Below are 72,089 nucleotides of genomic sequence, written 5' to 3'. Positions count from 1 at the left end.
TCATTCTGTCATTTTAATTGCTACCTGAGGTTTGTACAGTCCGAAGATGTAACTTGGTTTTTCGCAAATTATCTGAGCATTCTACAGTCTGACATTGAGGAGAATTTGCTGGGACATCCTTTCTGTGGAAGATTGGCAACTTGAATGTTTTGCTCTTGTGACTAATATTCCATTTTAATATCTGCGTAAAGCTGCTTTGAGACAATGCTTATTGCTAAAAGCGCGATACAAATAAAAATGAATTGAATTAAACTGTTGACTTTTTTAAAATGGCCTTAAAACCCTTCAGAGAATGATGGCCAGCAACAATTCCTTCTATAAGACTGCTGTTTAGCACACAACTGAATGTACAAATCCAGTACACTGCTAACAATTGGGCTGTTATAGAGGTGGCCACACACTTGCTGATTGTAAGATAATCGTGGGCATTTGATTAGCAGCACCAGGCTGCTACTTAGCTTCTTAAATCTCAAGGAAGCAGTAAAGGTGTACTTAGCTTTTCACATATGGCTTTTTAATCTTGGTTTATTTGTGTAAAACAAATACTGTAATGACTGAAATATGTCGTGTTGTTCATTTGAGGTTCTATTTAAATAATTTCAAGATATTTTTATGCTCTTATATGTAAAGCCATAGAATTTAAATAGGGAGCACTTCCTTTTATCACACGATTGTATATGTGAAGTTTGTTTGCCACAGGAAGCATAGATTTGGCCAGTTTTTTGAGGTCAGTCTTTTCTGTGTGTCTGTAGGAAAGTCGTGAACAGGCACTGGAGAGCGAGATCGTTTCTGTCCGCTGGGCGGCTCTTAGGGCGGCACTGGAGGAGGCCGAGAGGGTCGTGCAGGACAGTTTGGCCCAGCTGGATGAACCTGCACACATAAGCTGCACCAGCTCAGCCGGTTAGAACGTCACACACATCAAAATATTTCAACCTTTACTTTTAAAGTAGTACTTAAGCCTGTCGCTTCCTCAAGTGCTTCCATTTCTGCTCAGAAATATATCAAATGTGTAATAATACAAAAATTACAAAAAAAAAACCAAACAAAAAAAAATTAACACATTCATTGACTTTTCAATCTCCTTCTGTGTAGAATATCTTATATGCAGGTGCCAGACTGCTTTAGAATGTGTGGACAGATTACAGACAGCCAAGGATAGCTTTATATCTGATAACACAGGTAAGTTGTTGTATATATATATATATATATATATATATATATATATATATATATATATATATATATGTATATGTATATATATATGTATATGTATATGTATATATATATATATATATAATGTGTGTATATATATATATGTATGTTTGATCTTCATCAAAATGCAGTTTCATGTAATTTCATGAAAGGTAGAGGCTTAAAACATGAATAACTAGTGTTTGTAATATTCAGGATTAAGAGTGTAATTTACTGGTTATGTTAAATAATATTAAACGCATGAATTTTCTGAAGTTTGCTTGGCCAATTGTGTATAATAGATGTGTCTGAGCTGGTGCGGGCTGTGGCTCAGCTAGCCCACCTGGTGGGTGATACTATTGTGCAAGGAAGTGCCACTGCCCACATGGTGTCCGTGGAACAAGCCGACGGTGAGTGAAAGCGACGGAGACTAATTTACAGGATTCAATTATAACCTGGTGATATTTAAGAGATTAATTTAACAACATGGAAGACTGAAAACGCTAACAAAAGAAAAGCTTGTGGCCGTGCATGTTATGTTTCGCAGTAAACATAATATATAGAATCAAGTTTGCACACTGTATTAATGGAACTCGCTTTCTAATTGATTGTGCGGTTATTAATGGAAGTGTCCAAATCCCACACGCTTTTAAAATCATTAAGTCGTCCATGATGTAATCTGGGTGTGTACTAAAGAAAAAAACGTCTGTTCTGTTGTTTGTATGCTCTGCTTTACTCTGTTCTCTTTAAATCTCTCTTTCACTATTGTCTTTTATTATAATATTCCATTTTAATATCTTAATATTCATAATATAATATTTTTTCATGTATTATAATATATTTTCCCTCGTGTTCATCTATGTTTGCGAGCAGCGCTAACATGTTTTGTGAAGTTGTGTGGAACTGAGGCGCTGGCTCTGATGGTTCAGCTGAAGGATCAGGATTCTCTGGCTTCAGCAGGCAGCGGTGGACTCAAAGAAGCTTTGTGCAATGTGCTGGACACGGCGCAGGTAAATACCTGCTCACGCCTTACAAACTCGGTGGACTCTCTCAGCAACTGAACCAAACCACTGCTTAGTTTTCAAGATGTAAAAAAAAAAAAAAAAAGGGCATTTCTGATATTACTAAGATCAAAAATATACCATGCAGTGAATCATTTGATTCATAAATTATATTAATTTATAATAATTTATATAATCATTTGATAGTATGTATGTATGTGTGTGTGTGTGTATATATATATATATATATATATATATATATATATATATATATATATATATATATATATATATATATATATATATATATATATATATAATGATTGAACACAATGTGATGCAAAGGAAGTAATTCAATTAAATTTGATATGGTACAAATAGTTCACTTTTATACTTTGGCTCAGACAGCAAATCATAAATTTACTTAAGTGACTTCTGAACTTTCACAAACAGGCCTTTGTAGTGCAAATAAATAAATAAATCAGACTTTCTTTTCCTGTTCTGTCCACCAGGAAGATGCAGCTCTACCTCTGCCATGTTAATCTATATTCTATGTGACTCTCAGTAAACGGCTCGGCTTCTGTAGCATTGTGATACGCTATATGCACATAGCAGCAGTGATACGTGGTACACTACTGATATTGAGTACAGCCATGTCGATTTGACATCATTTTGAGATTTGAAGAAGAATAGGAATTTTTAGTTTAGGGCCATTTTCTTGGTTTGTTCCTGTTCAGAGGTAGAGGACGTCATGTCCTTGTTTTTAATTGTACGTTGCAGGTAGCTTTAAAAATCACAATATGTGCAGAGATAAACAGTCATAGTCTTTCCTCTTTTTCTCATGAGCATCTTGTTTACCCCCCCCCATGCGAGACTAGAAGTTACGGCCGCGGGGTTTGGAGCTACAGCAGGGAGAGCTTGGAGATCTGGTGGAGCAGGAGATGGCATCCACTTCAGCTGCTGTGGAGTCTGCTGTCTGTAGGATAGAGGTGAGCTTGTCATCAGTGACTGAATGTACCATGATCAATTAACCACAGTAAAACAAGTCGTGTTTTTTTCTGAAATCCTCCTCTCACGCTTTAACAGGAAATGCTGAACAAATCCCGAGAAGTTGACTCTGGTATAAAAATGGAAGTGAATGAAAGGTAACACGCAACCAAGTGACATAAAATCGATATTCTAGCTGTTTCTACCCTTTTTTTTTTATTCACCCCTAAAGTGGTTTCTGTGTGTTATTCATCTTGGCTGGTCGGAAAAAAAAAATACAGTTAAAAATAGCCATTTTAGCGTAAACTCACTGTGTATGGTCACATCCTGTAGGATTCTGGCTTCCTGCACAGATCTCATGCAGGCTATTAAAGTGCTGGTGCTGGCGTCTAAAGACCTGCAGCGTGACATTGTTGAAAGTGGCAGAGTGAGTGGAAGACTTTTTGATTGGTATAATGCCACAGCAGATTGGACGACTTTGTACACTTCTGATAAACTGTTCCCACTTTTAGGGTGCAGCAACTATAAAAGAATTCTACGCTAAGAACTCCCGCTGGACTGAAGGCCTCATCTCCGCTTCAAAGGCTGTGGGCTGGGGAGCCACTGTGATGGTGTAAGTTTGTTGTGATGTGTGCAGAGGTGGATCGAGTAATAAAAGATTTTACTCAAGTAAAAGTACTGTGAGTTTAATTACATTTTACGTAAGTACGAGTAAAGTTACCGGTCTAAAATCTACTCGAGTAAAAGATTACAGGGATAGAAATCTCAAACTAGTTGTTTTTAATTGGAGCACCATTATAAGTTTAAGTGCAATAACAAAAAAATACAAATAAAACAAACACTGCAGTCCATGACTTGAGTCTAATGTGAGTTATGACAAAAAAAAAATCCCCTGTTAGTATGTCAGTTATGATAATGAGAGAAATTCCGACAGTGAGCACAAGCATTGAACAACTTTCCATTCGACGGCATTTTGTGTCCCGCCCATCTTTTAACACGTTTTTTTTTTTCTGTCCATCATCAGTGCAGTATTTTCCAAGGTGCAATTATTATTATTTTTTTTTCCCTTACAATTTTTATTTATTTATTTGTTACCTAGTAATGGATATGATTTAAAATGTAGTTGAGTACAATACTTTGAACAAAATATACTTAAGTAAAAAAAAAAAAAATACAGATTTTAAAAACTACTTTAAAAAGTAGAAGTACGGGGGAAAGAAAACTACCGTTACAGTAACATGAATAAAGGTACTCATCACTTTCCACCTGGATGTGTGTGTGAGTTTTGCCCCACAGGCAAAGTTTTTCCATCACAACAGGTTTGTGTTTGTGTGTCTGCAGTGATGCAGCTGATCTAGTGGTCCAAGGCAAAGGCAAATTCGAGGAGCTGATGGTGTGCTCACATGAGATAGCGGCCAGTACGGCTCAGCTCGTAGCTGCATCGAAGGTCCTCTGAAGTACCGAATTTGGTAAATTATCTGATATAACATTACATTCAAAGCAAGTGTAATAAACTGTTATCTTTATCCCAATGACACTCTTAGGTGAAGGCAGACAAGGACAATCTCAACCTCGCTCGTCTGCAGCAGGCATCCAGAGGAGTCACTCAAGCAACTGCAGGCGTTGTAGCATCCACCAAGTCTGGAAAATCCCAAATTGAAGAAACTCGTGAGTGTGTGCGAGTATTTACACATGCGGTGGGTGGGGCGAGGGGTTTTTGGTCACGCACTGCACATGCACACTCACTCTGCTGTTCCACATGGTCCTCGAGGCATTTAATAACATTGGGATCTACAGTCCGTAAACAAACAATAAGTATGCAGTAACGGAGGTAGTTTTCCACATAAATTGTACATGAGTAACTATTTGAGAGCTTATTTTATTAGTCCTAAACGGAAAATTACAAATGGTGTAGTAAAGGTTTCTCTGTTCATACATTTCTGGCACCTGATGTAGTGTTGGTCCATAAACTTGTTTTTTTTTAATTATTAAAAAGTACACGACCAACAGGCATAACATTGACATTATAACAGTATGACTGGTGAAGTGAATAACACTGATTATCTCTTCATCATGGCCCCTGTTAGTGTGTGGTATACAGTCATGGCCAAAATTGTTGGCACCCCTGGAATTTTTTCAGATAATCAAATATTTCTCACAGAAAAGTATTGCATTAACACATGTTTTGCTTTACACATGTTTATTCCCTTTGTGTGTATTGAAACAAAACAAAAAAAGGGAGGAAAAAAAGCAAATTCGACATAATGTCACACAAACTTGGGTCCAAATGGGCTGGACAAAATTAATGGCACCCTTTAAAAAATGTGGATAAATAAGATTGTTTCAAGGATGTGATGCTCCATTAAACGCACCTGGGGCAAGTAACAAGTGTGGGCAATATAAACATCACACCTGAAAGCAGATAAAAAGGAGAGAAGTTCACTTAGTCTTGCAATGTGTGTGCCACACTAAGCCTGGACAACAGAAAGAGCAGAAGAGAACTGTGTGAGGACCAAAACTGTGGAAAAATATCAACAATCTCAAGGTTACAAGTCAATCTCCAGAGATCTAAATTTGCCTTTGTCCACAGTGCGCAACATTATCAAGAAGTTTGCAACCCATGGCACTGTAGCTAATCTCCCTGAGCATGGATGGAAGAGAAAAATTTATGAAAGGTTGCAACGCAGGATAGTCCGGATGGTGGATAAGCAGCCCCAAACAAGTTCCAAAGAAATTCAAGCTGTCCTGCAGGCTCAGGGAGCATCAGTGTCAGCGCGAACTATCCATCGACATTTAAATGAAATAAAACGCTATGGCAGGAGACCCAGGAGGACCCCACTGCTGACACCGAGACATAAAAAAGCAAGACTACAGTTTGCCAAAATGTAGTTGAGTAAGCCAAAATCCTTCTTGGAAAATGTCTTGTGGACAGATGAGACCAAGATAGAGCTTTTTGGTAAAGCACATCATTCTACTGTTTACCAAAAATGGAATGGGGCCTACAAAAAAAAGAACACAGTACCTACAGTCAAATATGGTGGAGGTTCAAAGATGTTTTGGGGTTGTTTTGCTGCCTCTGGCACTGGGTGCCTTGAGTGTGTGCAAGGCATCATGAAATCTGAGTGTTACCAAAGGATTTTGGGGCGTAGTGTAGGGCTCAGTGTCAGAAAGCTGGGTTTGCATCCGAGATCTTGGATCTTCCAGCAGGACAATGACCCCAAACATACTTCAAAAAGCACCCAGAAATGGATGGCAAAAAAGTGCTGGAGAGTATTGAAGTGGCCAGCAATGAGTCCAGATCTAAATCCCATTAAACACCTGTGGAGAGATCTTAAAATTGCTAATGACAAAAGGCACCCTTCCAATATGAGACCTGGAGCAGTTTGCAAAGGAAGAGTGGTCCAAACTTCTGGGTGAGAGGTGTAAGAAACTTAGTAATGGTTATAGAAAGTGACTGATTTCAGTTAATTTTTCCAAAGGGTGTGCAACCAAATATTAAGTTAAGGGTGCCAACAATTTTGTCCAGCCCATTTTTGGAGTTTTGTGTGACATTATGTCAAATGTGCTTTTTTTTTTTCCCTTTTTTTGTTTTGTTCCAATACACGCAAAGGGAATAAACGTGTATAGCAGAACATGTGTTAATGCAATACTTTTCTGTGAGAAATATTTGATTTTCTTGAAAAATTGCAGGGGTGCCAACAATTTTGGCCATGACTGTATATTCGGTAGCAGGTGAACATTTTGTCCTCAAAGTTGATCTGTTAGAAGCAGGAACAATGGGTAAGTGTAAAGGCTAGACGACTGGGTCGGAGATTTCCAAAAACCACATCTCTTGTGGGATGTTCCCAGTGTGCAGAGCTCAGTATCTGTCTAAAAATGGTCCAAGGAAGAAACAGTGGTGAACCGGCGAATTTGAACACAAATTTATAAATTTTAACAAAGCCATGACTGTCGGCTGGTTCTGATCGAGTATTGACGTGTAATGCAACAGTCATGATGCTGGCAGATTTTCCTGGAACTTAGTCCTGTAATGAAATATAGCTTGTTCAGACTGTAGTTAATGTGAACAGTCTACTACAATGTCTCAGGATCCTTTAAGCCACAGGTTGCATTTTAAACGGCTTTTAACGGATTTTTGGTGCCACCCAGATAAAGACTGGTTCCCTTTCGACCCTGGTTTCTTTCCCATGCCATCTCGGGGAGTTTTTCCTCGTCATAGTCACTGCTGGCTCAATCATACAGAGAGAAACTTGCGATATTAAATAAGGAACAAGCGTATACATTCTTTTATTACTGCTTTACCTCTGTAAAGCTGCTTTAAAACAGTGTTCATTGTTGGAAGTGCTACACCAATAAAAAGAAGAATCTCTTTCACAAACAACAAGTATTGGATATATTAAAGCAAATCTATGGCTCTTTGCAGTAACCAGCCAGTTTGCCTTCAGTATCACAGTTTGTCATTCGAGATAGAGCTGCAGCAGAGTGAAAAATTAACAGGTAATAATAGGGAAAATGCCTTATTATTGTCACGCTCTCTGCTCTCTGAAGTTTTAGGTTCGTACGCAAAGCATTTCAGGTTGAGCATCTAACCACAGAATCGATCAGTATCATCAGTGGTAATGTGTTTATGTAGATCATGTAGCTGATGTCACATTTTAAATCTAATACAAATGTGCCTGTGGCCTCTCTCTCTCTCTCTCTCTCTCTCTCTCTCTCTCTCTCTCTCTCTCTCTCTCTTTTCTCTCTTTCTTTGTCATTTCAGACACTATGGATTTCACCAGTATGACACTTACACAGATCAAGAGGAAGGAGATGGACTCGCAGGTATCTCTGTGTATTTCTGATAATATGTGTATTTGTGTGAACACGCGCTCGGCCTTACTGTCGCTCGTGCATCCTGCAGGTGCGCGTGTTAGAGCTGGAGACACAGCTTCAGAAGGAGCGTGAGCGTCTCGGTGAGCTGAGGAAGAAGCACTACGAGTTGGCTGGTGTAGCTGAGGGTTGGGGAGAGGAACAGGAAGGTAAATGCCGTAATCGAAATTCGTAACGTTTCAGTGCCACTCAAGCCAGAGATCTGCATATAGATTAGAGTACGAGTATTTACCACTCCAAGCTCGTCAGGTCTTATAAATTAGTAGACGATTATTGGAGAATTTTTACAGGCTGTAATTCATTATTAGCAAATGTAATCTTGCAGGGTTACTTCCTTTTTTTTTTCTTCAGTGACTGACAAAAAGGACACACAAATATAACCCTAGCAACTAAAAAAAACAGAAGCATTAATCAATCTGTGATGCAAGAGTTGTGCAATTAGGGGTGTTTCAATACATGAACTGTTTGGGATTGCTGAACACAGGGTGAAAACACATCAGTGTGTGGTTGTATTAAAACACTACTTCCCACACCCTTTCCGGAACCAAATTCTCATTTGGCTTGGCTTCCATTTCGCATTTCCAGCAGTTCACAGTAACGAAGTAAAGTAATTCCTTACTGTATTTAAAGAGCCTTTTCAGGTATCTGTACTGAAGTATTTGTATTTGGGACGATTTTAACTCCACTACATTTCAAAGTCAAAAATCTTACTTTTTTTACTCAACCACATTTTGCGAAATCACTCGTTCCTTTTTTTTCTTCAGTGACTGACAAAAGGACACACAAATATAACCCTAGCAACTAAAAAACAGAAGCATTAATCAATCTGTGATGCAAGAGTTGTGCAATTAGTGTTTCAATACATGAACTGTTTGGGATTGCTGAACACAGGGTGAAAACACATCAGTGTGTGGTTGTATTAAAACACTACTTCCCACACCCTTTCCGGAACCAAATTCTCATTTGGCTTGGCTTCCATTTCGCATTTCCAGCAGTTCACAGTAACGAAGTAAAGTAATTCCTTACTGTATTTAAAGAGCCTTTTCAGGTATCTGTACTGAAGTATTTGTATTTGGGACGATTTTAACTCCACTACATTTCAAAGTCAAAAATCTTACTTTTTTTACTCAACCACATTTTGCGAAATCACTCGTTCCTTTTTTTTTCTTTTTCTGCTGATAAAAACTTAACTGGTCCACACAGCAAGACACCAATCAGGGTCGAGCGCGCGCTCTGTTTTGAAGTTGTTTTGATCTACGCTTGGTTGTATCTTCTGATCACAGTCATACAGTTCAGCAGCAGTTCAACAGCAAGCAGAACATTCAGAGAGGAATAAATGATGGAACATACTCCAAACTCTGTAATAAATCATGTATTGGATGCTTAAGTACGTTTGAAGACAAATACTTTTGTACTTTTACTTAATGAAAGTTTAAAGGGACATTTTTTTCTTTAGTAATATTTTACCGAGTGTCTCTTTTTCAACCCAAGTACGTGGTTTGTGTACTTTGTCCACCACCGATCATTTCATACCATTGAAACACATTATTGTGCTTTGTCTTTAGATTTCATGATTTTTATCTGTAAATTCTGTGGTGCATTGCTGTGGATCCCCTCAGCATAAACCTCATTTTATTTTATTCCCATTTGAATGATTTGCAGATTCTGTGGTGTGTTTAAAAAAAAAAAACAATACTGTTTGTCAGCTTTCCCACACTTGTTTTCCCCCACATTTTTTTTTTTCTATGGAATGTTAAATTAAACTCTGATTTTGCATTGTGGTGAGTAACATTCCCCCATAGACTTAAAAAAAAAAAATATATAGTCTTGCTGAAAATGGTTCCCTGAGGTTGACGATCACTACCCTTAAGGACAAACTCATATTCCCATATAACTGCAAACTCTTCACTCATTGTAAGTGCTAGTGCACGACACCCTAATGCAGGAATATAAACCAGCCGAGAGATCAATAATCCCAATCCTGAATTAGTCAAATAACAGCATGTGAGGTCTGGAATATACCGAACAGTTTGGATGTACACCCTGGAATAAGGATTTTGAATAGCTTTTTCGAAATAGCTAATATGCAACAAATAAAAAAAATCCATAAACTTTGGTATGATTTTAATAAATTATTTATTGTGTGCATCATAACTGATGTAAACAACTTATAACAGTCTCGGATGGTTTATTTGCCAAAACTAACGAAAAATGCATCGCCCCTTTTTTTTTGGTTGCTATGGCAACACCATTGTGGAGTCTAACAATGTTAAGGACCGACGGCGGTCAGCTCGAATGATTGGGGTCGATGCGAAATTCGCGATAAGAACGAAGCGAGAAGTGAAGAACGCCTATTTAATTGAGTGTGTAATGGAGCATGAAGGCACATGCTAATGTCTATATTCTCTTTCTTTTGTCTCCATAGGAACAGGATGAGGCGTGTCCCCGTGTCGTAGCCCGGACTGGGCATGTGCCTGCGCACTGGCACTCACGTGTTTCTCACCCTTTTTTTCTTCTTCACTGTCTTCAGACCTTTTATCCTTTAATAATGAATGAAAAGCCAAATAAAAAGGTGCTTTTTTACTATAACATGGTTTCCTCCTCCTGTCTGCGAAGGAAGGACTCTTGCAGGATGAGCAATAGAGGAGACAATGTCACCTCGAGAGGAGGATGAAGCCCTAAAGGCAGCTTTCAACGTGTTTGGAGCTCCCCCCAGTGGGCAGACAGAAAACTGCACCGTTACTGACATGTCAGCTCCCGCCCCACACCTTTACCCACCACCTCCCCTTCACCATTCCAGGATGGCATATAGTACGTCACGCGAGGCGAGCAGGAATTACTGACAGTGTGCTGCGAGCTTCCGGATCGCCCACTTCCCAGGCGGCAGCATTGTGTGACTTCCACCACCTCTTTCCGAACTCCTTCCACACTTTGTGGACACACACACACACACACACACACACACACACACACACACACACTCCCATCAAACAAGCTGCTGAGTCTTCTCTGAACTGTCCCCTGCCAGCCCTCCTTCCTACAGCCGCTCTGCTGTGGAGTCTGAGCTGACTGAGTGGGTGATCGCCCCAAGAGAAAGGCTTCCCTCCACACTAACACTAGCTACTGTCTGAAAACCGAACTAAACTAAACGTCTCCCTGTCTTACGTCCTCCGTGTGTACGTATGAGCAGTGTTTTTTTCAATTGCTAGTTTTTTAATCCTGCCTCCTCAGTAGTAGTTTTTTTTATCGCCTGATGGGGCTTTTAACTGTAAAATTTTTCATTCAGTAAACAGGAAACGAGTTCTATGTACAGGTGATCAGTCAGCAACGACGTCAGCCACAGCGCATTTCATCTGATTTCATGTCCATGGCTGAACACAAATTGACTTTTTTTTATGACCCTCTGCTGCAAATGGAGGACGTTTGACTCAGAGCAACCTTGGACACCGAGCTCTGTTCTTATCGCTGCGTTCTCATTGGGTGACTGTTTTCCTCTGGTGCCCTTAGACGACATGAGTATCGCTGCTTGTAGCTTCTATTCACACTCTGATCGATGAGTTAGAACCACCGGGTTTGTGTGTGTGGACTTTTTTCGTACTCACTTCTCCGAGCAGGAGGTCAGCACACACGAGGAGAGACATCTGTGCCTTCCAACAGGTTAAAGTTCACATTCCCTAAATAAACCTTTAACGGACTGGTGGTGTAACGGTTTGGTAGCTTGGTTGGGTGATGCCTTATGGGAAATACTTGTCGACCGTTATTGTCGTTCTTGATGTTTTATTATTGAAATTTGGAGCTTCCAGCACAATTTTCTCTAACTGTATGGTCCAGAAAGAGAGAGGACACAAGGAAAAGAAAAGGGATACGGTTGAACGTTAAAAAAAAACAAAAAAACAAAGGAGGCTTGTGATTTATAAGGATGTACCAGCCCCCCTTTTGCTAAAGCAATCTAGACCAGATAGCCTTGTAGACCACCACTGTTTTATGAGCACAGCCTAAAACTGGCCCCTTAAACCCCCTGGCTTCAATATTGAATAGTGTCATGTCCTTGCAGGCAGTTTTTAATTACCTCAGCCTCCCTCATCATGAAAGGAAGCAGGCAAACATGGGTTCATTTGACGTTAGCAAATGTTCATATAGAGCGCTCTAAATGCATGTGACGGCGCTGTTCTACTAATATCGGGTATGAAACGACCGTGTGTGTATGTAAGAGAGAATTTAATTGAGAAAACCCAAAACGTGTTCCTGTCTTTTAACACCTTCACCCCGTCTCGTTGCACTGCTTTCACCGTTTTTGTTTTCTAAGTTGTAACACTGGGTATTTAATTTAAACCGTTTATTGACACGGCCGCTCTGTTTTCATGGCTCACCCTGTGTTTTACTTCATGTCTTCTAGTCTTACCAGCCTTCCAACTGCCTCTCACTTTAGCCAGTCAGATGATATATGATACTCAGTAACATTTTTTTTGGACAATATCTTTGTATGATGTACTAAACTGTTTTTATTTCTTTTCTTTCTTTTTTTTTTCTTCTATAATAAATATAGTATTGTGTTAAAACCATAAGCCCTGTTGGCCTCCTTGTGATCTTGAGTGGCCTGCTGTAGAGCTCTGACCTCAACCCTAGTGAAATGAATTGGAGCACTGCCCGCACCCCAGGCCTCCTCATGCTACTCAAACTCGAAGCTTCAAACTTTAGTGGAACATTTTCCCAGATGAATGGAGGTTATAACAGCAGAGATTTTAAATGTGGAACGTGATGTTCAAAAAGCACATGATTGTGTCCACAAACTTTTGTCCATATTGTGTACCTGATACTATGTGGACCGGCTAAGGCCTTCAGGTGGAAATGTCTTTGGGAATGGTGGTCCCAGTACAAAATACGTCCCACCAGCATTCTGTTTTCACATCCAGCGTTCCCCAGAATACAACCCAGATCCCTACCAGTATCCCACCAGTACAAAACAATGACTATGATAGAGCTGAATCAGTTGCCAGATTTTGAATAATGACTCCAGTTTAAGTGCTTTTTCATTTATTCTGTATGAGAAATTACGTGATGCTTTTTTTTTCCTCGACGTTGTAGCTGCTTTTTCATTCAACACTAGAGGGCAGCAGCAGCTCCTTTACACAGAATGATTTAAACATATGACTTCCCCGAGCACCAAATGTTACCTGTTACAGTGTATTTTATGACCACTGGAGATTATTCCCTGTGCTTATAAATTGGCAAAGCTTCAATAATGGTGCACTGCAAAGTAAATGTGGTGCAGTTTACAGTTCACTGCATTGCTCCTGAAATAGTCATGTGACAGGAAGCGTGTCTGCTGCTGTAGTAGGTTTTTTGGCTTGTTTCAGCTCTTGCGATTCGGCATTGGGATTCAGCAAAAATATCAAATTGGGTTTTGTTGTATAGCAAGTTTTTGTTTACAGTTAGTTGATTCCAGTTGAGCTAGTATTTGTTGATTCGGTTAGGAAATAGGCTTACGTATTATTTTGTTGTTGCATGCATTTATATGGTGGGGAGGTTGTTCACTTTTTCACATTTTATGTTACAGCCTCATCCCCCAAATTTGACAAAAAATACTGAAAGAAGTTTGCTTGAAATATTTGCAAATTTATTTTAAAGAAAAAAAATCACATGTATTCACAGCCTTTGCTCAATAATTTGTTGAAGCACCTCTGGCACCAATTACAGCATCATGTCTTATTGAGTTTGATGCTACAAGCTTGGCACACCTATTTTTTGGGCAGTTTCTCCCATTCTTCTTTGCAAAACTTTAGAACAGTTTGGATGGGGAGCATCAGCACACAGCCATTTGCAGATCTCTCCAGAGATGTTAAATCGGGTTCAGGTCTGGGCTCTGACCAGGCCAGAGGACTCTGGAGCAGGTTTTTATGAAGAACGTCTCTGTACATTGCTGCATTCATCGTTCCTTCGATCCTAATAAGTCTCCTAATTCCTGCCAAATAAAAACATCCCAACAGCATGATGCTGCCACCACCATGCTTTATAACATATTCATATTCATGCTTTATATTGGCCAGGTGATGATCTTTTCCTCCAGACCTGACGCTTTGCATTCACGCCAAAGAGTTCAATTTTTGTTACTCATTGTCTGAGAGTCTTTCAGGTGCCTTTTGACAAACTCCAGGCGGGCGATCATGCGCCTTCTTCCACATGGCCACTCTACCATACAGACCTGATTGGTGGAGTGCTGCAGAGATGGTTGTTCTTCTGGAAGGTTCTTCTCTCTCCACAAACACTGGAGCTCTTTCAGGGTGACCATCGGGTTCTTGGTCACCTGACTTCACCACCCTGACTAAGGCCTTGTGGAAATGAAAAACCTCCTGAGACATGACATCTTGAAAGGAACCAGACTCAAAATGGATGGTGTGGTTCAAAATTATTACAGCATACAGGGTGTTGTAGAGTGAAGACCAAACTTTGAGAGATCATGCAGGAGTTGGTTTTTAAGGGGACAGGAAGGTCATTAAGTGAATGAAATCTGTATAATTTCAGGCAAAATGCAAGATTTACCCCAATTTTTATGCAACTGGTGTATATGACTGATTAGTTATTGACTTGTTATATACCTTTACCGCTCAGCCCACTCTACATAACTAACTAATACTACATGAACAAAAGTTTGTGGACACCTGATTATAAAATTCATTAGTGCTTTTTGAACATCCCATTCCACATTTAGTCCCCATTTGCTGTTATATTAGCCTCCACTGTTCTAGGTAGATGTTCCGTAATATTTTAGTGTGCGCTTGTGGAGACTTGTGATTACTAACGCTCTTCTAGGCTGAGTCTGACACTGATGTAAGGTGAGGAGGCCTGGGGGGTGCAGTCAGCGTTCACATTCATCCGTAAGGCGTTCAATAGGGTTTATGGCTCTATAAGCAGCCACTCAAGATCTTCAACTCCAACTCATTTAAACATATCTTCATGGAGCTCGCTTTGTCATGCTGGAACATGTTTGGGTCTCAAGTGAAGGAAAGATGTAATGCTATCCCAAGACATCCTATACAACTGTGTGCCTTAAACACACCAACAGTTTGGGGAAGAATCACATTTGACTGGAGAAGTCAGTTGTCCAATTACTTTTGTCAGTAAAATGGATCTTCTACTCTGATTTTTCCTCATGACTTTTTTTTTTTTTCCCCTTCAGTTCTAATCTTGTTTTAATATGACAAATTTCCTTTCCATGACATCAGGTTTATGGAATTGAATAGATGCATTTATTTATCACATTTATGTACATTACATCACAGTGAAATTCTTTACTCACATACCTGAGTCATGTTAGGAAACTGGGATCAGCCATGATGCAGCATTCATGAAGCGCAAAGGGTTAGGGGCCTTGCTCAAGGGCCCAAAAGTGGCACTTTTTTACTTTTCATCATCTGGTGTGAAAACGTAAAGCCATCACACATGAAGCTCAGGGTGCTGTTAGGTGGAGGATTCGGGGAGCCTGGAGTGAAGTGTGGGCCCTGGGAAGTGTTTTTAAGGTAGAGAATGCTGAAGAAAGAGGGCCACTATCAATCATTCTTAGTGAAGCTAGGATTTCTGATTAGATGTCATTGACTTGCTCCATTATCTGTTGCACTGTTTGTAGAGTCAAATCTGAAAGCAAAAAAGGCTTGTCTCCCTTTTCGATTTTGGTATAGGATGAACTATGACAGGAATTTTGCTCTCAGAAAGGGAATGTGACAACCAAGGAAAGGATTTAGAAATGCAGTGTGAATTTGACTTGACAAACATGCGTAGTCCAGGGAGATATCCCAGAAACTAGTGAGACACTCAAACACCATGTATACTACAGGTAAAGGGGATAAATCTGGAAAAAGGGAGGAAATCAAGGACAAAAAAAAAACAATTCTGGAATATAGCATAACACAAATGCGACCACCTTTCCAGCTTTATCCCCAGTATAATGTTTTCAGCAGTGTTGTGCCAGTTACAGTTACTCGTTACTTCATTCAAAAAGTAACGCAATTACTTTGTTGATTACTTACACCAAAAAGTAATGTGTTACTGTTAAAAGTAACTTTTTAAATTACTTTTTTTAAAGAACGTTCTTTAATGTTCCCATTAATGCCCTGTTATGCGTTATGGTCCATACAAACACAAAACTGACTCAAACACAAAGTAATTTTTAAACACTATTTTATTAAAGTCAGAGCAGCACAAACTGAATATATCACAAGGATTTCTGAAATAAATAACAAAACAAGCTGAATAATATATTCACAATCAAACACTAAAGTGGCTTCTGCTGTTGTGTTGAGCTCTTAAACATGTTCCTTTCACAGCTGAAGTATGAAAACTATCAACAATGTAGAACAGAACACCGGGTTAGCTTCTAGCTTCATCGAGGCATGGAGTTTCTGGAGGAGCTTCAACAGATTGGGGTTGCTGTTTATCGCAGTAGATACGAGCTTCGAACCAGAAAGACACAGCTTACATTTGCTTTAAAAGTTTTTGTCTTTATACTTAACTAAAGTGAAATAATGAGCATATTTCCACTTTGAGAAACTCATCTTGCTCTCGCCTCAACTCGCCATTACTGCTGCACAGACCTGAATAAACGGAGACACGCCCACAGTGCGTCTTCGTGTTTACAGTGGTTCATCCACCAATCCTACAGTGCGTCGCTGCTGTAAACAGGTTAGACTGTAGGCTACACTTCAGCCCAAATTCGTTAATTTAAAAAAGTAACGGACACCGCACCATACAGTGACGGAGTTACTTTATTTAAAAAAGTAATGCATTACAGTATTAGTTACTGTCAAAAGTAACTTCATTACAGTAACACGTTACTGCCCAACACTGGTTTTCAGTTTGAAATTTTTAATCTTCCTAGAATATGCAGTACGTATATAGACTGCCGTCTGACAAAACACTAGCTGTGCTAATGGTTTTGATTTTCAGCAGACTAGCCTCTTTGAAATGATCTTGCAGTGTAACAAAGCACCATGCGCTCCCTATGCCTATTCCCTCTGCAGTACTTTATCTTTCTGGAGAGAAGAAAGCCGAACTGAAATTGACTTGTAAGCCCCTGAATATGTTTAAACGTCTTTAAATTGTACGACTGTGTAATCAATATGATGCCAAAGGCACAATTTGATATCAAAAAGCATTTTAGGTTGAGTGATGCCTCTAAAGTTGCATGAAAAAAAAAAAAATCACATACTTGCAGATTGAATTCAGTGGATTGGAATTGGAAGAGCGAGGGTTCACCAAGCTGCCACTCTTGGGCCCTTGTGCAAGGCCCTTAATCCCTTTGTGCTCCAGGGGCGCTGTATCATCTCTGACCCCAGCTTTCTAACATCACTGGGATATGCAAGGAAAGGATTTCACTGTGCTGTAATCTACATGTGAACAAGTATAGAGCACCTTTACCCCTTTATTCTAGATACAGTAAGGATTAATCAAAAGATAATAGAACCTACTCACAACGGTAGTTACACTCTAAAGCTGTCTCGCATCATCTTATGTCCTTTTAAATGCCTTATTATGCCTTAGTCGAAACTGTCACGTTGCCATGTTACTGCATTAAATGCACATTCACGTCAAGTTTTATCAGTCATTTTTTAGGGGTATTAATAGATTATTGTTTACCATTATAGGATCTGCCCCCAAAAAACTCAACCGGGTTGCTGACTGCTTAGATCCGAGATCCTTAACCCCAAAAACATACTGAAAACCTGTTTCATTGTTTAATTATTGTAAATGTGCATAACCCAAATTTTCTTATCAGGTACTCCATAAAGAAAAAGTGTAGCTTGCTTTTGTACTTCTTTTTCTTCTTTCTTCTTTTCCCATTAGGGGTCACCACAGCGGACTAACTACCTGCATGTCTTCCCTCACCACATCCATAAACCTCTTTGGCCTTCCTGTTTTCCTCCTTCCTGGTGGCTCCATCCTCAGCATTCTTTTACTGATATACCCCATGTCCCTCCTCTGCACATGTCCAAACCATCTCAATCTCGCCTCCCTCAACTTGTCTCCAAAACGTCCCACTTGCGCTGTCCCTCTAATAAACTCATTTCTAATCCTGTCCATCGTCGTCACTCCCAACAAAAACCTCAACATCTTCAGCTCTGCTACCTCCAGCTCCACCTCCTGTCTTTTACTCAATGCCACTGTCTCTAAACCATACAACATCGCAGGTCTCACCACAGTCCTATAAACTTTCCATTTCACTCTTGCAGATACTCTTCTATCACAAATCACTCCTGCTATCACTCTTCTTCACCCACTCCACCCTGCCTGCACTCTTTTCTTCACTTCTCTAACACACTCTCCATTACTTTGCACTGTTGACCCCAGGTACCTGAACTCCTCCACCTTCTCCACCTCTTCTCCTCCTCTTAATCGCTGCTCTCACTTCCTCCTTACTAATCCTATTCACTTCCTGCTCCACCATCTCCACACCATCCAACCTTCTCTCTCTTTTATTTTCCTTGTTCATCAGCTGCTCAAAATACTCCTCCATCTTCTCAACACACTCTCCTCACTAGTCAACACATTTCCCTCTCCATCCTTTATTGTTCTAACTTGCAGCACATCCTTCCCAGCTCGGTCCCTCTGCCTGGCCAAACGGTACAAATCCTTTTCTCCTTCCTTAGTGTCCAACCTCTCATACAGCTCCTCATATGCCTTTTCCTTGGCTTTCGCCATATCCCTCTTTACCTGCTGCCGCATTTCCTTGTGCCTACTTTTCTCATCATTCTGTCTATTCCAATTCTGTTTTGCCTTTCTCCTTATGCTCTCCTGCAGTTCCTCATTCCACCACCACACCTCTAAGTCTTCCTTTCTATTTCCAGATGTCACACCAAGTACCTTTCTAGCTGTCTCTCTGATCACTTCTGCAGTAGTTGCCCAATCATCCAGCACCACTTCACCACCACCAAACCCCTGTTTGACCTCAATCCTGAATCTCACACTACAGTCTTCCTCCTTCAGTTTCCACCATCTTATTCTTTCAGTCTTCACTCTCCTTATCTTCTTTTTCACCTCCAAACCATCCTATAGACCACCATCCAATGCTGTCTAGCTACACTGTCCCCCCCCCCAACACCTTACAGTCTCTATCTCATTCAGGTTGCATCTTCTACATAGAACATAATCCACCTTCCTCCACTCTTATACGTCACTCTATGCTCCTCCTTCTTCTTAAAATAAGTGTTCACCACAGCCATTTCCATTCTTTTAGCAAAATCTACCACCATCCGCCCTTCTACCTTCCTCTCCTTTAAGGCCATACCTACCCATCACCTCCTCATCACCTCTGTTCCCTTCACCTACATGCCCATTAAAGTCTGCCCCAATCACCAATCTTTTATTCCTAGGTACACCATCTACCACTACATCTGACCCACTCCAGAATTTTTCCTTCTCCTCCATTTCACAAACGACTTGTGGAGCATAGGCACTGATGAAATTTATCACCACCCCTTCAACTTCCAGCTTCACGTTCATCACCCTATCAGAAACTCTCTTCACCTCCACTACACTCTGACTTACTCTCCCTTCAGAATCCCCTACACCATTTCTCTTTCCATCCACACCATGATAGAACAGTTTATACCCCCCTCCAATGTTCCTGGCCTTACTCTATTTCCACTTGGTCTCCTGAACACACAACATATCTACCTTTCTCCTCTCCATCATATCAGCTCTCTCTCCCTTTACCAGTCATAGTGCCAACTGTAACCTCCACTCTTCTACACTTCTCCTTTTTCTTCTGTCTCTGTAAAGGTCTCTCTCCTCTCCTCCTCCTTCACCCAACAGTAGCCCAATTTCCACCGGTCGCGTGTTGGCTAACGATACCTGTGGCGGTCGTTGGTAATCCGGTATGAAATTCTGATTCGTGCTCCGCAAATTTGACTTGCCATGTTTTACGCTGGATGCCCTTCCTAACACAACCCTCCCCATTTATCCGGGCTTGGGACCGGCACTAAGAGTGCACCGGCGTGTGCAACCCTAATGGCTGGGTTGTAGCTTGCTTTTGTACAATCATTACAAATAATCACATGAATTCAGCTAATTTCAATTGATGGAAATGATTTACGCCTTGCGTAAATCATTCTTAACTAAAGTATGACAAGCCACAAGTTATAAGGAATGGTAGGCCTTCAAGATAGGATTGTGTCAGAACAGGGGTTACGGGGAAGGGAACTGAAAACTTTCTGTATATTTGAAGGTCCAAATCAAGTAAATCTGGAGAACTTTAGTCAGAGGTGACCAAGAGCCTAAAAGTCACTCTGATGGAACATTCTAATAGCTCACAGATAAGGCAGGTATGCCTCTCCACAACACAACATGGCTCCTCTTTCAGGCCATGAAACACAAGATTCTATGATCTGTAAAAAAAAAAACAAGTCTAAATAGTTTAAGTAAAGCAGTGGAATTACACCAGGATCATCATGTGACCAGTTCCATCCCTACAATGAAGCAGATATCCTCATATGGCAAGATTTATCATACATTTAGTTTATGCCCAAGCTCTTGCTGTAGTGTATATAATCTAAGATGAGTCATATGTAGACTTGAACTATAATCGGACTCATTTTGCTTAGACTGAACACTGAAAAAGCTTTCAACACACCCAATCATGTCTGGCTTGACTTTTCTACACAATTGATTCCTAATCTTTTCAAAATCTAAAAAAAAAAAAAAAAAATGGGTTTGAGTCTGGTTCCTCTCAAGGTTTCTTCATGTTGTCTTGTCAGTTCCTACTGTTACCTCTGACTTCTCAGGTTTGGATGAAGGTTCACCTTCCAACAAGCCAATGTTCCTAAATGACCCCACTAAAAATCTCAGTAGGGATCTGAAAATAGTGTCTTAGCACTGCTCCTTGTTAACAGAGTCTGAGAAGTTCTCCAGAAAAATGCAAGAAAATCCCCAAATGCAAGCGTTCCAATGTTGTAGCTTTCACTGAAAGCTTTCCCACTGTAATTACTGCTCAAGGTAGAGTTTTCATAATGGGCTGTAAGTATGGATACAATCATCCTTTAGTGTCTGCTAGAAAAAAAACCTCCTAAGCCTTTACATCCCACATGTAACACTGAGAGCCCTCACCATTCATCTCGCACCCTGCACAGATGGCACGAGGAAATAAAGAGCAAATACATCACCCACACTCCTTTCCACAGACGTCAGACAACCTCACTCTCTGAACTGTGTGTGTGTACACATGATAAATACTGGACCCAGACAATGAATAACGACAATTCTCTCTCGCCACACACACACACACACACACACACACACACACACACACACACTCCTCCGCAACTTGAGAAGAGAGAAACCCAGTTGCTAGGAGACCTGATCTGCAGTGCAACTCAAAGCCTGAGAGATGTGCAGCTGTAAACAGGAAAACGCAGTGCACAGCCCGTAGAACCTCACATACAGTACTGGAGTAGAGCACAGCCGCGGTCTTCGTCCATTCTCAACTATAGCGATCACCTGTTGAAATAAGTGCATATTTTACATCAAACATTCCCGAGGCCCGAAGCAACCTCTGCAAAAATCTGATTTATAAACAAACCACGACAAACAAGGTAACTTACCATGTTTCATATTTTAATTGAGATCGAGCTCCAGCAGTAGTTAATATATAATCATGATTCTTTTATAAAAGACACAAAGCTCGAAACATTTGTCAATAGTAAAAAAAAACCAAAAGAAAACAACAACAAAACGAGGCAAATATTGCACACCCAATTAGGGCTCCAGACAGAAAGCACAATATAATATCAGAGGTCATAAATAACAAACCGTATATGTTTTATTTACAGTCGGAAACACAACAAAGATCAACCTAAACAGTGATTCCTCTAATTAATATACATGTAAGTGCTGAAATATATTAATATCTATCCAAAAAAAAAAAGAAGAAAGAAATAACTCAGAGACCAAAAACTAGCCTGAAGCTACTTTTTACTTCTTAAACCCTGATCTTCATCGGTGCACACAAAGACGGACACATGCAGCACTACAGCATTTTTTTAGGATCACACAACACGTTTTGGTCTTTTGGCACCTGGCGTCACGCAAAACCTGCAGGTGTCGGAGCTTTACGGTAATCGCTGGGTATTTCGGTGTGTTCATGAACCAAATGCATGCTGGAAATGCACAATAATGACAGCGATACATTTGATACTGTACAGAATTTTCTGATTATAGCTACATCTTCCTCAGATTCACCCATACCAGATGTATATATGGAGTGAGTACTTAGAAAACTCAAAATACTTAAACCTGAGGCCAGAGAGCTGCATAAATAAAAAATAATATATATGTATAGATTGATGTCATTTTGTGATATGCTTTTGTGCTGCTTGTTGAAAGTATGAATAATATAATCGGCCTGGAAAATGTGAATTAACGGCCACATTCTTATAATTATATTTTGCTAACCGCCTTGCAGTGCAGATCGCACGATGAATGAAAGAGTTTGTAGTGTTTCTGCATTTCTGCAGCACTTGATGTACCAATTGCCTGGTAAAGACAAGGCCCATCATGTCCCTACAGCCTTTCTGGTGTTCGTCTAACTCGTTATAGTTGGACCCGCGTTCTTTGGTTGATGTGGACGCACCATCATGGTGTCAATGTTAACTGGCTTTAATCTCTGGAGTTATTTTCCAGATTGTGTTTTAGGAGGCAGTATTACAGTGTTGTACCTCGTCTTCTACACGTCATGTGAGAAAGCTCTGAAAATCCCGTCCTTGTTGCCCGGCGGTATTGTAATTCCTAAAAATATATTCAAGCAACAAAAGCAGGACTAGCGCAGGCAACTAACGGCTAACGCTGAATACAGATTTTTAGGTCTTAATACACCATGTATCCTGTTACATATACTGGTTAACATTCACTTTTGTACATATGAGCAAAGGAGAACTACTCAGAATGAATCAGATGTTAGTGTGAAACAGGGCAGTCCTGTTTTAAAAAAACAAAAACAAAAAAGCACTGCCTGCCAATGTGACTTGTTTCACACCTCATATGGGCCTTTTTCATTGGCTGTCTCCATCAGAGGCCTATTCAGAGACCTGTCGTCATTGGCCCGTGCTGGCAGTGGCCAAACTCAGCTGGATTTGGGATAATCACCTTAACACTCTCCTATAAAGACTCTCTTATTTCTGTGAAGCCCCCCCCCACCAACCCTGCCAAGTTTGATGGGTCCCCCAGATGCACACGAACACATTGGGTTATCTTGGGCTAGAATGGGCGGGACACGCTAATAACTAGTTTGGTGTAAATATATATATCCAGGCGAGTGCACATGTTTACACACCTTTGATTGGATGTGTTCACATGTTCCTTATTTAGCGATCACACAAGCACATACACTGTTCCTGGAACTGCCTCTCCACTCTACCTTATTCAGAACCCTTGACTTTACACTTGCAACCCTGGAACAAGGAGTGTTTGTGTGGGTGTGTGTGCGTGTGTGTGAGTGTAAGAGAGAGAGAAATGGTAAATAGAATACAAAAGAGAAGGCGACATGAAAAACCAGCGTCACTTGTTTACCCACACAGCCAGCATCTGAACTGGCTTCATCCTACTCCATCACAGCTCCCTCTGACATCAGTCCCATCCATTGTCCTTTATCATGTGGGCCAGTTCGATGATGAACTTACCCTCCTTATACTTCTGGCTGCTCTCAAAGGCATGCTCCTACAGAGAGGTGGACAGAGAGAGTGAGAGAGCAGAATAAGGACTGGAGTTTCAAAAAGGATCAGTTTCTTTCTTTTTTTTCTTTCTCATGGAGAAACAAATAATACAGCTGGCTAGACCACTGGGCATGTGTAAGCTCAAATGAGCTGTTCAGACCTGTGTCTGAATAATCTTGCGATTTCCATGGACAAGTCCCTGATTTCACCTGCATGCACTGTGTGCAACCTTAGGAAAATCATCTTTTCCTCTCCTCTCACATGGCTAATCTGACACGCTCATGTCGAATTCTCCTTAAGAACATCAGAAAGATTTCTCCATTCCTATCCACGCAGGCTGCTCAGGTGCTCATCATTTCTACACTGAGCTACTGTAAGCCCCTTCTGGCAGATCTGCCGCTGAGGGACCTCAACTGTTCTTCAATAGCACCCCATTGCTACAGTCTCTCTAATGGCTTCCTGTAGCTGCCTGCATCAAATTAAAATGCGGACGCTCGCCTGCAAAGCTAAAACGGATCACGCCCACCTATCTCACAGCACACATTCTCTAGTTGGTGGTGGAATGAACTTCCCCCTAGATGTCCAAAAATCACTAGCAGGCCTCAAAAGACTCTTGGAAAAAACTAAACTAGCATAAAAAGAGTTGATAGACTGATGCTTTTCTTAGTTCATAAAGACCAGTATCACCATCAACTAGTATACAGTATATTTTTTACTGATAGAGCAAATGCCGAAAGCCATGAACATAAACATGTGACCCACACTCCCATACATAAGCCTTCCCCAAACTTTTGCAGCAGAGTTGAAAACACACAAGTGTAAAGACTTGTATACGGTATCATTTCAGGTTCCTTCTTAAACCAGGGTAACTAAAGACATTTTTGATGTGTTTAAAGACAAAAGTTAGAGTAGAAGAACTCAAGTATCCAACATGCAGTCCTGACCTCAACCCCACTGAGCACATTTCTGATGAACTGTAATACTACTTTTACTAATGATCTTGTCATTAAAGCTCTAAAACTCTACACAGCCACGCTCCAAAATCTAGTGGAAAGCCTTCAGATGAGCAAAGGTTATTTTTACAGCACAGTCAAGAAGAAATCTGGAATGGGATGTTCAAAAAGTGCATTTGGAAAGGCAGTAATGTGTCTAGAAGTAACCCGGTTAATGATTTAGCTACTGCCCCCAGTCAAAACTTCACCGATTGTATAGTTTCCAGAAAGAGACTGCCCAAAATAATCTCTCTATAGCCTACTGACCTGGTAACTTTGGATGACGCAACTCTATACAAATAATTTGATGAATATCACTGGGTTTCCCAGAAAATCAAGATAAGTCTGTTCAAATTTCTCAAAATCAACCGGTCTGTTTGGTAATAACGTCTCCAAACAACCTCATGGTCCCCTCCTAAATAACAAGATCACCTTTGGGTGCATATGTTTCTACATTTTGCCATATGTACGTGCCCTAATAACTTATTCGACAGGCCTAAACAGAAATCCAGAACCACCAACACATAAAAATACCAGCAAGTGGTGCAGCTGCTGAGCGAAAATGGACACCTTGTGAAGAGCAAAGAATGCAAGCCTCTTAGGGATTGACTTTAAATGTAGACTTCCAATCTATTGCATGGTGTGACAGTACGTTGTTATCTATTTAGAGATCAGAAATCAGCTGATGCGTGCCTGTGACTGTACGTCCAAATATGCTCCTGTGATTATTAGAGAGCATACTTGGATGCAAATGCCTAAATGGGGCCAATGTTTGTGAGCAGTGTGTTGCCTGGAGATCATTTACTGGTGTAAAAGTGTCTGCATATGTCATTACACTCACATATTTCCAACCTAGTGTTGTTTTGCAGTTCTCACAGTAGATGTCTGCTACTGCATGCAGACCAGTGAGGAGCACTCGCTCTTCTGCTGGACCACAACCTACATTCACCCTTTTGAGAGACAGACAAAAGAGAATGTGTGGAAAATAAGCATATATATTACATCGTATGAACATATACTACTCCAGTTCAGGAGGGCTAGAGTCCAGTACAATTTGAGTGCCCTGCTTTAACACATCTGACCAGGTTTTGTTGTGTGTTAGAGCAGGAAAAAAATAGCAAACAGTGTTGGAATTTGTCCCCTGAGGACTGGAGGTAAGCACCCTCGCTAAATACTTACACAGAGTTGAAAAGATACGCTCTGCCTTGGCTCCCTTGAAAAGACTACAAGAAAAGCAATAAAACAGCTTATAAGCATCTCAGAGCAGATTTGTCGATCAAAACCTGCATTTTGTCTCGTCGGTGTTAAACAGTTACAACAAGCTGTGCGGCATCTGCTAGTCTGACCTCAAGCTGTCATCTCCCCTGCTCTGATCATGTTTGCTCTTGCCTGCTACCACAGTTTGATATGTACCGTATTTTCAGGACTATAAGCTGCTAGTTTTTTCCCACGCTTTGAACCCCGTGGCTTAAACAATGAAGCGGCTAATTTATGGATTTTTCCTGGGTTTTTCCCGGTTTCACAAGCTTCAAAACCAAAAAACTGAGACCCATAATATTAGACCAATGAAATTACGGAACGGGTTCAGGTGAACCAATGAAATTCTTTATATTAAATCGCATGCACTCCCACTGAATCGGGCCGCACCACATCATAAATATGGATAAGATTCCATAACTAACTCCAGTTGCAACAGAAATCATATAAGCACAGACAGGTTTCCAAAACTCGTGCTTTTTTATGTTTTCTTGGCAACAGCGTTACGGGTTAGTCAAAGAAACTTAGAATTGAGCATCAGAAAATAATAAGGACATATTCCTCAGTCTTGCACACATGCAGTAATACCGGAAAAATGCGGCGACAGGCTATTCCCAAAATACCGCTCTGCTCTTAAAGGAGCACAACATATTTCACCCGTTACACCATGTAACAGACACTGTCTTTCGTTAAAGCCTGTGTAAAGTTCATTAGTTTCAGTGTAGACTGCAGCTTATTTATGCTAAAAATAAAAATATTTGTCAAATTATTTGCGGCTTATATATGGGTGCGCTTAATAGTCCGGAAATTACGGTATTCATTCTTTCATTCACACATTTACAGGGTTTCAAACTGACTAAACGAAAAAGTGAATAAATAACAAATAAATAATAATAAAAAAAATTCCATACAGAAAGTCACGATCACCTTCGAGATGAGCTCGTCGTGGTTGGCGAGGTGTGCGCGGCAGTGGATGCAGCTGTAGGTGCGGTGACAGGTGGGAAGGTAGGCCTGGAAGGTTTTGGAGCGCGTCATGGTGAGCATAGGCGGGCTTGGTGCACGTTGCACGAAGGGGCTCCCGGCCCAGGACGGCTCACATGGGAAACAGCGCAACACACACGTGAGGGCCGTGGTGGTGCGTGGGGTGGGACACACACCTGGGGAGAAAAATATTGTTTCAAAACTTTTTGGGGTGTCTCCGACTAAGGATATACAAGGATATGAACATAGAAAGAGAGAGAGAGAGAGAGAGAGAGACACTGAACTGGATGCATGCTGATAGCAAGGGACATGAAAAACATAAAAAGAAAACACACAGAAAGAAACAGAAAAATACAGTGAAAGTCAGAAAATACAGTAACAAAGTGTGAACTAGTGCTGGTCTGAATGCTGAGATAAGAATTCTATCACAGAGATGACAGACTGAACTGACTAGCCACTTTCATAATAATACCTACAATCATCCAAAACATGAAAAAGCAGCACAAATATATAAATACTGGTTTCAGCTTCAGTGAATCTTTAGATTAAAATTTCATAATCAATCCATCTTGTCTGGAATTAACATCCAGCATCATTATTATACAGTATTTCAGAAAAGGAAAATCTGTGATTTTCTCTCTCTCTCTCTCTCTCTCTCTCTCTCTCTCACACACACACACACACACACACACACACACACACACACACAGGTATACAAAACATCCAGTGAGTAGCAAATCCTCTGAGAGCTCACAGGAGAATAGCCAGACTGGTACAAGCTAAATGAAGTGATATGATAACTCTGATAACTTTTACAAACATGGGCAGAAAAGCATTTCAGAATGCAGAACATGTGGAACCCTGAGGTGGATGAGCTACAACAGCGCTGACCCAAATCAAGTCATACCACTGTCAATCACGAACAGAAATCTGAAGCTACAGATTCACAGAAATTGAACAGGTGAAGACTGGAAAAAGCCACCTAAGCTAAAAAATCAAGATAATAAATAAAACGGAAATAATGTAAGCTATGCATTCTTTCTGTGCAGCCCGGTACCAATTGACCCACGGACCGGTGCCGGTCCGCAGCCCGGGAGTTGGGAACCACTGGCTTAAATGACACAGTTTAGCAATATATTATGGTCACAATTTACATTTATATTTACGACATTGGCAGATGGCCATATTCAAAGCAACTCAATTATCCTATTTATCAAACTAAACAGTTCAGGGTTAAAGGTTGCAAAAGGGTCTTACAATGGCGGTTTGTTGGTGCTGGGAATTGAACCCACTACCAAAATCCTCTTACCAGTCTTACAAATCTAAACCAGTAAGCTACTACTTCTGAAATTACCATCTAATATTAATAGCATCCAGCCTGGGCCATGTAACAAGCGAATCATATCCAAATACACTTTTGTATATTTCACCAGAGTCCAGTAGAGCAGCTTTGTGATGCAAAAATGTCTACATGGACTCCCTACACTCCATTATGTCTTTAAAAGCCTGTGGAATCCACACCCCAAAGAGCTAAAATTATTCGGTTGCAAAAGTGGTCCTGTCCTTAATATTCCTAGGGTTCCTAATACAGTAGCCACTGAGTGTAATGAGACTGTAAGAATATATTTTAAGATGCAGCCCCACGGTAGCCACAATGAGCTGCGGTTAGCAATAACGTCATCCTGTGGAAACGGAGAGCGCTTTCTGGTCGACTGCTGGAAACTTGCAGCAACAATAATAGCATGTGTGCAATGAATACATGTAAATATATGTAACTGTAACTGTAAATGGAGAGACCTCTGCAGCAAGAGAAGACGCTGGGGCTACAAATCAATGCTTCTGTGGAAAGCAACCCTTGTGTTTGTACTATTGTTACCCTGGAAAGGCGTGGGCATAATGAGGCCACTGAGAGCTTGCATACACACACTCATGCACACACACACACACACACAGTAGTCTCCCACATGCAGACGCACAAACTGATGCATTCAAAAACAAATGTACTGGCACATGGGCGACCTGCTGTGTCCGCAGTATGCCTAGAGCTGACCACTATACACGTATTTCAGGACTCAGCTATACACATACTTTCTCCAGGAGCCTGGGGTGTTTCATTACCACGTCCATTAGCACTGAAATATTAGCTGCCCAATAGTATAACCTCAGGCAGCACACAGAATAATTTTTGTTTTGTTGGCATAAATACATCGCATTATAATTACTGAGAAAATTGAAACCTAATTTTAAATGGGAAGGGGCAAATTTATACTGTTTCCATAATGTTTTAGCGACCAATGGAACTTAAGTACTGTCCCCAGAGGTCCTCCGCCAACACAAACATCCGCTAGAGTGGAACCATTAAATGAGATTAAAAGGTAAATGTGGTGTGGTTAATGAGGATGAGCAGACTATTAAATCCTTCCCAATCAATTTAATCAAATCCACTCGGAATTAAAACGAGAAGAAAATGTTCTAATCTACTGCTAAAATCACAAACTCGCTCTGACGTGGGTTTAAATGACCACGGTATTTGATTCGACGTTATTCATATTGCGCTTTAAGCAATCGACATTGTCCGAAAGCGCCTTTACAGGATTGATTAGATTACAAATACACATTTCAGCATCAGAAATTCGCCCCAATAGGTTTATCTTTAATGAGTAATATATAACCCTGAGATGGTATGAGAAAGAAGCCTTGACAGAAACCAGACTCCAAATGTCTGTGCATTACAGTTCCATCATTGCTGAGGTCATCATCTGTTCATTAGTGGACACAAAACTGTTCATGGCTATTGCAGCCTAGAGCCATTATAGCAGTTTACGAGGTGGTATCAATAAGTTTCGAGATGAGTTTTGTAACACGCAAACAGCAGCAGAAGGCTACACGCACAGTCACAGAAAGCACCTACCTTCATAAGTCAGTGTGCCTACAGACATCGTCCTGTGTACATCGAGCGCTGCGCAACTGGTGCTATTCCGACCACGTGTGTTACCACATCTGTTAGCACGTCAACACTATGCTAGCAGAGAACCAGATGTCACTGTGGAATCAGGATGGCCAGGAATCACAATGTCGTAGACCATAGCAATGTGCAACTCTGTGATTCCTGGCCATCCTGATTCCACAGTGACATCTGGATATGGCCAGAACCTGTCACTGAACCATCCCGTCTGCTGGTTTTTCCCTCAGTTGCTGCTCCAACTCATGATTCTAGTTTCCAGTGCCAATCCCTAGTTACAAATGGGTTAAAGGAAATACCAGTGGCTCTGTTGCTGGAATGCTTTGGGCCCACTTGTCCATTAAGAGGAAAAAAAAGTAACTGCAAATGAATAAAACATTTCTAATTTTAATCTACAATTTTTTTTAAATGTCTTCTTTTTCCCCAGACGGACCATGCCCCAAAACATTCCACTCAGGCCAGCTGTTTTATTTGTAGAACACTTAAAAGAATAGGCAACGTCACAAAGCATGTCTACATAATTAAACAGATAAGGAATATAAAATTTTAATGAATTCATTAATTCCTATAGGTTTTATCTCTAATGAGCAAGCCAGAGGTGATAGTAGTGAGGGAAAATCTTCATAAGATGTTGAAAAACCTTGACAGGAACCTGACTCAAAAGGAAAACTCATTTGAGTGACCCAGAATGTCCATTCATTATAGTTTAATCATTGCTGAGGTTATCTTTTTACTGTTGGAGACAAATGTACAACTTTTTATGACAATTGCAGCCCGAGGCCACAGTTTATATTAATTACAGTCCAAATCCAAATTTATGGATCTTGAGTAATACTGTCCACAGTAACTTATATTTAGTCTGTGGAAGTATATTAAGCTGGAGTGAGTGGTTTCCAATTGCTAAGAATTCCATCCTAAAGGTCTGAAGAGCAGAAAGGGAAAGGATCATTTGTTTTGACAAATTATTTTTTTTATTCCCTGGTCATCATAGTCACCAGATCAGTCAACTGATGGACTTTTCAGGGGCCAATACTGCTGCAGATATAAACTCAGTAGAGAGGCCAATAGCCAATATCACAATGATGGCCATTCCTTGTATCTTAGGCCAATATAAACAAAAATAAAATAGCATACATTTGCTTCATTTTAGGAATATTTCCGCTTCATTCAACATTCAGGTAATGTTCAGTTACAGAACCTTTCCAAGATGGTGTTGGTTCTATGATGATCGCAAATGTTGTGCTATTTTATGAGTTGCTCAGTAGCTCCTAGTTTTATAACCACAGTGACTGTATAAGACTGTAGAAAGAACATTACTCATAATCTTACATTCCAGTGCTAATGTTGGTTCTCCTTCTCCAGTGTTCTGCAGTGTTGGGCAATAACGCTTTACCGGTAACGCGTTACTTTTTACAGTAACTAATACTGTAAGGCGTTACTTTTTAAAATAAAGAAACTTCGTTACCGTAACCGTATGGCGCGTTACCCGTTACTTTTTTAAATGAATGAATTTCGGCTGGAGTGTAGATAACAACCTAACCTGTTTACAGCATCGTGGCATTGTAGGATTGGTGGATGAACCACTGTAAACAGGAAGAAGACGCACTGTAGGATTGGTGGATTACCCTCTGAATACACGAAGGGCGTGTCTCTGTTTATTCAGGTCTGTGCAGCAGTAATGGTGAGTTGAGGCAAGATGAGTTTCTCAAAGTGGAAATATGCTCATTATTTCACTTTAGTTAAGTATAAAGACAAAAACTTTTAAAGCAAATGTAAGCTGTGTCTTTCTGGTTCGAAGCTCGTATCTACTGCGATAAACAGCAACTTCAATCTGTTGAAGCTCCTCCAGGACCTCCATGCCTGAGGAGCTAGAAGCTAAACCGGTGTTCTGTTCTACATTGTTGATAGTTTTCATACTTCAGCTGTGAAAAGAACATGTTTAAGAGCTCAACACAACAGCTTTTATGATGCAGAAGCCACTTTAGTTTTTGATTCTGAATATATAATTCAGCTTGTTTTGTTATTTATTTCAGAAATCCTTGTGATATATTCAGTTTGTGCTGCTCTGACTTTGATAAAATAGTGTTTAAAAATTACTTTGTGTTTAAGTCAGTTTTGTGTTTGTATAGATAATAACGCATAAAAGCGCATTAATGTAACTATTAAAGAAGCTTCTTTAAAAAAGTAACTAAAAAGTTACTTTTAACAGTAACACATTACTTTTTGGTGTAAGTAATCAACAAAGTAATTGCGTTACTTTTTGAATGAAGTAACTGTAACTAGTTACTATTTTTTAGTAACTAGCACACCACTGGTGTTCTGTATTGTTTAAAGACTATAATCACACTCTTGATGTCACCCAACTCAGCATGGTAAAAAAACTCTACTAATGGAAGTCAAATAGCAATAGTCTGGACTCAATGCTATGCACATATTTTTGTGGAGAACATTTACAAAAACTCTTCATGCACTAAATCTGCTCCCAAAAACAGTTTATCTAAATGTGAAGAACTTCACCATGTGGATACTCTGAAGTCCATCCACTATATATTACCAGTCAGTTAACATTAATTGGAAAATGAGTAAAAAGAGGAAAGGAAGTTCAGATTTAATGACTGATGTTTTTATTTCTCCAAGACTATAATTTTCCACTGCTAAAACGGAAATCCCAATACCACCGAGCAGCAAGAACGAGGGAATGATTTATTTGGCGCAGTCATCCTGCCTCTGCTAATGTAGATTTAAAGCTTGAACGTTTTGTAATTTATAATCTATTTTGGGAAATGTTTTGCATAAAAAGTGTATCTTTCATTAAAATACATGACGTTTGGTTTGTTTTATTTTCTACAGAAGTCAGCATACATGCATTAGTGAAATTTTCTACAGATTTCTCATCAGCTACTGCTACTCATATGATCATGTCTCTCGCGTCACATGACTTTTATTGTTAATTAACGTTTTGTTTCAAATCAACAGTCACGTTTTGCACAACGCTCCTTGTTTAGCCTTTGTCATTCATTGTTCATGCTGTAACTCTATGTATCTACAGTGGACGTTTCAGAAATAATCTGCACTTGTTTGTGCACTTGCACCTTTGATTGTCAATAGTAAACATTGAATAAACTTTCTTTTTCGAGAAAATATATATGAATTCTGAAATGTTAAACATAATTATACAAAATGTGCATTTTGATCATCACTATATTTATATTATATATGTATAAATAAAATGTTTTTCATTAAAAAATATATATATCTTTTTTAGTGCATTCAATCCTCCTAAAACTGATATAATTGCCCATTATCATGATCATCACTGTTTATCACAACAGAGTCTCAGAACAACAACCCCTCACAAAACCCCAACCCCACCCACATGCCCCACACACACACACAAAACACAAAAGCTCAAAGTCATGCCCATGAACAATGTAAACATTTTTTTTTACAAATCTAAGTATAAAATCTAGGCCCTTTTAAGTTTTGTTTACAGTCCTGCCTCTCTTCTTGAAAAGCACCTCAGAAAGGGTCTGATGCAGTGGTGATGGGTGGTGCAGTCCGCACTGGGTACACTCTTGCCGAGCACAACAACCTTCCTTATGTAACCGAAGCAGCGCTGCCCGTAAAAAAAAAAAAAAAAAAAAAAAAAAAAAAAAAAGGAAGGAGGGCAGAGTGTGCACGTCCTTATGTTCCACCCATCACTGCAGAGGAAGAGAGGCGAGCCCTAAAGCCTTGAAAAAGCCCTTCTTACAACGGTTCCACTGTCACAGTGACGAGAGAACACACGGTGCTATATATTTGCATTGATATCAAAATGAATATGAAACATTCAGATTTCCTCTTCCTGCCTATCTGGATGTGATTGACTAATGACAGGACATAAAACCAAGGTCAAATCAAATACCGATTTTGTTGTTGTGTCTGCTCTGTGCTGAATAGACGGGGGTGCACACTCTCAGGCTGCATCAATTTAGGCGAATGTAATCAACAAAACACTTATAAACATCACTGCAGAGATGAGACCATGTGGAGAACTCGGGATTACAAAAAGACAAGGGCTACAGAGAGGTATGTGACTTTGACAGTACAACTCAATCAGAGCAGAAAGAGAGATAAACACTTCTGTGCATCATGGGCAAGAGATCTAGTGAGACGTACTGTATTAGGACATGTTTTATACACTGCTGAACGACAATCAAACATTAAACTAACACTGCACAAACACTGCCTTAAGTTGGACTGATGACTTATTATGACTTTTATATTGGTGAATGTTTTATTCAGCTGAAAATGTAAACCTGAAGGTAACGGTAATCTATATTAAATTGCATCACATTGCATCACTGTATGGTTCATAAATTTGGGTTCAGTGTGAATCAAGATGTTAGAAGTGACAAAATGGCCATTATTTGCCTTTTGGGATTTTGTTTGTAGGTCAGCCAGTAGTTTGTATGAAGCTTGGCATAACTGACAACAGTATCGCTGATAGATTCTAAACTACTGCAATAGAAGTTGGAGCTCAGTGGTTAATGTATTGGAATTTGAAACAGAATGTCATAGGTTTATTACGTCATGCTGGGCCCTTGAGCAAGGCCCTTAACCCTCAGCTGCTCAGGTATATGAATAAAGAAACTGTAAGTTGCTCTAGATAAGGGTGCCTGCCAAATACCATAACTGCAAATATAAACGTGGACGATTCAACTCTCTGCAGAAAATGTGGGACAGCAGTTTCAAGATAAGCAAAACAATATTGTGTCTCAGTCTGCACATTTCAATTTTTGACAACTTTATAGACTGTACAAACATTAACAGTCCATGTTACGCTCTGACTTCAGATGACAGCAATAAAACACATTTCTCTGGTGGATCTTACACCATTTTGAAAAAAAGTTTGTGAACACCTGACTATAAGATGTGCTTTATGAACGTTCCACTCCAAATGTAGTTCCTATTTGCTGTTATAACAACCTCCACTCTTCTGAGAAGATTCCAGTAGATTTTGGAGTGCGATTGTGGGAATTGGTCTCATTCAGATACAATGGGTTAGTAAACTCATGTACAGTGAGGAGGCCTGGCGTGCAGTCAGCATTTTAATCCATTCCAAAGGTGTTCAATAGGGTTGAGGTCAAAACTCTATAGCAGGCCAGTCAAGATCTTCACTCCAACCCATATAAACCATATCTTTATGGAAGTGGCGTTGTGCACAGGGGCATTGTCATGCTGAAGTGGAAATTTTGAACATATAATTAAAAACAACATATACCTGAAATAGCCGTGTTCCAATACTTTTGCCTATATAGTGTAGCTTTGCCTAAAGCTGTGAATGTGTCTTTTATAAAAAAAAAAGAAAATAATAATAATAATAATAAAAAAAATAAAATATATATAAGAAATCCTAATGCTAGTTAATGGCAACTACAGCAGACTTGTAACTAGCTTCTTTTTGTTTTTTAACTTTTAATTTTATAACTAAATAAGTTCTTCTAGTGTCACATGTATATTGGTGTATTCTATTTAATGCTTTATTTCTTGGCTAATATATATATATGTACTGTGTATATATATATATATATATATATATATATATATATATATATATATATATATATATATATATATATATATATATATATATATATATATACACACACACACAGTACATACCAAAAGTTTGGACACACCTTCTCATTCAAAGAGTTTTCTTTATTTTCATGACTATGAAAATTGTAGAGTCACAATGAAGGCATCAAGGGCTATTTGACCAACAAGGAGAGTGATGGGGTGCTGCGCCGCTGCGCCAGATGACCTGGCCTCCACAGTCACCGGACCTGAACCCAATCGAGATGGTTTGGGGTGAGCTGGACCGCAGAGTGAAGGCAAAGGGCCAACAAGTGCCAAGCATCTCTCGGGGAACTCCTTCAAGACTGTTGGAAGACCATTTCAGGTGACTACCTCTTGAAGCTCATCAAGAGAATGCCAAGAGTGTGCAAAGCAGTAATCAAAGCAAAAGGTGGCTACTTTGAAGAACCTAGAATATGACATTTTTCAGTTGTTTTACACTTTTTTGTTATGTATATAATTCCATAAATAATTCCACATGTGTTAATTCATAGTTTTGATGCCTTCAGTGTGAATCTACAATTTTCATAGTCATGAAAATAAAGAAAACTGTCTGGTCTGTACTGTGTGTATATATATATCAATATCATCAGGGCTGTCAATAAATTAAAATATTCTGTCGTGATTAATCGCATGATTGTCATTTGTTTAATCGCACATTTTTATGTGCCCTAAATTTACCTTAAATTAATACCTTTTAAAATCACTTTTTTCAAGTTTTTAATACTCTAATCAACATGGGCATGGACAAATATAGATGCTTTATGCAAATGTATGTCTATTATTAGTAAAAACCATACTCAAAATAGAGCATGAATGCAAATAATTCTTTTAAATGTTTTATTTACGGTGTTTCTAATTACGTAAATCATCAGGACATCAGACGGAACTTTTGCTATGTTTCCACACGGATGCTTTTTAATTGCCAGATGTGTGCATTATGGCGGTTTTTGGTGCTTCATTTTGAGATTTGGCACATCAGTAAAACAAATTTTTGGTGATTATAAATAATCTTTCAGTGGTGTTAAAGGTTTGCTTCTTTTATAATTATTTATTTATATTTTTAATAAAATTGGTATAGAGGACAGGGGGGTTATGGAGATGTATGATCCGCTGTGGCGAACCCTAACGAGAGCAGCCGAAAGAAGAAGAAGATTGTAAAAGAGAGATACGCGTGGCATAAATGTTAATAAAAGTAGTGCTGTTTAAAATTAATTTGTGTTAGTACGGTTAACACATTAATTTTGACAGCCCTAAATATATATATCAGTGGTGGGTGGTCAGGGCCAACAAGGCCTTTTCTGCTGGCCTAAACACTATAAAAAGCACTGACCTACATTTACAACATAAATTCTAATATTTGTTCTATGAAATTGTATTAATTTATTACCAGCAGTTTATTATTTATATTCTCCTAATTTCGTAGCGTTTCTCTTGGTTGCACTGACTCCACTACGTGTATGTAGATGTTACATTTTTTGTCCAAGCAGATTTCAGCCTTTATGTGCTGCCATGTCAATCTAATCTGCCCAGGGCCTGCAAAGTCTGTTCTGCTGGCGTTTTTACCATAAGGAATATTATCAACGAGTCTGTTTCTTTAACCATTTAAATTTCATATTCGCCTCATTTTTCTGTCCTCTGATTGGTTGGTCAAAGGAAAACTGTTACAGCCAAGTTCACTGGTAAAACACATGTGTAGTGCTGCACACATGAATACATCGGAGCTAGACTTTTTTTATGCCTACGGGGGAAGAGAAATTGATTTGGTCTCGGACATTCTTAAAAATACATTCTCAAGAAAAGCTAGACATCGTGAGATATCGGCCAACCCCGAAGCTAGCTAGCTTGTCTCAGCTTGTCTTTTTATGTTTTTGTCATGTTATTAGACAAACATTGATTCTGACCTGCTCCAGATGATGTAGGTGCACAGTTGTTGTTGTAGTGTAGAGGGTAGGAGTCTTAACTGGGTTTTTTGCTTTAGTAAAATGGTATTCACCCTCCATATGTGAAATGCCTCTCTCTGTAATGCCGTTGCATAAGATGCTGTTGCTAACTATGTTCATGTGTCTTTTTTTCCCTGCACGTTAACAGATATGAGAATCTCTTGCAAATTAAATTTAATCTATAAAGTGATATAACTGTAAAAATCCAGGTTATGAAACTCTAAACCACAACTCAACCACAATTGTTTCACAGCTTATTCGAAACAGGTCTCGAGCGCATTACAGTCTCATATCACTTCACCAATTGAACTGAAATAACAAAAAAGTTAACTTAACTGGTCATTATTGCACACAGGCAAACAACAACCGATAATTTCAATTATTCCAATTAAATGTATATTACTGCAGAAAATACATGAAATAAATAAACAATTATTGATTCTTGTTAAAAGGCTTTCCGGTCTCATTACTTCAAACTCTTGTGCTCACTCATTCTCTTTTTCTCTTCCTTTCTCTCTTTTACTCTCCCTATCTCTCTTTTACTCTCTCTCTGCTAACTGCATATCATTCGTCAAACCTCTGTTAGATGGGATGTGTTAGAAGTAGTTCTACACAAAAGAGAATGATGTATAAATATGTATATATATTTATTTTAATTTTTAAATCAAGCCTACTGCTTGTCGTCCAAATAACCGATTATCAAACATAACCATACACACACACACACACACACGCACACACACACACACACACACACACCGGTACATCCTCTGTGACATAAAACTTCACTCGCTTCAGTATAAATAAATTATACAATTAATAGTAATAATTAACATTTTTAACCACTCGTAAATAAAACGACTGATTTCGCAAAATTATAGTTGAGTAAGAAGTAAGATTTTTGACTTTGGAAAGTAGTGAAGTTAAAGTCTCCATACATAGAAATCCTTCAGTAAAATCTACTTAAGTACAGTAATGAATTACATTTACTTTGTTACTGTCCACCACTGATAAATAAATAAAAAATTATAATTATAATCTGCTGCGGCCCCGGGTTCGATCCCCGGTCAGGAAACCAACCCCAGATAAATGGGGAGGGTTGCGTTAGGAAGGGCATCCAGCGTAAAAATGTGCCAAATCAAACATGCGGATGATCCGCTGTGGCGACCCCTAACGGGAGAAGCCGAAAGAAAGTTTATATTATATATATATATATATATATAAAATTTGATATATAGTTTCTCACAAAAGCGAGTACACCCCTCACATCTTTTAAGGGACAATACTATAGAAATGAAAGTATATATTTAGAGTAGAGTCAATGTGCAGCTCGTATTGCAGTACAGCTACACTGTCCACTAAAAATAACAACATAAAGCCATTATTGCCAACTAAAGTGAGTACACTCTAAGTGAACATGTCAAAACTGTTTTTATGTCAGTATTTTGTGTGAGCATCATTAATATCTTGCATTGCCTTAATCCTCCTGGGCATGGAATTCACCAGATCTGCACAGGTTGTTGCTGGGATCCTCTTCCACTCCTCTATAATGACATCACGGAGCTGCTGGATGTTAGACACATTTGTGCTTCTCCACCTTCTGCTTGAGGATGCTCCACAAGTGCTCAAAAGGGTTCAGGTAGGCCAGTTGTCATCTTGCATGTTTGGGGTCGTTTTTTTTTTTTTTTAAACTGCCTTTCTGCACAGTTTCTGAAGAGAGGGCATCACGTTCTGCTTCAGAATGTCAAAGTACATGTTAAATCCATGTTTCCCCTCAATGAACCCCAGAGTTCCCAAGTACCAGCAGCACTCATGCAGCCCCAGACCATGATGCTTCCACCACCATGCTTGACTGTAGGCAATTTTCCTGGTGGTCCTCACAAGGGCGTTGCCACACATGCTGGACACCATCTGAGCCAAACAAGTTTATCTTATCAGACCGAAGGTCTGATTCAGCAAATTGTTTGCGGGCCATGCAAACTGACTTGTTGCAGCATGATCCAAAACAATGATCCAAATGACCCAAGTTCTCCCATACACCCCACTACTGTGCTCCCTCCACTGGCTTCCAATATCTGCATGTATCAGATTCAAAACACTGATGTTTGCCTACAAAGCAAAAAATGGACCAGCACCCTCTTACCTCAGAGACCTCAACACACCTCACACTGCACCATGCTCAACTGATACCAGCTTCTCTCAGGGTAAGAGGTAAGTATACTTCAAGGTTCTTTTCTGTTTTGGCAATAACGTGGTGGAATGAACTTTCCCTAGATGTCCGAACAGATGTCTGAACAGAGTGCCTGTCTATCTTCAAGCAACGGGTAAAGAAATTGAAATATTCAACTGCAATTGCACCTCTACCAAATGAAGGACATTAGCTAAGAACCAAGAACTGGTTGAAGATTTCCTTTCAACATGCTCAGCACTGCTTGACTCTCTACAGTATAGATTTATAGATAAGACATAGGAAGGGAAGCTCAATGGTTGTGAGTTCCAATCCCTGCATCACCTAGTTGCCACTGTTAAACCCTTGAGCATGGCTCTTAATCCTCAACTGCTCAGGTGTATAAATGAGATAATTATAAGTCGCTAGCAGTAGTCCGCTAAATGCTATTTATGTAAATGATTTACAGTATAATCACACCATCCAGTGCCACCTAGATGAGGGCATGTTCATCTCAATGTTTATTATGCTTTCTCAGTGTTTTCCCTGTCTCTGGCTTCTTCATTAAGAATACATTTTTACTGGATTTTCATATAGGTAAATAAAATCTAAGTGAACTCATTTAGAGAATGCTCATCAGTACTAAACAATAACACAGTGCGAGTTCCACAAACTTCATGGACAAAGGTCCAATATTATCTTGCCACTTTCATACAGTATAATCTCTAGGATTGAAGAAGAAAAGAAATGCCCAGAGATACAGTACAAAAATCACAAAAGGGTAAGTATTGAGGAGTATGAAGTTTGAGTAAAAGATATCTTACAGGTCCTGTTGGCTGTTACTTTAAATATTACAAGATGAATAGCACCGTCATCTGCAACATTGAAAAAAACAACCTGGTGAAGCAGGCGAAGACAAGGGAAAAAAAAACACAGGTATTATAACCGGGGGAAAACTTATGATAGATGAATGAGTGAAAGTTAGATGTAAAGCATGAAAAAAAATGTTGTCCTTACACAAATGCAACAATGCCAGGCGGCAATTGTTCTGCACTGAAGTGCAAGGAACAACAAACCAGACAGTTTAATACTTTCTGTGACATCACATGGCCAAGTGCTTGTTTGGTACAAATGTCATCATGCAGCATGACAATATACCGACGTGAACATACACTAAGGAATGAAATGACTATTTGATGTCCAACCAGGAAGTCAAATAACAGTCTGTAATAATCCACTGGCCTGAGCAAGCACTGGATCTCAACCTGACTGAGCTTCACTATAAAATCAGGAGAATAAATGTCCTACAAACTTGTTCAGGAAGTTCGGATACTTGGCAATGATACCTTGATTTAAAAAGCTTACAACATATTATTGATTACAAACTTTTACCCACTAGGATAGTCACTGATTTTGGATGATCGCCTGATGAGATAAAATAAGAAACTCTGACACAGGGGCTAGAAAATAAATATGAACATTAACAGCAAGAGTCCTTATTAGATCTAGAAAATATTACATCACCCCTGTTTTAATCAGTCTACACTGGCTCCCAATTAAATCTTACATTGATTATAGAATACTACTACTGAAGTATAAAGCACTTAACAGTCTCACACCGCAGTATCTGAGTGAACTTCTGTACCAGTATGATCCTCCACGCCTACTAAGATCAAAATGTGCAGGCTATTTGTTGGTACCTCAAATAATAAAGACTACAGCAGGGTGCAGATCTTTCTCTTATAAAGCCCCACAGTTATGGAACAGCCTTCCAATCAGTGTTCGGGACTCAGACACAGTCTCAGTGTTCAAGTCGAGGATGAAAACATGTTTATTTAGTCAAGCCTTTGATTGGTATATTTTTCTTAGGTAAAGGATCTGGAGGGAACATGGATATAGAGTGTTTGGTGAACTGGGATATTTGTAAGCTGTCGTCCCCTCACATTCACACGTTCACTCAGGTTTGTTGACGGTGGTGTGGTGGGTCGTCTCTTATCCCAGAGATCCCTCATGTCTGTGTTACCTTCTGGTTCTCCCTTTTAGTTATGCTGCCATAGCGAGTCTTGCCGGAGTCCAAACTGCACAGTGACATTAACTTTCCTTAACATTAACAATAAAGACACTTAATAATCCATATCCTTCCCTTCTTGTCACCCCTCTTCTCTCTCTCTCTCTCTCTCTCTCTCTCTCTCTCTCTCTGCCTCTGGATGGTGTTGTCTTCGACTCGAGGCCACTCTGTGCAGCTGGGGATGATTTAACAACAGCCTGGGAATCCATGAAATTATGGAGAAAGAACGGGAGCTTTGAGGATGGATTTGGACTGTAGTTAATGTCAACAGTCTCTTGCATTGACTCAGGACTACAGTTTGTAAGTTTGTATCTGATCACGATTACTGCACACCTAAACATTGTATATATGCAATCTGAAATGGACATTCGGTGCAACCCAGATGAGGATGGGTTCCCTGGTTCCTCTCAAGGTTTCTTCCTTATGCCATCTCAGGGAGTTTTTCCTTGCCACAGTCGCCACCGGCTCGCTCATCAGAGACAAACTTACAGTTATAAAGAATATATCTATTCTTTATCACCGCATTATCTGTGTAAAGCTGCTTTGAGACAATGTTTATTGGTAAAATGCAATACAAATAAAAATGAATTGAACTGAACATCAGAAGGATGTTCTTGAATTTTTTTTTTTTTGGCTTAGGAATACTTTTACTGTTTTCCCCCACTAGTGATGATGATATCCATGATTTCGATGCGTACGGTCATATTGCCAGGTTTTTTTTTTTTTATTAGAGTCGTGGACGTTTGTTATTTCTGGAACTTTCCATTCAAAAGAAAACAGTCTCAAGCTGACTTTATTTACCGGCCTACATGTTTTGTGGTTATTGACTGTTACATGTAAAAGACTCAACAGACAAATAAACAGGTTAAAAGAAGTGCGGAAGGAATTGAGGGTCTATTTTATGCAAACGCACGCGCACACACGCGCGCACACAGAGTTTCACTTTAATCCATATGTTGCAGTGCACGCGCCCAGCTCTATAAACTACAGCTTGCCTGCTGCGTGCGTGCGTGCGCGTGCGTGAGTAAATCATCAGGGCAGACCCAGCACTATGATGAACACTAATTCTATCTCCTCCTTCTGCTGTTATCGGAGGATGAAACTGAAATGACGCAGTGAAATAACGCGGTGGTCTTGACACTCAACAAACCTGGCACGCATTACAAATGCAGTTTGCATGAAACACTTGGTTGGAAAAATTAAAATCCGAAAACACTTGACACCTGCGTGTATTCAGGGAGCTTCAGAAACCACAACTAGATGAGAAAAAGTCCTCAGAAAGTTTGACACCTAGAAAGAAAGACAGAAATGCAAATAAATGCAGCTCTTATTTACCTTTGAAATGTTGAAAATACTCCCAAAAGCACCGTCTGCTTTGTTGTAAAGGAAAGGCAGCGTGTGTGTTGGGAGAAACCGTGTGTGTGTGTGTGTGTGCTCTGCAGTGCTTCCTCTGCGGACGCGTTTTGGGGTGTTTCATGGAATTGAGCAGAATTGGAATTGAGCATCATCGTGCGCGTCACAGACACTGACTGACATCTCCGTCCACCAATCAGAGAAAGGGCCCGCCTAGAAACACCGCTCTGATTGGTCAAAAAAAAGAAACCCCTAAAGCGCATCATTAAGAGCACGGCTTTATTGGTTTATCTAGCTGGGTTTTATCGTGTTTAAGCATTTTCGATTTCAACACGACGTGTCACTTTCGCCATGGAAACCTTTTTGCACGCCTGGTTACGCCACTCGGCCCGGTTCCTGACCATGTACGTGGTATCAGATCCATGCACAAGCATCCTCGTTATAAAACAACTTTCCCTGGCGCACTCACTCGGCTCCGACGCGCTTCCTGCGGAGTGTGACGTCGGTGTGACGTTAAAACACGGTCAAGAAATAACTAACTATGTAAATAACTCGCGAGCACGCGCGCGACGAAACCACCTACCCCCCACCTATATATATATCTCCAGCTTTACCTCCTATCCTTCTATCCCAAATCAGTCCTCCTACTCTTCACCACTCCACCCTGCCTGCACTCTTTTCTTCACTTCTCTAACACACTCTCCATTACTTTGCACTGTTGCCCCCAGGTACCTAAAAACTCCTCCACCTTCTCCAACTCTTCTCAACCTGCTTCCTACTCTCACCACAAATAACAATATCATCCGCAAACATCATATTCCATGGAGACTCCTGTCTGACCTTGTCCGTCAACCAGTCCATCATCACTGCAAACAGGAAAGGGCTCAGAGCCGATCCTTGATGCAGTCCAACCTCCACCTTAAATCAGAGTATGGTAGAGTAGTTGAATGTGTCGTTCCAACAGCACACTTCACTGCTATCACACTGTTCTCATACATGTCCTGCACCACCCTCACATACTTCTCTGACACACCTGACTTCCTCATACAATACCACAACTCCTCTCTCTGCACTCTGTCGTACGCTTTCTCTAAATCCACAAACACACAATGCAACTCCTTCTGACTTTCTCTATACTTCTCCATCAACATTCTCGAAGCAAATAATGCGTCTGTGGTGCTCTTCCTCAGCATGAAACCATACTGTTGCTCACAGATGGTCACCTCTTCTCTCAGCCTGGCTTCCACTACTCTTTCCCATAACTTCATGGAGTGACTAATCAACTTTATTCCCCTGTAGTTACTGCAGGTCTGCACATCTCCTTTATGCTTATAAAACAGTACCAGCACACTCCTTCTCCATTCCTCAGGCATCCTCTTACCTTCCAGAATCTTGTTAAACAATCTTGTTAAAAACGCCACTGCCATCTTTCCTAAACACCTCCATGCTTCTACTGGTCTGTCATCTGGTCCTACCGACTGATCCTGTCCACTTCCTGCTTCACCATCTCACCTCATCCAACCTTCTCTCTCTCTCTCTCTCTCTCTCTCTCTCTCTCTCTCTCTCTCTCTCTCTCAGTTTCCTCATTCATCAGCTGCTCAAAATACTCCCTCCATCTTCTCAACACACTCTCCTCACTAGTCAACACATTTCCATCTTCATCCTTTATTGCTCTAACTTGCAGCACATCCTTCCCAGCTCTTTCCCTCTGCCTGGCCAAACGGTAAAAATCTTTTTCTCCTTCCTTAGTGTTCAACTTCTCATACAGCTCCTCATATGCTTTTTTTTTGCTTTTGCTCCATATGCTTTTCTGCACTTCCTCATTCCACCACCATGTCGCTTTGTCCTTCCTTCTCTTTCCAGATGCTACACCAAGTACCTTCCTAGCTGTCCCCCTTATCACTTCTGCAGTAGTTACCCAATCATCTAGCACCTCTTCACCACCACCGAGCCCCTGTCTGACCTCATCCCTGAATCTCACACTACAGTCTTCCTCCTTCAGTTTCCACTATCTTTTCCTTTTTTCAGTCCTCACTCTCCTCCTCGTCCACTGCCAAAGCAATCCTACAGACCACCATCCGATGCTGTCTGGCTACAATATCCTGTGCAAACACCTTACAGTCTCCAATCTTCTTATACGTCACCCTATGATCCTCCTTCTTCTTAAAATAAGTATTTACCACTGCCATTTCCATCCTCTGGGCAAAATCTATCACCACCTGCCCTTCCACATTCCTCTCCTTAAGGCCATACCTACCCATCACCTCTTTTCCCTTCACCAACATGCCCATTAAAGTCTGCCCCAATCACTAATCTTTTATTCCTAGGTACACCTTCTACCATTTCATCTAACTCACTCAATAATTTTCCCCTCTCCTCCTTCTCACAATGCACTTGTGGAGCATAAGCACTGATGACATTTATCACCCTTTCTAATTCCAGCTTCACATTCATCACCCTACCAGAAACTCTGATCACCTCCACTACTGTACACTTTTAGTGTACTCCTCCTTTATGATCACCTTTACACCATTTTTCTTTCCATCCACGCCATCCCTCAAATAATCTCAAATGATCGTTTTGACTTTCTGCATTCTCTACTTTCTATTGGCTCAGTTTCTTCTTTTTTCTTTTCTTTTGAAACAGTGCTTTATTCCCTGTTTTAAAGCAGTGATTGTAGGCTATTCCCATTGGAACTGCAAACACACACTTTTGTAACCACATTAAGGTACGTAATTTCTCTGATATTGCGAGCATCCAGTTCATTCAGTGTGTTAAGTGTGAAATGTATAGTCAGTCTTTTTCCGTTGCTAGCAATAATTTTGTTTATTAGAGGTGTAAGTTAGTTTGCTCTATGACTGAGAAGATTCTAGCATTAGAGGAGTGCATTCAGATTCAGGTTCTCCAGGTAAAAGTCAGGATGCCCAAGGTAGAGTTAGCATCCCCCGACTCCGGCATTAGCGCCCTAGCAGTGGGCGAGTGGGTGACGACTCGGCGGCATACTTCCAAAGCCAAAGCTAATGCTAAGGCTCACCCACGGAAGCACTCCTCAGTGAAGCACCTGCTGAGAAACCTGAAAGAGCTATGGTCATAGAATACTATATTTTGAGGCATGTGAAATTATCTAGGACTTTAGGGGCACCAGCAGTACAGGTTAGGTGTAAACTGGGAGCCAGCAATGTCCGATGCTGTAATATGCTCTGGCCCCATCAGAATGCAGTGTGACGATGTATCTTACAGCAAAACCAATTTGGGCTTCATAGATGATTGGAGCAATTTTGAGGGCAAGGCTGGCCTGTTAAGGCGGGACAGTATCCATCCCACTCGGAAGGTGCTGCTCTCATTTCTTATAGTATAGTATAGTCTCAGAACAGCACTATTGAACCAGTGATTATCCAGAGCCAAGGCCAGGGAGCAGACAAAAAGGCTAAACTGACTGTCTGCTAGCTGCACAGAGTCGTCACTCAGGGTCCACCAAATTGAGATTGTGTCTGTCTCCCGAGAGAAACCAAAAGGTAGAAAGTCTGTTTAAGTAACCTAATTAACATTAAATTAAATAAGAATGAATGCACAGCCAGCACATCTGAACTAAAGATAGGATTGTTGAATATTAGATCTCTTACTTCAAAAGCGTTGACTATAAACAAAATTATTACTGACCAGGAGTTTAATGTAATGTGTTTGACAGAAACGTGGATTAAACAGAATGAATAAGTAGCATTAAATGAAGCAAGTCCTCCTGGGTATAGTTACATATACCAGCCCCGTTTAAATGTCAGAGAAGGCAGAGTCGCAGCTATTTATAATAATAATCTAAGCGTAACACAAAAAAACTGAATGTTGGTTTAAAGTTCTTTAAACCAACATCAAATATTTATCGTTCAAAAGCAAGTCTACTGAGTCAATTCCATTAATTATTATTTATAGACCCCCAGGGCCCTACTCTCATTTTCTTGTAGAATTTGCAGATTTCATCACAAATCTAGCAACATCAGGAAGATTTCTTAAGAACAGCAGTTGTGTCCATTTTAGATTTAGTAGGAATTAATCAAAATGTTATAGGACCTACTTATAGTGGTGGACGCACTCTTGATATAATATTAACATTTGGATTTAATATAAAAAATAGTCATAATTCTACGGTCTAAAGCTATTTCAGATCATTGCCTTATCTCTTTTAAAATCTGCCTCAGTTATAGCATTAGTACCCCGCCATGTTACCGTGTTTAGAGTACATTTACGTTATCTACAGCAGCAAGTTTTATCAATAATCTATAAGTTATCGACATTATTTAGATCAATGTTTAACCTTGCAAAGCTTAACTGGGCCACTGAATCAACATTCCATTACACTATCGATGATGTAGCTCCCCTTAAAATTAAAATGATCAGGGAGAAAAAAATTGCACCGTGGTATAATGATTATTTACGCACCTTAAAACAGACCACTCATAAATTAGAACGTAAATGGCGTCAAACCAAATTGACAGTATTTTAAATAGCATGAAAGCAAAACCTCCTGCCTTATAGAAAAGCTCTTAGTGCTGCTAGATCAGCATATTTCTCCACCCTCATAGAAAATAACAAGCATAATCCTAGTTAGCAAAATTAACAGGAAATAAAAATCACTGCAATAACATGCAAAATCGATAAGTAGTAATGATGTCATTAACTTTTTAAATATTAAAGTTAAAAACATCAGGCAAAAAATCCAGACGATCCAGACGATTAATATAAATACAAACTATTTTATTAATCATCGGCATTCAGGGACAGGCATTAAGCTGGTTTAAATCCTACCTATCCGATCGTTACCATTTCGTAGATTTAAATGGAGAGCTTTCCAGGCTAATGCTAGTGAACTATGGTGTGCCACAAGGTTCAGTTCTAGGACCCCTGCTCTTCACAATATACATGCTTCCCTTAGGAAATATTATTAGAAGGCATGAAATTAGCTTCCATTGTTATGCTGATGATACCCAACTATATATCTCATCTAAACCAGGTGATACAGCTCAATTAACTCGGATAACTGAGTGTGTTAAGGAAATAAGAGATTGGATGACCCATAACTTTCTACTTTTAAATTCTGATAAGACAGAGATTTTGCTCATCGGCCCAAAAACTAGAACACAGAAGCACCATTATCTCAACCTGCATTTAGACGGATGTTCTGTAACCACTAGCTCAACAGTAAAAGACCTGGGAGTTATTTTAGACAGCAACTTATCTTTTAAAAATCATATCAACCAAGTTACAAAAACAGCCTTCTTTCACCTTAGAAATATTTCTAAGCTAAGAAATATGTTGTCTATATCCGATGCAGAGAAGCTCGTCCATGCGTTCATGACCTCCAGAATAGATTATTGTAATGCATTACTAGGTGGATGTCCTGCATCATTAATAAACAAGCTTCAGTTAGTTCAGAATGCGGCAGCAAGAGTTCTCACAAGGTCAAGGAAATATGATCATATAACCCCAATCTTATCGTCCCTACATTAGCTTCCTGTTAAGTTTCGAATAGACTACCAACTACTGCTAATCACTTATAAAGCACTAAATGGTTTGGCTCCCATGTATCTCTCCAGTCTTTTAACACGCTACAATCCGTCACGCTCCCTGAGATCTAAAAACTCTGGGATTCTAGTAGTTCCTAGAATAGCAAAGTCCACTAAAGGCGGTAGAGCATTTTCACATTTAGCTCCCAAACTTTGGAATAGTCTTCCTGACAGTGTTCGAGGTTCAGACACACTCTCCCAGTTTAAGTGCAGATTAAAAACATATATTTTTAGCAAAGCCTACACATAACACACATCACATCATAACCTTGTGCACCAGAACATCTGATCACATGCACATTATCAACTTGTGCTGTTAATATCATGAACAGCAGCTACGCTAATTGCTCTTCACTGCTTCTCTTTCTCTCCCCATCCCGAGGCTTCCTGAGGTTTGGCCAGCTCCAGTCACGTCCCACCTCGTGAAGATTATGGACTTTAAAGAAGTAGATGCCGAACTCGCAAACATCCTGAACCATCTAGAGACGTACCAGTGCCAATTGGATCCCACTACATGTGTGTAGTTTTGACATTGGACCTCCTGGAGTGTTTAAAGGCTCTGGCATGGAGAATCTGTTGCTGGATCTGTGATGATCACAAATGTTGAGCTCAGTAGCTCCTACTTTTATACCAAAGACTGTAGAAAGAACATTTACTTATAATCTTATACTCCTGTACTCATGTTAGTTCTCACTCTCCAGTGTTCTGTATTGTTGAAAGATTTATGTTCAAACACTTAATGTCACCCAAATGAGGGTGGGTTCCCCTTTTGAGTCTGGTTCCTCTCAAGGTTTCTTCCTCATAACATCTAAGGGAGTTTTTCCTTGCCACAGTTGCCATGGCTTGCTCATCAGGGATAAATGCACACCATTCACCTTGACTGTTGATTTCTGTAAAGCTGCTTTGAGACAATGTCTGTTGTGAAAAGTGCTATAGAAATAAACTTGACTTGACTTAAATAACCCTGTAGACAGCACTGTAATTAAAAGAGACAATCAATTACAAAGTTTTACTCCTATTCAAGAGAATGACCGAATTTAATTTATTTTCTAATCAAAATCATCAACTTACATTCTTGGTCCCTTGCTTACAGTTTCTTCAAACAGATAATTCCAGAAGTAATTAAAACTGTTCTAAAAATAATATACAGCACTGATTATGTACCTAAATCCTTCAAACTGGCAGTTATCAACCCCCTAATAAGTAACCTGACCTCGACCCTTGTCAGCTCTCCAACTACAAAACAATATCAAACCCCCCTTTATCTCCAAGATTTTATAAAAGGTTCTAGCACTGCAGTTCTGTTTAGGAATAAAAGATTTTAAGTTTACTGTATCAGTCAGGATTTAGGCCTCATCATAGCACAGAGACAGCGCTAATTCAAGTAGTAAATGACCTGCTATTGGCCTCTGATCAAGGTTTTGCCTTCTTACTTGTTTTGCTCAACCTTAGTGCAGCTTTTGACACTATTAATCATACTATCCTACTTTCTAGACTAGAAAATGTTGTTGGAATAAAGGAAACAGCTCTCTACTGGCTTAGGTATTAGCTGACTGATCGCTATCAGTTTGTTGATGTAAATGGTGAGTTCATCACACTCTCTGAGGTAAAGCTTAGTGTTCCGCAAGGATCTGTCTTAGGCCCACTGCTTTTCTCTTTACAGTGCCTTGCAAAAGTATTGACCCCCCTAACTTGGAATAAAAATTGATTTTTATTTGGATTTCATGTAATGGACATACACAAAATAGTGAAGTGAAATGAAAAAAATAACTTGTTTAAAAAAATTCAAAAAAATAAATAACGGAAAAGTGGTGCGTGCAAATGTATTCACCCCCTTTGCTATTAAGCCTCTAAATAAGATCTGGTACAACCAATTACCTTCCGAAGTCACGTAATTACTTAAATAAAGTCCACCTGTGTGCAATCTAAGTGTCAAATGATCTCAGTATATATATATATATACACCTGTTCTAAAAGGCCCCAGAGTCTGCAACACCACTAAGCAAGAGGCACCACCAAGCAAGCGGCACCATGAAGACCGAGGAGCTCGCCAAACAGGTCAGGGACAAAGTTGTGGAGAAGTACAGATCAGGGTTGGGTTATGAAAAAATATCCAAAACTTTGAACATCCCATGGAGCACCATTAAAGCCATTATTAAAAAATGGAAAGAATATGGCACCACAACAAACCTGGCAAGAGAGGGCCGCCCACCAAAACTCATGGACCAGGCAAGGAGGGCATTAATCAGAGAGGCAACAAAGAGACCAAAGATCAGAGGTGGCAAAAGTACACACATCCATTACTTAAGTAGAAGTACAGATACTCATGTTTTAAAATACTCGGGTAAAAGTTGAAGTACTGATTATACCTTTTTACTCAAGTGAAAGTAAAGAAGTCTTGGCTCTGACATGTACTTAAGTAAAAAGTAGTTATTACTTCTACCTGTTTTAGCTGTTAACTGGACCTCACATCATATTAATATTTGATAGATAGATAGATAGATAGATAGATAGATAGATAGATAGATAGATAGATAGATAGATAGATAGATAGATAGAAAGAAAGAAAGAAAGAAAGAAAGAAAGAAAGAAAGAACTTTATTGTCATTGTATAGTACAGGTACACAGCAACGAAATGCAGTTTGGCATCTACCAGAAGTGCAAAAAGTAGCAATCGTGCAAATAGTGCAGATAAATATGTATCATATGTACAGCATGTGATATATATGTAAGCATATGTACAGTAATTAAATATAAAGGCTATAACAGTGCAGAGATGTGTGGACATCATTAAGAGCCTTTGCTATGTTTCCACACGGACAGCTAATGAGGTGATACCGGAGAAAATGCACCTCTTCAAATCAAGTCAAGAAGCTTTTATATATATATATATATATATATATATATATATATATATATATATATATATATATATATATATATATATATAATCATAGACATTTTACAGATTTGAATGATGTATTGTTTTTATCTGTACGATCAATAAAGACAGTAATTTATGTTTGTGTCGCCATTATGAGGGAAAAACCCACAAAACGCCACCCAGAGGATTAATTGTGTAAAACATGGCGGATTTGGTGTTTGATTTGAGACTTTGTGCAAAAATAAAACAAAAGTTTACTGATTAAAATATTTTTCGGTGGAGTTTATTTATTTATTTTATATCTAAGAAGGGACGTCGTGAATAAGTGTATGTTTTGCTGGAGGTTTTAATTTCGCCTATTTTATATTTAGTTATTTATTTATGTATTTATATTTTTATAAAAATGGTAAAAACAGAAGTGCGCGCTGAATTAATAGCGTGTTAATAACATCTAGTGCCGTTTACAATAATTTGAATTTTGACAGCCTAATATATATATATATATATATATATATATATATATATATATATATATTAATACAAAACTAATTAAAAATGTTGTTACCGAATGAATGTATCCAGGCTGAACATCCACATATAGAACACAAGTAGAGAAAAGATGATGATGATCATGAATGTGTCTGTTCTCAGTCATGTTTAATCACTGACTCCCTCTGTCTCATCCACATTAACCCCAAACTTCTTACTGCCTTCTGCCCTGCTGATTCTTATCTTCATAAACTAGTGGTGAGTGAGAGTCAGGACTTTATACACCAGCGGATTGAAAAAGACGCGCAGTAACAGGAAATCGGTTGTTCGGCTGAAATCAGCGCGCAGTGAAAAGAAACATTTATATTTCACCAAATCAATGGATTAAAACTAAAGTAACGAGCTTGTTTTGAAAATGTAAGAAGTAAAAAGTAAAGATTTTTGTGTAAAAATGTAATGAGTAAAACTAAAAAGTAAAAAAGAAAAATAAATAGTGGAGTAAAGTACTGATACCAGAAAAATCTACTTAAGTACAGTAACAAAGTATTTGTACTCCGTTACTTCCCACCTCTGCCAAAGATAACCCTGAAGGAGCTGCAAAGCTCCACAGCGGAGATTGGAGTATCTGTCCATAGGACCACTTTAAGCCGTACACTCCACAGAGCTGGGCTTACGGAAGAGTGGCCAGAAAAAAGCCATTGCTTAAAGAAAAAAATAAGCAGACACGTTTGGTTTTCACCAAAAGGCATGTGGGAGACTCCCCAAACATATGGAAGAAGGTACTCTGGTCAGATGAGACTAAAATTGAGCTTTTTGCCCATCAAGGAAAACGCTATGCCTGGCCCAAACCCAACACCTCTCATCACCCCGAGAACACCATCCCCACAGTGAAGCATGGTGGTGGCAGCATCATGCTGTGGGGATGTTTTTCATCAGCAGGGACTGGGAAACTGGTCAGAATTGAAGGAATAATGGATGGCGCTAAATACAGGGAAATTCTTGAGGGAAACGTTTCAGTCTTCCAGAGATTTGAGACTGGAACGGAGGTTCACCTTCCAGCAGGACAATGACCCTAAGCATACTGCTAAAGCAACACTCGAGTGGTTTAAGGGGAAACATTTAAATGTCTTGGAATGGCCTAGTCAAAGCACAGACCTCAATCCAATTGAGAATCTGTGGTATGACTTAAAGATTGCTGTACACCAGCGGAACCCATCCAACTTGAAGGAGCTGGAGCAGTTTTGCCTTGAAGAATGGGCAAAAATCCCAGTGGCTAGATGTGCCAAGCTTATAGATACATACCCCAAGAGACTTGCAGCTGTAATTGCTGCAAAAGGTGGCTCTACAAAGTATTGACTTTGGGGGGGTGAATAGTTATGCACGCTCAAGTGTTCTGTTTTTTTGTCCTTTTTCTTGTTTGTTTCACAATAAAAAATATTTTGTATCTTTAAAGTGGTAGGCATGTTGTGTAAATCAAATGATACAAACCCCCAAAAAATCCATTTCAATTCCAGGTTGTAAGACAACAAAATCGGAAACACACCAAGGGGGGGTCAATACTTTTGCAAGGCACTGTATATATGCAGCTTCTGGGTGAAATTATACACTTCCATTGCTATGCTGATAATACACGGTTGTATATTTCAGCAAAGCCAGATGAGAGAGTTCGTCTTAATCTTAAATGTTGAGGAGTGTGTAATGGACATCAGACAGTGGAGGCTTAATAACCTTCTGCTTAACTCGGAAAAGACGGAAGTACTTTTACTAGGACCACATGCAGCTAGAAGTAAACTTTCCAATTACATCTCTGGTTCAGTATGCAGCAGCAAGAGTCGTTGCATACAAAATATGACCAAATCACCCTTGTTTTAATCAGTCTACACTGCTCCCAGTTGAATCTTACATTGATTATAAAATATTACTACTGAAGTATAAAGCACTTAACAGTCTCGCGCCACAGTATCTGAGTGAACTTCTGTACCAGTATGATCCACCACGCCTACTTAGATCAGAAGGTGCAGGCTATTTGTTGGTACCTCAAATAATGAAGACTACAGCAGGGGGCAGATCTTTCTCTTATAAAGCCCCACATTTATGAAACAGCCTTCAATTTAGTGTTCGGGACTCAGACACAGTTTCAGTGTCCAAGTCGAGGCTAAAAATATATTTATTTAGTCAAGTCTTTGATCTGTAGATTTGTCTTAGGTAAAGGATCTGGAGGGATCATGGATATATAGTGTTCAGTGAACTGGGATATTTGTATGCTGATATTACGTATTTACTTACGTTTGTTGACGGTGGTGTGGTGGGTCGTTTCTTATCCCAGAGATCCCTCATGTATGTGTTACCTTCTGGCTCTCCCTTTTAGTTTTGCTGACATAGCGAGCCTTGCCGAAGTCCCAACTGCACAGTGTCCTTAACTTTTATACAACAATAAGGACACAATAATCCATATCCTTCTCTTCCTGTCACCCCTCCTCTCTCTCTCTCTCTCTCTCTCTCTCTCTCTCTCTCTCTCTCTGTCTCTCTCTCGGTCGATTTAAACATGCTCCTAAGGTTCCAGTGATCAGTCCCCTCTCCTCTCCTCAGATCTGCACGCTTCATCCCGGCCTGCCCCTGGATAGTGTTCTCTTTAATTGGAGGCCACTCTGTGCAGCAGGGGATGGTTTCTCGGTGTCCATGAAATTACGGAGTAAGAGCAGAAGCTTTGAGGATAGATTTGGTCTGTACTTAATATCAACAGTCTGCTACACTGACTTAGGACTACAGTTTGCTTCTGATCACAATCACTGCACACCCCAACATTGTTTAGCTGTAATGAATGGACATTCGGAGCAACCCAGATGAGGATGGGTTCCCTCTTGAGTCTGGTTCCTCTCAAGGTTTCTTCCTTATGCCATCTCGAGGAGTTTTTCCTTGCCACAGTCAAACTTACACCTCTAAAGAACATCTTATTCATTCTTTATCACTGCGTTATCTGTGTAAAGCTTTTTTGAGATAATGCCCATTGTTAAAAGCGCTATACAAATAAAAATGTATTATTAATTATATTATTATAAATTGAATTGAATTGGTAGAACAGTTTAAACCCACCTTCAATGTTCCTGGCCTTACTCCCCTCTCACTTGGTCTCCTGAACACACAACATATCTACCTTTTTTCTCTCCATTATATCAGCTACCTCTCTCTTTACCAGTCATGGTATCATCTTTTAAAGTACCAACACTAACCTATATTTTCCTACACTTCTCCTTTCCATCTCCCTACCCCTCTGTTTCTGTAGACGTCTTCCTCCTCTCCTTCTCCTCCTTGGCCAACAGTAGCCCAATTTCCACAGGTACCTTACAATACCGGTGGCGGTCGTTGGTAACCTTGGCTTTGACCGATCCGGTATTAAATTCTGATTTGTGATTGTTTTATTCTTCTACATGATCCATATTTGATTTGCCACATGTTTTATGCTGGATGCCCTTCCTAATGCAACTCTCCCTATTTATCTGGGCTTGAGACCGTAATGGCTTGGTTTTATATATATAATATATAAATACATATATATACATTATGTCTGTTGAGGGAATAAGACATGATCTCTTCATCATGGCACCTGTTAGTGGGTTGGATATATTCAGCAGCAAGTGAACATTTTGTCCTTAAAGTTAATGTGTTAGAAGCAGGAAAAATGGGCAAGCATAAATATTTGAGCAGGTTTGACAAGGGATAAATAGTGATGGCTAGACACTTTGACCACGGTTGATGGGTGGGGTTAAAGCCAGGGCTCTGTGCAAGTCAAATTCATCTACAACAAACTCTACAAGCCATTTCTTTCTGTTCCTTGCATCACTTTTATTTACTATCCTAGTTGAAAAACTATTTAAGTCTTTAAATTTAATGACTGATAGAACTTTCCGGAGCAGCATTTATATCCATTAAATCTTTTCAGTGTGGATGAAATTTATACCCACACTCCTATGTTTTTAGTTTCATTTAATATTAATAAAACAATTTAGGAACAATAGGGACCATAAGTAGTATTTTACTATAAAATATTCTTCTGTTTCTGAGCTGTTCCTGGAACCTTCTTGACATGTTCCTGCCAGGTCCGTCCTGGTTCCAAGTGACAAAGAATCCTGGCTGTTCTTTGGTGTCACTTATGTAACTCGCTTTCTATTTCACCCCTGTTAACTGCCAAGCATGGTGTGGGTGAGTTCTTAGGAAGAATCTGTGGGTCGGCCATAAGATCACATTCTCATCTGGCCACCAGCTTATCAGAGTGGGCTTATTAATAAAGCATGCAGCTTTCTCGATCTTTTTGCCAAAAGTGATTGCCAGTAAAGCAGCCAGTCTTCAAATAAATTAATTTTAGCTCATATATTATATATATATATTCTATTTTATCATTATATATTATAACACTTTCTGTCTAATTGCAAGAACAGTAGATGAAACCAGGGTCTCTGGCAGGAGTCTGTGGCCTGACTGCTGAACTGTGCACAATGCTGATCAGTGGTTTAGATTGTGTTGGTGGAGTGAAGTCTGCTGTGTCAGGGCAAAACATAGCATCAGCAGAAGATGAGCCTGTGCCTTGCCAAATACCCCTGGGTCTTTCAAAGTACATCCACTGTACCACTGTGTCATTCTGATAAGTGAGATTAGTTGTCTTTAGGCCCACTTAAATAGCTTTTCTGCCTGGGGAAGATCACCATCTCATGCAACCTTGGTGATGTAAAAGTCTGTGACAGTTTTAAATTATTCATGCAGGCTAGAGCATGGCAGTGTCTTGAAATCTGAGTGATAATCAGATCACCCTCAGACCATTTGCTGTCACACTAAGCCTCCAATTGTGTCCTGTGCCTCTATCGGTCTATCCTTAATCTTTTTCAGACAACATTCAGTCTATATATCCTCATACCGGGTTCATATGTCTCCCATGACATTAATAGTGAATAATTACTTTGGGTGGGGTACTGCTTCCAAATAGATGACCTACTGGTTAAAAGACATGCTAATTCATAGGTTTAGAGCTCATTACCTTTTTGTTGAGAACATCCTTGTGTTTATAGTTTTTTAGTTAAAGCCATTGTAACCCGTTAAGAAGACATCTGTTTAAGTTGTGTTTAAAAACCCATGCATTCTTAGCAGAATCTGGAACTGTACATAGCAGCAAGTTGTTTTTCAAGTTTGATAATGTGGCACATTTTAGGACAAGAGAGTAGACAGCATTCTTAAGGAAACTTGGTTACCTTTGATGAATTGTGCTCTCTATTCCAGTGCTATGGAACAGTTTTTACAGTTTACAATAAGACTGTGCATCACAATATGTGTGAGGACCATCACCATATCAGGTGGTCATCAATCATAAAAAGTTTAAAGACTAGCTCTGTTTACAAGAAAGCACTTCATTGTACTTTACGTTTACACACGATCACTTTCAAAATAGTACCCTTGCGCAGCAATACAGTTCTCCCAGTGTTCCTGCCACTTCTGGAATGTGTCCTGGAAGTCTTCAAACACCTTCTGCTATTTACAATTGATCTCCGCAAAGGTGTCAAAATGGCGATCTTCTAGCGAAGTCCGCAGGAGCAAAATCTGGCGATTAGGGTGGGCGATCACATTGTTTCTGGTGAGAAACTCACATGTGGAGAGATCGATGACAGGGTGTGCACGTAGACAGAATAGCAGACATGGAAGCGCACATGGTTGAAGTGCACCAGTTGCACAGCTCCCGATGTCTACAGGACGATACACACATCTTTTGGCACACTGACTTTAAAGTCTGTGCTCCCTGTGTCTGTGCATGCAGCCTTGTACTGTCATCTGTTGGCGTGTTATAAAACTAGTCTCAAAACCTTTTGATACCACCTCATATCTTTAATCAACATTGTTGGTGTCAGAGAGAGCCTGAATAGCAGAGAGCAAAGATCAAAAGCATCTGTGTTCTGGAGCAATAGGTAGATAACCATACATTGCAAAGGTCCATTATTGTGAATCTATCTTGTGGCATGTCAAAAGAACACCAGACAGTTTTAAAATACAGAATATTGGTAATCGGTTTATTCCTCTCAGACCTACTATCAGATTTATACCACTGTCTTCTGATTTAAAAATGTGTTGAGTACAGATGGTCCAAGAGTTATGATGGTTCAACTAAAGATTTTTTGATCTTATAATGACGATAGCTATACAACAAAATTGTACAAACTAATTTTACAGCAAAATATTTTACGTTTCACAAAGCAGGCAAACATGCCCACTGCCACACACCTTTACACAGAGCAGGCATAACTTTATGGCCATCGATCAGGTATAACATTATTACCACCTGCCTAATATTGTGTTGGTCCACCTTTTGTTGCCAAAACAGTCCTGACCCATAGAGCATTAACAGCATTGATTTCTTCAGCAGTTTGAGCTACAGTAGATCATCTGTTTGATCGGATCACACGGACCAGCCTTCACTCCCCACGTGCATCAATGAGCCTCGGCCGCTCATGACCCTATAGCCGGTTCACCACTGTCCCTTCCTTGGACCACTTTTGAAATGTGACAACGAAGGCTATTCTATAGATACTGACCACTGCAGACCAGGAACACCCCACAAGAGCTGCAGTTTTGGAGATGCTCTGACCCAGGCGACTAGCCGTCACAATTTTGCTCTTGTCAAGCTGGCTCCTTATGCATGCCCATTTTTCATACTGTATAATTTATACAGTACTGTACTGTAAATTGCTCTTTTTTGATTAAAAATGTACTGTAATTTTACAAATTAGAACATACTACACCATACCGATCATCATTCCTTAAGACTCCTGGGTAGGCTAGGCCATTTCCTTTGTAAGTCTGGGACCATCTGTCATATTCTAGACAGATGGGTCAGCTCATTTGTCCAACAGGAAACATTTAAAATTTGATTGTACATAAAATTGACAAGGGGTGAGGACCTGAAAAGCTTGGGGGCCATCAGCAGAAATGTGACATTGTCAATAATGAGAGTAAGCATTATGTTTGCTTTAAAGTGTCCCACCAACAGTACATATCCATCATACCTGAATATTTAGTAGTTTGATGCTTCCTCTATAGTTCTACTCACAGGTTAACTGAAGGGTACTCAGACATTCGCTGGAGGTCCAAGGGTGTGGCTCTGACAATTGGTGTGCCAAAGGTTGATGAGGCCAGGATGGATGACTAATTGGAACTTGATAGTTGTTCCTGGTGTCAGAAATCAGTGTTCTCTTTATGGGTTGATTGGCCATAGGCCCAGAGAACCCCATGGCTTGTAATATAGTTTCTGCAGAGTTAATTTGAGCACAACTCACTGTCTTTTGACCTACTGTAAATGACATCAGTGTTCAATTGCTGCTTGGTGGAATTTTTTTTAATGCAAAATGCTATCTATTCATTAAAGCTTGGACACAATGAGTCTAAGCATAACTTGATATCTGGTAAATCCAGCAAAGTGATGCAAATGTAACCTGCTTATCAGTAGTCATCTTCTCAGAAAAGTTGGACCTGATGATGACCGCTGCAGTTGTGTTGTTCGACAGGAAGTGTCTTTCAAATGTGGCTACACATATAGGCTCCGTGCTGTCTTTGGATGAGGAGCAGGAGGGAAAATCGACTCTCTGGCTATGCTGAGGACTCCACTAAAAGGAATGAGTTCTCACTCTATGTGGCTTCAGTTCTAACATCATTGATTTCCACTAAGCCATATCAGATGCAAGGTCATCCACATGCTTTCTTTCTTGGCTTTTTATTCTGCCATTCTTATCATTTATCAGTGTCTATTGTCTGCCATTATTAAGCAGAACATTTAATCTATAACTGTGGGACAGATTACCATTGACAAGGGTATCTCATAGCAAAACAAAACACTTTATTTTTGTTTTTGTGTGGCCTTGGAAAGTGAAAGAAGTGTGCCCCATCCAATTTAAACCCTACTTAGCTAAACAAACCGAATCACCACCATTTTCCTTGGATTTCTTAAATAAAATAAAACAAACATGCCTCCTTATGATAAAAATAAATCAATAAAATAGAAATGATTTATATCATGTTGTTTATGTATGGCAGGGGTCCCCCAAACCTTTTTATGTGTGGGCCACAATCTTTCCTTTCTTTAATTGGGGACCGGGTCAGTCTATAACAGAAAATTACATGGGGCAGAATGACTACCAGTATCATTGTAGAGATGTATTTATTACACCTCCTAATGCTAGATTAGATTATTTTGTTATGCACCATACAGACAAATGAGCATTACTTTCCAATAGATATATAGAGTATTAAAAGAGCATTGTTACTAGCATAATAAACATTTTTTTTTCATATCCACTGCTATTGAAATCAAAACATTTACATTATGTTTATTGGTGCATGAATGAAATACAGATATGATATGAGTAAAACATGACATGTTTTGGGCATTTTTCATAGGGCTGTTTAAAATGCAGGGGAAGTAAGGAATAAAACCTGACTGGGCATTCTGTTAATGCAAAATAATCAATGATGGGATGATTTATATTATACCAAAGACAGCAATTCCTAATAAGTTATTATTAGCTTTAGACTATTTGAAGTGCCCAATGTACAAGTCCCTGAGAGTGAGGGACTGGCTACTAAAATGCCATCATATAAGGAAATGTGCATTAACCTAAACCTCCTGTTCTAAACACTCAGATTTGCAATAAACATAGGATATAGCACTTAATGGGGGTTGCTGCAATGGAAATTTCAATTCATTATAAGCTTAAAACTCTTTAAATGGGTATTGCTGAGTGACCTTTTTTGTGTTTTAATGTTCTGGGTTATTTTATTGAACATGATAAATTAACCCAAAGATATATTGTATGTACATACATGTCCCTTAAAAGGGTAAATAAATGTTATGGACATAAATATTAATAAATATAAATTAGAGTAAGATTTGAATCTTTTTTATTTGCTGATGACGTTGAAGATTGTGGTGTGTATACAGCTAGAGATGAATCTCACCAAACAATTTGCCTACAAGGATAAAACAATACAACACAACACAGACTGAATGATTGGAAAGTAAGACCTACTTAATTGCTATATTTATAACTTAAATTACCCTGCAGTCAAAAGTTACCTTTAAAAACAAACAAAAAAAACCCCGATTCTTGCTCTATCCCATAGGTGGCGCCATATACAAGACGAATTTCATCACAAAATGAACCATCACATTTTCATCACAAGATCTCAAGGATGCTGTGCAATATAACTGGCTTCACTCAAAATATCATTGATAAAAGATTTCCAAATCACTACTGATCTATAATGACAAAAATAAAAGACCACAATAAAGGCAGTATATTCTTCAATAGACCCATGAATATATTCATTGTTAAATAATTACAATATATACACAAACAATTAATGTATAAAAGAAACAGCAGGTCCACAAACAAAATAAACAAAGTAAATATACTGTTTAAAATATAACCAGCATTGAGCTCATTGTTTGCTTCTTTATTTAAAAGATTTTAAATAATATTTGTATAGAATTGTTATATAATAATAGACACTTGCCTAACAATTATACCTACATTTCTTGCTGATGCCCCTTTTCCTGGCATGTAACACACGCACATATATATGATATAAAGTTTAAGATTGCACTGACATTTATTTAATATGGCTTTAAACTGAAAACACATTCAATTTGGAATGTGTAGCTGCTGATCATTTTCTTTAATTGAACAGAGTGAATTATTAATGCATCATGCAAGACTGCAGTGTACTATAATGCCATCTACTTGTAGCTTCTCCTACTGTATACGCCTTCAGTCCAATCTGCCTTTATAATTCCTGTATCCCAAGCGATCTCGGCCAAAGAATGCTTATAACTCACACAAAAAAAGGGGTTCATTGAAAAGCTGCTCTCTCATAGTATAGATTTAGGATGATTGTAGGAAAATACACTCCTGAAACACAGAGCACAAACCGTGACTTGAGAGCAACACTCATTTCACATTATACAATCCTGTAATGGATTTATATGGCTTCTCATATGTGTAAGAGACACTGGACTATTATCTAGGAACATTATTTAAACATTAACCCAGGCTATGAGTTAACACATAAAATGCCCAATAGCGTCTCATACTGTATGTCTATTAAAAGGAATGTCCCAGCTGTTTTTCAACCTAATGTCCATTTACGCTTGATTATCTGAGGCATATATTGATGTCTAAATCACAAATAATCTTATTTGAAATGTTTGAAATCGAATTGAAGAACTCAAGTTACGGTATGAAAAATGCACCAAGTGATTAAATTAGTATTTGCCCACTGAATCGTTGTCTATGGCGACTCTACTCACTCGCATATACAGCGAATAGAGATTGGGTTAACGAATGCTGGAGTTTTCCTCTAGTACATGTGATCAGAACAAATAGAATAGGCAGTGAGGTGCTTGGTCATATCACTGCACTTTCATGAGATATATATATATATATATATATATATATATATATATATATATATATATATATATATATATACTATATTAAACCATTTCACGAGCTAAACATAATGAGGAACTGTAAAAGAAATAGTATTACTTAAAATAATCTTACATAACATAATTTGTTCAGTCACTGATTCCTGATAAGACGTGCTCGTGGACTAAAGCATTTTTTTTTGTAAACATAAGAGGCAGGTTTACTTATAGTGGTTATTTGCTGCTAAGAAGTGTAGTGTTTTAATGGCTGCATTTGATACTGGCTATGAAAGGCTGCTTTACTCCTGTGTTACCCATATGCCAGAACTGCCCTGTATTTATAATACTGGTTTTACCTCCCCCTGATTTCCCTTTAAGAGTGTATCAGTATCACTTTGGCCACTTGCAGCACAAAAGGGAGTAGTGTAGCGATAAACAGATTTGGTAATTTAAACAGTGTTCTTTTGAATTATACATTAAGGATGATGGACTAATAAATATTCTCTGGATTTCGTTATATTTCGAAGTGTGTTACGGAAATAGTACCACCTGTGTAAACAAAGCCACGGTAATAAACAGCTATAAACCTGACTCTACATTTGTGCTATGGATGGCATTTGTGCTACTGTTTAAACGAAAGATATCTATTATGGCCTTATAACGATTCGATATTATTATATAACTATCACTTTTGGTTCAAAAGTGGTCAGCACACTACTATCTTCTGTTACACAAGCAGATGCTGTTGTGTAAAAACATGAGTGCAGGATATTCCAAGCCACACGGAAAGGTGGAAAAATAAATAGCTGCTTCTCCCTGCACAAGTCATTCGAGAAGGGATGTAGAAGGGATGCTGTTCTCCATGAACTCTTTGAGCTTGGTGGGGTAGTCGGTCATCACACCGGTGGCCCCGAGATCAAATGCGCGTTTAAAGTCTTCCTCGTCATTCAACACCCATACATATACCTGTGGTTATAAAATATATAAATAAATAAATAAATACTGCCCTCAAACACACACAAGTGATCTCATAAGTTGAGTTTTTGTGTGTATTACATGGCTTTTGATATACTCCCCCCCTTCATTTCCTCACCTGTATTCCCCGAGCTGTTAGATGGTCAAACAGAGTTTTTCTCATAAGGAGGCTGAGGAGAAAAAAAAAAAAAAAGAAATGATTTAGTGAAATAAATTGCAGGTCGTTAACCCAATGTAACAGACAGGCTGTGTAAATATTTTGCTGGACTTAAACTTACGTGTCTGCCACCCAAGTGATGAAGCGTTCACTCCGTGTCATCTTCTTGGGGTCTCGAAGTCTAAAGAGAAACTTTAACATCAGTTCAAATCTTCACTCCTCATATTCCAGCACTTAAGACAGTTCACTGCTTGTTGATTTTAACTAAGAAACCCACTGTGTTCTCACTGGGCAGGAAACACAGCACAGCTCTTTTATCTTCTTTTACTGAACAACTGAACTGTACTTCATCAAGTTCCTAAGTGGAGTGGAACATTTTAGGTGCTATTATGCCAGATATAATATTCCATTGTGATTATATAAATATATACAATTATATAAATAATATTTGGAAACCCAGCCATTAGGGAGGCACAAGCCAGTGCATTCTTAGTGCCGGTCCCAAGCCCGGGTAAATGGGGAGGGTTGCGTTAGGAAGGGCATCCAGCGTAAAACACGTGCCAAATCAAATATGCGGATCACAAATGAGAATTTCATACCGGATCGGTCGAGGCCCGGGTTAACAACGACCGCCACAGGTATCGTTAGCCGACAGGGTACCGTGGAAATTGGGCTACTGTTGGTCAAGGAGGAGAAGGAGAGGAGGAAGACGCCTACAGAGACGGCAGGAAAGGAGCAGTGTAGGAGAGTGGAGGTTCGGGTTGGTACTTTAAATGTTGGTACTATGAGGGGTAAAGGGAGAGAGGTAGCTGATATGATGGAGAGGAGAAAGGTAGATATGTTGTGTGTTCAGGAGACCAAGTGGAAAGGGAGTAAGGCCAGGAACATTGGAGGTGGGTTTAAACTGTTTTATCATGGTGTGGATGGAAAGAGAAATGGTGTAGGGGTGATTCTGAAGGAAGAGTACAGTAAGAGTGTAGTGGAGGTGAAGAGAGTTTCTGATAGGGTGATGATCGTGAAGGTGGAAGTTGAAGGATGATGATAAATGTCATCAGTGCCTATGCTCCACAAGTTGGCTGTGAGATGGAGGAGAAGGAAAGATTCTGGAGTGAATTAGATGAAGTGGTAGATGGTGTACCTAGGAAAGAACGGTTAGTGATTGGGGCGGACTTTAATGGGCATGTGGGTGAAGGAACAGAGGTGATGAGGAGGTGATGGGTAGGTATGGTTTTAAGGAGAGGAATGTGGAAGGGCAGATGGTGGTAGATTTTGCTAAAAGGATGGAAATGGCAGTGGTGAACACTTATTTTAAAAGAAGGAGGATCATAGGGTGGCGTATAAGAGTGGAGGAAGGTGCACACAGGTGGACTATGTGCTATGCAGGAGATGCAACCTGAAGGAGATTGGCGACTGTAAGGTGTTGGCAGGGGACAGTGTAGCTAGACAGCATAGGATGGTGGTCTGTGGGATGGTTTTGGAGGCGAGGATGAAGAGGAGGAGAGTGAGGACTGAAAGAAGAATAAGATGGTGGAAACTGAAGGAGGAAGAGTGTAGTGTGAGGTTCAGGGAAGAGGTCAGAGAGAGGCTCAGTGGTGTTAAGGAGGTGTTGGATGATTGGGCAACTACTGCAGGAGTGATGAGGAGGCAGCTAGAAAAGTACTTGGTGTGACATCTGGAAATAGAAAGGAAGACAAGGAGACGTGGTGGTGGAATGAGGAAGTGCAGGAGAGCATAAGGAGAAGAGGTTGGCAAAACAGAAGTGGGATAGACAGAGTGATGAGAAAAGTAGGCAGGAGTACAAGGAGATGCGGCAGCAGGTTAAGAGGATGTGGCGAAAGCCAAGGAAAAGGCATATGAGGAGCTGTATGAGAGGTTGGACACTAAGGAAGGAGAAAAGGATTTGTACCGATTGGCCAGGCAGAGGGACCGAGCTGGAAAGGATGTACTGCAAGTTAGAGCAGTAAAGGATGGAGAGGAAATGTGTTGACTAGTGAGGAGAGTGTGTTGAGAAGGTGGAGGAGTATTTTGAGCAGCTGATGAATGAGGAAAATCAGAGAGAGAAGGTTGGATGATGTGGAGATGGTGAAGCAGGATGTAGATAAGATTAGTAAGGAGGAAGTGAGAGCAGCGATTAAGAGGATGAAGAGTGGAAAGTCGGTTGGACCAGATGACATACCGGTGGAAGCGTGGAGATGTTTAGGAGAGATGGCAGTGGGGTTTTGACCAGATTGTTTAACAGGATTTTGGAAGGTGAGAAGATGCCTGAGGAATGGAGAAAGAGTGTGCTGGTACCGATCTTTAAGCATAAAGGAGATGTGCAGACCTGCAGTAACTACAGGGGTATTAAGTTGATCAGTCACACCATGAAGTTATGGGAAAGAGTAGTGGAAGCCAGGCTGAGAGAAGAGGTGACCATCTGTGAGCAACAGTATGGTTTCATGCCGAGGAAGAGCACCACAGATGCCATATTTGCTTTGAGAATGTTGATGGAGAAGTATAGAGAAGGACAGAAGGAATTGCATTGTGTATTTGTGGATTTAGAGAAGGCGACGACAGGGTGCCAAGAGAGGAGTTGTGGTACTGTATGAGGAAGTCAGGTGTGTCGGAGAAGTATGTAAGGGTGGTGCAGGACATGTATGAGGACAGTGTGACGGCAGTGAAGTGTGCAGTAGGTACGACAGACTGGTTTAGAGTGAAGGTTGGACTGCATCAAGGATCGGCCCTGAGCCCTTTCCTGTTTGCAGTGGTGATGGACAGGTTGACGGACGAGGTCAGACAGGAGTCTCCCTGGACTATGATGTTTGCGGATGATATTGTGATTTGTTGTGAGAGTAGGGAGCAGGTTGAGAAGAGCCTGGAGAGGTGGAGATATGCACTGGAGAGAAGGGGAATGAAACTCAGTAGGAGTAAGACAGAGTACATGTGTGTGAATGAGAGGGAGGGCAGTGGAGTGGTGCGGTTGCAGGAGAAGAGCTTCAGAAGGTGGAGGAATTCAGGTACCTGGGTTCAACAGTGCAAAGTAATGGAGAGTGTGTTAGAAGTGAAGAAAAGAGTGCAGGCAGGGTGGAGTGGGTGGAGAAGAGTGACAGGAGTGATTTGTGATAGTAGGGTATCTGCAAAATTGAAAGGGAAAGTTTATAGGACTGTGGTGAGACCTGCGATGTTGTATGGTTTAGAGACAGTGGCATTGAGTAAAAGACAGGAGGTGGAGCTGGAGGTAGCAGAGCTAAAGATGTTGAGGTTTTCGTTGGGAGTGACGAGGATGGATAAGATTAGAAATGAGTTTATTAGAGGGACAGCGCATGTAGGATGTTTTGGTGACAAGGTGAGGGAGGCGAGATTGAGATGGTTTGGACATGTGCAGAGGAGGGACATAAATTATATTGGTAGAAGAATGCTGAGGATGGAGCCACCAGGTAGGAGGAAAAGAGGAAGGCCAAAAAGGAGGTTCATGGATGTGGTGAGGGAAGACATGCAGGTAGTTGGTGTAAAAGAGGCAGATGTAGAGGACAGGGTGGTGTGGAGACGGATGATCCGCTGTGGCGACCCCTAATGGGAGCAGCCAAAAGAAGAAGAAGAAGAAGATATAGATAATATTTGGAGAGTAGACTTGGAGTGTCTCGCTCTAAAAATATTGTCATGTAAACGATTTGAGTTTGATCACAGTTATTAGCGAACTTCAGATCGCAACAGCCATTACAACCTAAACCAACCACACACACACACACACACACACTCGGTTTGCACGTCACATGACTGATTATGACTAGTGTGGATTTGATTGCTAGAAACTGTTTGGTTTTACTCTACTTGCTCTTATGAGATTCCTGACAGTTTGTAATGAGCTAAGAACCTTTAATTATTTATAAAAGGTGACATGTTACTCACTTGAGAGTAATAGAAGGCATGGGGATCTCCAAGAACTGCTCCTTTATGGGAACAAACGGCAGGAGGCCAGTGTAGAAAAGCCCCACGAGGAGCAGCACTCTGGGTAAACTGAACAGCAGTGGGATCCGGGGGTTCTACCAAAGAAAGAGAAATAGAGCAATCAAAAGCTGTTGCACTACAATAACGCAATGTGAAACATTACACACCACTGTGTGTGTGTGTATTATATAATATACTAAAATAAATATATATATATATATATATATATATATATATATATATATATATATATATATATATATTTATTATATATTATATATATACATACAGTGGAACCCGGTTATGTCGATGTCCTAGGGGGTCGCCAAAAAGCATCGAGATAACCGATGATCGAGATAAACGAAAATCAAAATGGCGGCAATATATTAACGTGCTTGAAATTTCTTTATGTACATGATGTGCGTTAATAAATGAGAATGTGCATGCACGTGTTTTGAGGGTTTTACACAACAGCGTTGCCGCGATTTGTTTGATGAAGGCATGCTATAAAAATGTACATACGTTTGTTAACAACAAAAGGCATAAGTGCACCAACTAACAGCAGAAATTTACCAGTATTCAATACAAACCACCGTCCATTCTCCATACAAACCTTTATTATATTCTTCAACATTATAAACACACAGATCGCTCAAAAAAAAAAAAAATAAAATAAAAACAGCGGCTGCACAGTGCCGTCTCACATTTAGTCCACATGTGGAAAAAAGAAAATAAACAGTAACTACGTTTCTGAAAACTTATGACCATCAGGCTGAAGTAATCCGCACAAACACACAAAGCAAAGTGTCCGAAAAAACTTACGCGAAGCCGGAAAAAAACCCGGAAGATCCAAAACCGAACCCGAAACCAAAAACGAGGGACAGAAAAGTCTCAAACGTGAACGGCCAAAGGGGGTGTGGCAGGTGCTTTCTCGGCCGCTTTCTCTGAAGCTCCCGGCTTCAACTCCTTACCGAGAGCCGTGCTCCTTACCGAGAGCCGTGCTCCTTACCGAGAGCCGTGCTCCTTACCCTGCTCGCGCCGGTAAGGAGTTGAAGCCGAGCGCCGCTCCGTTCATCGCATAACATTTAACAAAAAAATTGCATATGTGCACTTACTAACAGCAGAGATTCACCAGTATACAATACAAACACCTGTAGTATCTGTAAGGTTTGATTTTTCCACCACTTTCGCGAGTTCTTCTGCGGCTGCACAGTGCCGATCAACATAACTGACGTTAAAATTTCTAATTTTTCCCCATAACCGATAAAAAATGCGTAGACAAAGCGAGAATTTGGCGGTTCCACTTCAAAAACGTCGACTTAATAGGGTTGTCCAGATAACCGAGGGCGAGATAACCGGGTTCCACTGTATGTGTGTGTGTGTGTATATATAACATTACACACACACATATATATACACAGTACAGACCAAAAGTTTGGACACACCTTCTCATTCAAAGAGTTTTCTTTATTTTCATGACTATGAAAATTGTAGATTCACACTGAAGGCATCAAAACTATGAATTAACACATGTGGAATTATATATGGAATTATATACATAACAAAAAAGTGTGAAACAACTGAAAAATGTCATATTCTAGGTTCTTCAAAGTAGCCACCTTTTGCTTTGATTACTGCTTTGCACACTCTTGGCATTCTCTTGATGAGCTTCAAGAGGTAGTCACCTGAAATGGTCTTCCAACAGTCTTGAAGGAGTTCCCAGAGATGCTTGGCACTTGTTGGCCCTTTTGCCTTCACTCTGCGGTCCAGCTCACCCCTAAACCATCTCGATTGGGTTCAGGTCCAGTGATTGTGGAGTCCAGGTCATCTGGCGCAGCACCCCATCACTCTCCTTCTTGGTCAAATAGCCCTTACACAGCCTGGAGGTGTGTTTGGGGTCATTGTCGTGTTGAAAAATAAATGATGGTCCAACTAAACGCAAACTGGATGGAATAGCATGCCGCTGCAAGATGCTGTGGTAGCCATGCTGGTTCAGTATGCCTTCAATTTTGAATAAATCCCCAACAGTGTCACCAGCAAAGCACCCCCACACCATCACATCCTCATCCTCCAAGCACCCCCACACCATCACACCTCCTCCTCCATGCTTCACGGTGGGAACCAGGCATGTAGAGTCCATCCGTTCACCTTTTCTGCGTCGCACAAAGACACGGTGGTTGGAACCAAAGATCTCAAATTTGGACTCATCAGACCAAAGCACAGATTTCCACTGGTCTAATGTCCATTCCTTGTGTTCTTTAGCCCAAACAAGTCTCTTCTGCTTGTTGCCTTTCTTTAGCAGTGGTTTCCTAGCAGATATTCTACCATGAAGGCCTGATTCACACAGTCTCCTCTTAACAGTTGTTGTAGAGATGTGTTTGCTGCTAGAACTCTGTGTGCCATTGACCTGGTCTCTAATCTGAGCTGCTGTTAACCTGCGATTTCTGAGGCTGGTGACTCGGATGAACTTATCCTCCGCAGCAGAAAAACTTTCAATTAAAAACTGCATGTTGTGGTCACTTGTGTTATCTTTTACTAATATTAAACTGTGTGGAAATCACTTTTTCATACCACTGTGTGTGTATGTATATATGTGTATATGTGTATATACACATACATAAATTTTTTTTATTATTTATATATATATATATATATATATATATATATATATATATATATATATATATATATATATATATATATATATATATATATATATATATACACACACACACACACACACACACACACACACACACACACACACAGTGGAACCCGGTTATGTCGATGTCCTAGGGGTCGCCAAAAAGCATCGAGGTAACCGATGATCGAGATAAACGAAAATCAAAATGGCGGCAGTATATTAACGTGCTTGAAATTTCTTTATGTACATGATGTGCGTTAATAAATGAGAATGTGCATGCGTGTTTTGGAGGGTTTTTACACAACAGCGTTGCCGCGATTTGTTTGATGAAGGCATGCTGTAAAAATACATACAGTACATGTTTATCTGTCAGGAATCCACCTGCCACGCCCCCTTCGGGTTTCTCGGCCGCTTTCTCTGAAGCTCCCGGTTACAATCGCGCACATATGGTGCTCGTTTAGCATCATCACCAGCTCCTATTTAAACTTAAAAATATGTTGGTTCACGGCGGTCGTTGTTATCGCGCATGCGTATCCCGGTACGTGTCTTCCCACCGGCACTCTCTCAACAGCTGCGCTTTTCTTCCCAAAGCGCATTGCGGATTCCCCCCGATCCTGCCGGTGTTCATTCTATGCTTTTGCTGCTCATCCCACGTTCCACGCTGCGCTCCTACCAAGCGCGGCTTTCGCCTCCTGTTCATCGCATAACATTTAACACCAAAAGGCATATGTGCACTAACTAACAGCAGAGATTCACCAGTATACAATACAAACACCTGTAGCATCTGTAAGGCTTGATTTTCTTCTGCGGCTGCACAGTGCCGATCGACATAACTGACGTTAAATGGTAAATTTTCCCCCCTTGTGCTCGAGATATTAGGGTTCGACATAACCATTAAAAATGCTTAGACAAAGCGAGAATTTGGCGGTTCCACTTCAAAAACGTCAACTTAATAGGGTTGTCGAGTTAACCGAGGTCGAGATAAGTGGGTTTCACTGTATATATATATATATATATATATATATATATATTATAGCATGTCTTCATCAAACAAATCGCAGCAACGCTGTTGTGTAAAAAAAACCTCCAAAAACACGTGCATGCACATTCTTATTTTTAACGCACATTATGTACATAAAGAAATTTCAAGCACGGTAATATACTGCCGCCATTTTGATTTTCGTTTATCTCGATGCTTTTTGCCGACCCCCTAGGACATCGACATAACCGGGTTCCACTGTGTGTGTATATTATATATATATATATATATATATATATATATATATATATATATATATATATATATAAAAATTTGAGAGAGAGAGAGAGAGAGAGAGAGAGAGAGAGAGAGAGAGAGAGAGAGAGAGAGAGAGAGTGAAGGTGGTTGGAGCCACAGCATTGTTATTTAGGTCCTGATAAGCAAATACATTTTCCGTGTGTGTGTGTGTGTGTGTGTGTGTGTGTATAATTAACCTCAGGTGTCTTTGAAAAAAATAAAAATAACAGCACAGCAACTAAAAGACAAAAAGACAAAGCCCTAAAAGACAAACCAACATTTAGAAAATAAGGTGGGAATATGCAATTCCTACTCCCACACATTAACATGGTAATTAACAGCAAGGTGTTACTAATTAAATGTGTAGTATTATTTAATCATCAAGAAGTGTGACCACAAATATATAAAATGAGAACGTTTGGCATGTTGATGTGTGTACATCATACTAAGACTAAAGGATATCAGCCATGACTAGAGAAAAGCCAGTGTTGCTACTCATTAATCTGGGAGGGGGTTATAGGGCCTATTATATATACACATATACATATATATATATATATATATATATATATATATATATATATATATACACACACACATATATATATATATATATATATATATATATATAT

General features: G+C 39.7%; 3 protein-coding genes across 6 annotated transcripts in view; 1 reads left to right on the top strand and 2 right to left on the bottom strand.

The window, feature by feature from the left end:
• hip1 (huntingtin interacting protein 1) overlaps nucleotides 1–10,640 on the top strand; it is a 45,783-nt gene extending 35,143 nt beyond the window's left edge. For both annotated transcript variants that reach the window (XM_046862690.1, XM_046862691.1), the window contains exons 19-31: nucleotides 753–900; nucleotides 1,093–1,179; nucleotides 1,494–1,601; nucleotides 2,065–2,201; nucleotides 3,071–3,181; nucleotides 3,279–3,337; nucleotides 3,513–3,606; nucleotides 3,692–3,792; nucleotides 4,521–4,626; nucleotides 4,724–4,847; nucleotides 7,942–8,003; nucleotides 8,083–8,200; nucleotides 10,477–10,640. In XM_046862690.1, coding sequence (XP_046718646.1) covers nucleotides 753–900; nucleotides 1,093–1,179; nucleotides 1,494–1,601; nucleotides 2,065–2,201; nucleotides 3,071–3,181; nucleotides 3,279–3,337; nucleotides 3,513–3,606; nucleotides 3,692–3,792; nucleotides 4,521–4,626; nucleotides 4,724–4,847; nucleotides 7,942–8,003; nucleotides 8,083–8,200; nucleotides 10,477–10,487 — 1,266 coding nt within the window. In that variant the 3' untranslated portion in view covers nucleotides 10,488–10,640. The remainder of the gene's footprint in view (nucleotides 1–752; nucleotides 901–1,092; nucleotides 1,180–1,493; nucleotides 1,602–2,064; nucleotides 2,202–3,070; nucleotides 3,182–3,278; nucleotides 3,338–3,512; nucleotides 3,607–3,691; nucleotides 3,793–4,520; nucleotides 4,627–4,723; nucleotides 4,848–7,941; nucleotides 8,004–8,082; nucleotides 8,201–10,476) is intronic.
• Nucleotides 10,641–21,632: 10,992 nt separating this feature from the next.
• ypel2b (yippee-like 2b) lies at nucleotides 21,633–43,269 on the bottom strand. 3 transcript variants are annotated; one of them, XM_046863472.1, is made up of 5 exons: nucleotides 43,071–43,240; nucleotides 26,923–27,152; nucleotides 25,918–25,961; nucleotides 25,580–25,688; nucleotides 21,633–23,750 (listed from the first exon to the last, which is right to left on the bottom strand). In XM_046863472.1, exons 1-5 carry the CDS (start codon nucleotides 43,210–43,212, stop codon nucleotides 23,661–23,663), a joined length of 615 nt encoding a protein of 204 aa, XP_046719428.1. In that variant the 5' UTR covers nucleotides 43,213–43,240; the 3' UTR covers nucleotides 21,633–23,660. The 3 variants fall into 3 exon arrangements, with proteins under 3 accessions (XP_046719428.1, XP_046719430.1, XP_046719429.1); XM_046863474.1 differs by lacking the exon at nucleotides 43,071–43,240 and adding an exon at nucleotides 40,492–40,706; XM_046863473.1 differs by lacking the exon at nucleotides 21,633–23,750 and having other exon boundaries at nucleotides 25,597–25,688; nucleotides 26,907–27,152; nucleotides 43,071–43,269.
• A 17,664-nt stretch (nucleotides 43,270–60,933) lies between these two features.
• gdpd1 (glycerophosphodiester phosphodiesterase domain containing 1) overlaps nucleotides 60,934–72,089 on the bottom strand; it is a 16,697-nt gene continuing 5,541 nt past the window's right edge. Inside the window, exons 7-10 of the mRNA XM_046863560.1 lie at nucleotides 67,499–67,632; nucleotides 63,732–63,791; nucleotides 63,572–63,623; nucleotides 60,934–63,444 (exon numbers count right to left, since the gene is read on the bottom strand). Coding sequence (XP_046719516.1) covers nucleotides 63,304–63,444; nucleotides 63,572–63,623; nucleotides 63,732–63,791; nucleotides 67,499–67,632 — 387 coding nt within the window. The 3' untranslated portion in view covers nucleotides 60,934–63,303. The remainder of the gene's footprint in view (nucleotides 63,445–63,571; nucleotides 63,624–63,731; nucleotides 63,792–67,498; nucleotides 67,633–72,089) is intronic.

Source organism: Silurus meridionalis, chromosome 12, assembly GCF_014805685.1.
Source record: "Silurus meridionalis isolate SWU-2019-XX chromosome 12, ASM1480568v1, whole genome shotgun sequence".
NCBI classification, from domain to species: Eukaryota; Metazoa; Chordata; class Actinopteri; order Siluriformes; family Siluridae; genus Silurus; species Silurus meridionalis.
Note: the sequence above shows the minus strand (reverse complement) of the source record. Positions and strands in the feature narration are given on the sequence as shown.

Bases quoted from the DNA above. Each gene is read 5' to 3' on its own strand.
- ypel2b (XM_046863472.1), bottom strand. From the start codon at position 43,212: ATGAAACACCCCAAAACGCGTCCGCAGAGGAAGCACTGCAGAGCACAC. The intron at 25,962-26,922 runs GTGATCGTGACT...CTTTTCTTGTAG, and splicing joins ACGACGAGCTCATCTCGAAG to TCTTTTCAAGGGAGCCAAGG. The intron at 25,689-25,917 runs GTAAGTATTTAG...GTCTCTCAAAAG, and splicing joins GCGTATCTTTTCAACTCTGT to GGTGAATGTAGGTTGTGGTC.